Raw genomic sequence first — 71,297 nt, forward strand, 5'->3', positions numbered from 1 at the left:
TATTACACCAATATATTAATAATCAAGTAAAAAGGCAATAACAAGCAGTTGGTATAAGACTGAATCCCCAACTATAGAACAATGGTTAGAAATTAAATGAGAGATTTATACCATGGAAAAAATTACCTTTGAACTAAGAGTGAGAGAAAATGTTTTTGTAAGACTTGTAACCATGGCTGTTTTGTTTCTGTTTTTTGTTTATTTGGGTTTTCTTTTTCTATCCTTCTGACTGTAAAGCAAATCATAATGTAACGTATGCAATACTTACTACAAACAAAAATTCAAGTGTTCAAGTGTTTCCAAAAAGTTGAGTGAGCCAACAGAACTTGTCCACACTGCGGATTAAAGCAAATGTGAGGCATTGTTTGGGTTTCAAACTGGATATGTTGCTTGTGAGAACAAAACACTTTGATTTTGTTCCAACTATATTTACGCCTTTAGTGTGATGTAAAAAAAAAAGTTGCGGGGGTCAACAAGTGAAATGTTAGCTTTTAGAAGATTCACTGAAATAATTTATTCACTCGATATAAACTGGACTCGTGCACGACTCAGTCACCAAGACAACAGTTAGATTTCACAGTATAATGCATGGGAAACTGGGCAAACAAAGCAGGCAATCACACACACACACTCACACTCACACTCACACACACACACACACACACACACACACACACACACACACACACACACACCTCTAGAAGTAATTAAACCCAGCAGGGCTGCAGGCCTCAGCAGTCTTCTCCGTATTTACTGACAGCTTTGGAAGTGTTCACATTTAAGTGTATGTGTGTGACACTGTATTGTCCTCCACTAGACAACCCCCTCCCCACCATTGGACCCCCCAGGCATAAGCATGTCTTTACATGACACGAATGCTATCCGTCTCTGTCTGCTCTTTGGGCAACAGGGAGAGACACAGAGAGATGGAGCCAGAATCCAGAAAGCCAGAAACTACCTGATGGAACGGATAAGGAAAGGTAATGTTTGGTCAAATGTGTGTGTGTGTGTGTGTGTGTGTGTGTACCTCTCCTCCGCTCTCGCTCCTGGAGGAGGCATAGAGAAGTGAGAAGGTGCAGGCGGTGGAGGTGATTGTGCACTCCAAGCTCCAAAAGGTCATACTCTGAGAGGTGGAGCAGGTCCTGGAAAACAGAAAGATACAAGGATCAGGTTAATGTGAGGGTTCTCTAAAAGTGGTCTAGTACTACGTCTTCCAAATAGAACACCGGAAGGTTGTAAGTTCAATACCAGGCTGCCACCATTGTGCCCCTGAGCAAGGCACTTAACCCCGAGTTGCTCCAGGGAGACTGTCCCTGTACTTAGTTCACTGTAAGTCGCTCTGGATAAGAGCGTCTCCTAAAATGACCTGTAATGTAAAAATAAATAGCTCTATCTTCCGCTTTATGAAAAGGCATTTTCCAGCTGATCCAAGTGACATAAAGGAACACTTTTAAAATTCTATTTTAAAAATCACCAAATGTGGAAATACATAGTTCTCACTGGACAGGAAGGGTATGAAAAAGTCTGAAATCTGATCTCAACTATAGCTGTCAGAGAAATGTAGGGAAGTAAAAAGAACAGTATTTGCCTCTGAGATGCAGTGGAAGAGAAATAAAGTTGCATAAAATGGAAATACTCAAGTAAAACACAAGTATGTTCAATTTGTAGTACCTGAGTTAATGTAATTAGTTACATTTCACCACTGCAGAGATGACACTGATACACTGAATAACAACGAGAATATTTCCTTGGTGGTGACCGCTCTGATCTGAAAGAGGTAACGGACACAGACATGTTCTCATCTTTCTTCCTCTTCTTTCCTTCTGGTTGCTTCCTCATCTCCTCATGATTTTGCTTCATTTTATGAGTTGTCAGTCCGTCTAAACTTGTGCTACACTCTGTGCACAAGTTTAGACTAAGACTGAATCATAGCCTGTTTTCACTTCCTCTATTTACATTAGCATCAACAAGAGTAGGATGAGCTGTTTGTGGCAGTGTGTGTGGGACTTCTGTGTGTTTCAGATTGACTGATTTATGGCAGGAGAAGGGCTATCGTTTTTGACACAAAATGCATTGCATGGTGTTCGACTGGTGTGAGAGGTTAAACTGTTTACTACGGATATGTGTGAGGTGTCTCAGTATACCACTTAAAGGGCACTAATGACGCTGGGGGGGGGGGGGGGGGGGGGGGTTGGGGGAGGAAGACAAAGCGAGACTGGAAAGAAACATAAATGATTCAACAGGCGCTGGATCATTTACTATATATATATATATATATATATATATATACACACACACACACATGTTATCATATCATACGTGTATTAATAACATGATATTAACATTTCATTTTAAATATCACGGTTATAGTCAATACCGGTATATCTCGACACCCCTAATTCAGAACACAATTGCTAACAAATGACTTAGATTTTATCACAGGGAAGATACTGTCGTGCTTGTTGGAAGATAAGAAACACACAGTCTAGACAGGTTGGTGTCTCCCGCAGAGCAAAAGAAAATAAATTGCTGAGACCACTGGTGACCTTCTCTCTTACAGAAGTGTGCCGTCTCCTCCCCTCATCCTGCTCCTGTCATTACTACATTGTCTTAAACACACACACAAAAAAACAAGCTCTGTCTCACTCCAACCCTCACTATGGTATTAACATAAGAGCCACAAAGTCTTTGAACCAGAACTCAACCTCGTACAGTAATGGCACTACACACACACAAACACACGCGCACACGTAAATGACACACACTGTGTCATCACAGGGCGTTCCAAGCTAAAACCAAGGCCTTGTTGTTTTGGTTTCTCAACAATACGACCATTCTCTTAGTGTATCACAAACACTGCTCTATTTAGACTACAAACGCATACGGTGGGCAAACCCATGAATATAAATATATATACACACACACACACACACACACACACACACACACACACACACACACACACACACACACACACACACACACACAAATTACAGTCACTCTCAGTCACATACAGAAAGTTATACACATGCATCCACAACCACACGCACATACCTGCATACCAAAGTAGCCAGTTGCTCACTTTCACACAAACACACACAAAGACACCCACGCACATACACACATATGTGTGCACACAAACATACACACAACAATTGCAGAAAAGCAAGAGTTTAATGTATTATTAATATTTTTTATCAAACAAGTCTGAAAACCACAAACACTACAGATGTACAGGCACACGCTAGCATGCTCACACACATGCACACACAGATGGTCATTGCGGTCAACGTGCCTAGACAGCTCAGTAATGACATGTTAGTAGGTTAAAGAAGAAGACGCTACATTAGTTCTGCTGATGTCAAGATGAGTAACACACACCCCATGATTCTGATGCGTGTGTGTGTGTGCGTGTGTGTGTGTGTGTGTGTGTGCGTGCGTGTGCTTGTGTGTGTGTGCGTGTGTGAGACAAGGCTGGCATATCACAAGCCTAATCTATCTCAGGATCTATCTCTGTCGTTCTCGTCTCGCTCTGTGTCCAACAGCAAGTTGACATGTTTTCTTTTTTCTCTTTCTTTTCCAGATCATGCAGAGCTGAACACTGTTATGAACTCAAATACCAGTCCTCTGAAGAGTTGGTATAGCAGTTGTGAATGTTGGTTTTGCCCTCGTGAATGTTGTTGCAACAATGAAGGTGTGAAAAGACTGAGCAGTGTGGTGCAGACAGCGCGGGGCAATAAAGACCTCAACATCAACATTTCTGATATCAAAATGAATCAAATGAGCTTTTTTTCAGTCATTGTTTTACATCCTGATCCACTATGAATTTCTTATTCACACTCTCATTGACCAAACAGAACCAAGCTGCATGTGGAACAAAATTTAAAGAAAAAAAGACTTTTGGTCACATTTACTCCATGTGTGCAAACAATATCGCTGTTTTTTCAATTACATATTGAAACGCATATTGAATTTCCTTGTATTTTAGTTTTGTCTTTATTACATGCTGTATATTTTTGACATCATTGTAAATGAGAACTTTCTGTCAATTAAAAAAAGATTTGGCCAACAGTTTTTTAAGCGAGTGGTGCACCTGAAAAGTGTGTAGCTCATGATTATAAGTATAAAACACAAATACTTTAAACCAAACTGAGAAACAAACAGTTAGGAGATGTGCATGAGGCTGTTAGTAGCTATTGATGATGTTGGCTGAGTTGGTTTTACCGGTATGTTGTGTTAACGAGCAGCCTGGATGTCTGTGAGGCACTGAGCTGGATATTGTTGTTATAATATTTTGCCCAATGCTGGGCCGTGCTCAATATCCATGGAGGATGGTCAACAGGAATTAGAGAATGATTCTTTGATTTTATGCTCCCTATAACTGCAATTACTAAGTACAGAGAGAGCTTCAAGCATATATTTTAGACTTTGATTTGAGAATTTTCCTTTAAACTAAAGACATTTATTTGATTGTAGAGTGACATTTACGGTTTGATTTTGTAGATTTAAGCTCAGAAAAGTCATTTAACTTTGAGAGAATTATTGTCCTTGTCTCACTTTGTTCTCTCTGCATCTCTCTCCTCGCTCCTTTCACCTTCTTCTTCCTTATAAATGCTGCCCATTATGCCTTCACTAATTACACCAGTGCATTCTGGGTAAACATTAGCAGGAGGCAATGGAATAATTCATATCTTTTTGGCTAATCGATCTCATCTCCTAGCCAATGGCTGTGTAAGGTTCAGATTGGAGTTGGCTAATGGTTGGATGTTAAAACAGCTCCCACATCACTGTCCACTGACAGGCCCGTAATTAAGTTTTATTTAGCTGCTGTGGGAAACACTCCCAGAAAAGAAACATTATCTTATACAACACGGTTTCATCAAACATTTACTGAAATCCCCTTTTAAACAGACATGTCAAAGGGGCAGTTCATCCAAATGACAAAAGTGTAAATACATTAAGAGCAATGCAATGAGTCAAATTATTTGTCGGTACACACATACTTGGCCAATGAAGCCAATTCTGTATTAAACATTGAGACATTTCGCACTAAATCTGACTCAAAGACTCAAAATGATTGTGGAAATGGTAAATAGTGTTAACAATCTATAGTGAACACTTGAAATGCATTTTTGATGTCTGGTTTGTTGTTTACTTTGCTCATCCAGATTTTCTCATAACGTTTGGGCATTTGTTCCAGTGACTTTGTAAGTGTGTTTGGTCTACTGCAGCCTCACAAGTTTTCTCAGGAAGAGACAAGCCTGTTTTCAGCCGTTAGCAATAATAAAATAACGACTTATTTAAAAGTATTTTCAGATGTTGGTAGGTTTGTTAGTTTCTGCATGTGTATATTACCTCTACACCGTCATATTCCTGCTCCAACGCTGGGCAGTACTGCGGCAATCCAAGCTGGCTCAGCCATCGGGAGATAGACCGGTGCTTCATTGTGACACATACACACACACACAGGCATGTACGCAGATGCACACACAATCTGCCTCTCACACACTTTCAGATGGAACCTGAAACACAGAAGGAAAAAAAGATCAATTTAATTTAGACGATTGGTGGAACAAACAATCTAAAACAGTGAACACAACTACAACTTGATGCCCAAGCTACACATTGGGAAACCTTCAGTGTTTAATCTCACACAGCAGTTGATTCAATGGTGTGTGTGAGTACGGCATTAAACTAATAAAAGAAAAGAGAGCCACACAAAGTAAGATTACTCATCTCCTCTCTGCTCAGTGACCTTACACTAATAATGGCTCTGGAATCTGTTGGTTTACTACTAGTTGGATTTTGGAAAGTACAACAAGACATGAATGATACATCCCTTTAGAGGGGTCTGGGAGACGTAACTGGGAAAGACAAGAGCAGACAAGATGTGGGAGGTTTCACTGAAAATAGCTACGCCATTTCAGTCAGTGAGAGACATAATTTGACACCTTTCAAGGTTGTTTATAAACTCCTCTCCTAAAGTACCACACTGCAAAACAAATGTCTGTAAAAAGATGAAGGATTGTTGACTCAATTCTAAAATATCAGCATGAATTAGTTTGGGGTTCTATGGGGTTCACATTTTTACTACAACTTTTAACAGGAAGTAGTACTAGTACCTACTAACTATACTATTTAAAACCAGGTCATTTCAAAGTAAAACCAAGCAGCATTAAGAAGAGCTGAATAGGCTAATGTTACACAGAAAGCTACTGCTTCAATCTTTGAAAACTACAAATGAGACATTGAACTGCAGGTAAGATGGTGCAGAATGTCGGGAAACCACAGACTGTTGTCAATTTTCTTTTTTGAAAGCACAACATTCACAATACATGTGCAAGCAGACTGTTTATATTCACTCTGGAGCCAAGTCTTTTTCTTTATCAGTCTAATGGCCGATTAGCAGTAACACTAACAGACACTTCAATGATGTAAACAGGTGATGATGTCTCAGTCTCAACAGAAGGCTGATACTGACACTGAGAATCAAACTCTATGTCTGTATCTGCCACCAGTCAAGATAGAGCCACACAACGTTAAACAGCAATAATAAGGGAACTGGATTCTGGGGAAAATAGTTGATATCACCCTGACACCTCTGCTGATTACCACCGCCAATCATTTTTACCCAGAAGCACTGAGGCTGTAACTACAGCAACACACATGAACACAAGGTGATAAAAAAAAGAAAAATGACGACAGTGCTTTTTGTCAAGATAAATCTTGGGAGGAGAAAATGTACTGAGTTAAAACTGGCTCCATTTTGAAAAAACCTATTAGTGTCTTAAATTGGCAGGCAACATATTTACAGTAAATCTGCAGATAGAGAAGAGTAGAGGACAGAAGAGAAGCAAACTGAACAGAAAATACAAACAGGCCATTAGTGAGCGATTAGGGAGGTACTGGTCCCGATCCAATACTTGTATTTACCTATTACCTGTTGATTAAGTATTTGACACATTGAAACAACAGCTGTAGCCGACTAAATCTGACACACCTTATTTTTTTATAAGCTACTTGATCCAAATACTGAAGGTCCTGATTACATTAACTGGTCTTAAGTTAAAATGTTCATGCAGTATGTTCTGTGGGACACTGATGAGTGCTCTGCAGCAGTGTTTCTTCAACATGTGTCATGGAGGGCTGAGAACATTTTTAACTTATGACACTGATGTTAAAAATCTTATCAAAATCCACTATTGCCATAGTTCAGTACTGCTGATTGATTATATACATTGCACACAATGGCCTCATACAACCAGAGATATTAAAGAGATTTACCTCATACACACCACCCTGTTCCCAAGTGTTACAGGCCATTTTCATGCAACAACAATGCAGTAAAAACAAAAACCTTGATTTATAATCCTGTTTGAAGGACAGAAAGATTGTTGCTACAAACAAACTACAAGCAACAATTTGCATTATAGATTTTTGATATTCTTCAGAAATGCTGACAGTCTCATAATCTGCATCCAAGAATGGAAAATATATGAAATATATGAAAATAATATTATTCCAGATCAATAGGAAACAAATGTATATTGATGAAAACAATAATGACTTTCTCTGCTACATTAGAGTACCTGCATGTTGTCAGGGAGCATTATTGTCTGTGTGTTGTCAGTGTGTCCTTTGTGTACTGTGCTACGTGAGTGGCAAAGCACACATGCATGTAGGGGGTTGCACTGTCATTACGTTGTATGCATGTGTGTTTGTATCCATATGTGTGTGGTGACAAGTCATTGGTAAACAACAGAAACCTTGTCAGGCAAAGAGGCGGTAACTGAGAACGTGCAGAAAACCCCCCTACCCCACCCAATCACATTAAGTGATGTCACAGAGACATACATGATGTCACTGAGTGCTGTTAGACTGCAGAGTCCATCTCCAGGCACACACACACACACACACACACACACACACACACACACACACACACACACACACACACACACACACACACACACACACACACACACCCTCTCTTTCAATCATATCCATCTGATCTATGAGCGTGTCATCATGTAGATTAGAAGAGTACTCCTTCATACAGTATATGGACTCCTGTCAGTGTCAAGCACCATTCCCAGTTTAACCTAATGGAGAAATGTAGGTCGTTCAGGAGAATGAATGACCTCTATGTCCCACCAGCAATGAGCTTATACACAAGTACAAGTACAGTACCAGGCATCAGAAGGAACACTATTTACCCTCCTACTCTTTCTGGACTAACAAGATGCCAATGTTGGTATGTTAAACAAATGATTCATCAGGATTTCCAGCAGAATTCCACTTACTTAAAACCGAGGACTTACAGCAGATGAATGTTAAAAATATAGGCAGTCTTTCAAGACGCAATAATCTATAGTAGCTGAAAAATATTGGAAGTCAATGACAGATCATTGCATTGCATTAATGTACTTTTTCAAATTTACTTTGGAGAGCTTTTCCATTAAAACAAATTCTTCCACTTGACTTCAAGTTATATTCATATCTCAATTTATCACATAAACATTACAATTTGAAATTGATTTGTTTGTATATCATCGGGTTGTACGTATCACTAGAAGTGGACGATATGGATAATGGATATATCCTGTGTCATAATATATACAGTATAATTTTTTATCACAATGTTGATATTTACCTTTGTATAGTGTTATTAGTTTCTCAATACAATACACTGAGAAACTAATAACCAGAAAGAAATGTCAATCGAAGCGTCAAATGAAGCACTTGGCAAATCATTGTACTTCATCCCATGTGTGCAATATATCATATACAAATGTACTATTGATGTGAAACAATATCCAGTATAGCTACATATAATTTGATTTGTGTCATAAAACGCTCTATAACTTCTACCTTAAATGTTTGAAATGTACTTCACAGAAACACACTGATGGTTAGTATGTCCAGCACACACACACACACACACACACACACACACACACACGCACGCACACACACACACACACACACAAACACACACACACACACACACACACACACACACACACACACACACACACACAGAGTATGGTATGATAGATACATATTATGCTGATGTTGCAAATATGCACACTAACATAACTCATCTTCATCTCTTACCGCCAAGGTCATACATCAACTTAAATGATCTTCCTAAAACACTACTGGAGGTCATTTTGATGGAGCACAACTGTAACATGCATTGTGACTGTTGCACCATACTTAAAGAGATAAATAGTGAAATTAGTCATCAAAACAACATCATTATTATTTGTCTTCATCCAAATTAGTCAATGCCCTTATAGTTGATGCAGACTAACAAAACTTAGCTACAGTAGATAAATAACAGAAATTAGCGAGACACCTTGTATACATCTGTTACATTGCTTATCTGTATGAAACAATGTTTACATCTCTGCATTCAGTGTTGACGGAGACCCAAACGCTGGGGGCAAAAATAAATCAATTTCAACAAGCCTTTTGATTATGTGCAGTTACCATAACAACAGACCATCAATTATAAGACATATGCACTCGTATTTAAAACAATGTTACTGTGATCTTTCAAAGTAAGAGCCAAATAAATTACCAGTTTGGAAAGTTTAACAAAAACTTTAGTGAAGCATAAACACAACACAGATATCAGCTCCTCAGCTTCATTCAAGGAAATCCTAAACACATCAACATCAGCCCTTTCTGCCTCTTTTACCACTTCGGTATAAAACTTCCCAAACCAGTAAATGTAAGTGCTCTGTGTGAAGTTTACATTCAATTTACATTCAAGTCACCTCTAACTGCTGCCGAATTGCCTGGTTTTACTTTCACTGATTTAAAAGGGCTATCAAAGAGGGAAAAGGGTCTACGTATCATTTCCCCTTCATATGATCACCATAAAATTTGCCATCACGTTTTACAGTCTGAACAACTGGGGTTAATTGAGAAGCGTGTGGAGCACAAGGATGCCAATGAAACCTGCGTTGGCCACACCCTGTCTGCCTACAGCTCTGGCCCAGTCTACTGCACACAGATATCATGACCTTTTACTGCATCTTTCAGCCAGATGATGCATGTCACTACTGAGCAGCCTATTACAGCCTATTAAACAGCTGTATGTCATTTTAAAGTGTTGAGGCTTTTCCCTGATATGGTGAGTGGTTTATCTCGTTAAACTTCCAAAGGGCTCCACATGGCTGGTTGAAAACTCTTGAAAGATCACAGAACGTTTTCCAGACAAACACGTAAGGAAAGCAGTTCAAGAGATTTCCAAACTACTTTTTCCAAAAAAAAAAAAAAGGGAACACTATGAATTTGTTGCATGTCCTTTGGGAAGGTCAGATTTCCTTTTCTGGATTAGACTGGTTGTCCTCATAAGACAAACAACTCAGTAGGGATACCACCAAACTGGTCCAAGCAGAAGGTTTCATCTTGAGGGGATTTCATTTTAACAGCGTTGGTATTTTTTCTTTTCGTTTAAAATGGAAGGACACGCTTGTACAAATTCCCTATACTGCTGCTGACAGGACGAGGGAGAGGGAAGAGGTCAGCATGGATGAGAAGAAAAGACGTGAGCACTGAGGGAAAGTATTCCCACTAGAACCAGTGTGAACAAGTTTATCCAGAACCCGTCCTCTCGTCCCGAGAGGGTTCTTATTCCTGTCCGGTCCAATCCAAGCTTCCTCTCCTCTCCTCTCCCTGTTGGTTTGACCTTCGCTTTTTCCCACGACCACATTTCTGTTGAGCATCATCACACTGCCCATTGTATCATAGAAAATAAATTGACCTAGCAGCATCCCATTTTCTGAATGATCTAAACAGGCCTGGCTATTTGACAAACACTCACCAAATACCAAAACAACTATGGCAAATATTGAAAGTACAGAGCAGCCATGACAGCATTAGAGGAACATTTTCCATTTACTCAGTCACTCTCTAATGTCTGTATTGGCTGCCTTTTATAGTCCAAGGGCATACGCTTTGCCAATCACATTAGACCGACACAATCCAACCAATTGAATTAAGCTGCAAAAATAACATCAGCATCACCACCAAGGCAACTCCAGCTCCTGTTACTGACAATGTTTGTGTATTTCAAATGAAGGACAACACGCCGAGAAGATGACAGACTTTATACTGGGTTACAGTCTCAGGCAACCGTGCTAATAATCCAGGTGGCAGGTAAGGTTACATCCCTTGTGTCCTATATGAGTAACAAGGACACATAACAATACAAGCAAACTCACCCCAGCAAACTCACCCCAGCTGCAGTATATGCTGTATGAATGCAATACAACCAAAGTCATATTTGTCATTCAATACCTGCCATAAGTGCACAATTAAACTGTTGGTAGCATGTTAATGATTCCACCACAAATAGCACAATGTTGCTACTCAGACAGCAAATATGTTTTGAGGTCAATATCATTATCTTCATATTTTTCAGACATATGGACAGTAGGGCGGCAACTAATGACTATTTTCATTATTGATTAATCTGCCGACTTTTTTCTTCATTGATTGATTATTCTATAAATTGTCAGAAAATAGGGAAAAATGTCCATCCCAGTTTTCTCAAAGTCTAAATTTAAGATACAAAAAGCACTTGTAAAACTCATCAAAAACAAAGTATAGCACCAAACTTTAACAAAACACATTTTTGTTGTTCAGTGTACCGATTATGAGATGCTCCATTACCTCCCCTGCTCTATTTCTGAGGTGTGAATATAAACATTCGACAGAGGTGGAATATCATTTTCTCCCTGTGGTTGTGCGCTTTGCTTGAGAACATGTCTGAAGCTGTCTGAATGTGTTACTGAAGGTTACAGTAACTAAAGAAGCAGCTGGAGTATGACAGAGGAGCATATCTCATATCAGGTTGAATAACTACCGTTTTTACAACTAGGAGGTAGATGTCTTAGACTGATTAAGAACGTCTCCCCTTTGCTTATTTTCCTTTCTTGGAAAATAAACTTGTCTTCCTTCTTTTTTCCTTGCATGTTCTCTTCTTTTCTTATATGGTTTCCAATATTCTCGTTGTCTGCATAGTGTTTCCCATAATACCGTCTTACTACTCAGTGTGCTGTCCACCTCCTCTCCCAGCCTCATCTGAGGGTTTTGTTTTTACTGTTTCTCCTCTTCATTTTTGCACCTTTATGCATAATTTCTCCTTTTGTCCTTCTTTACATCATCCCTTTGCATGTTCATCAATTTACTCCACACTGTTTTCTCAGGGAGTTTAATAAAGAGTTAAAGCCACTCCACAGCTGGTGAACATGTGCCATATTGAGCGGAGAATAAACCACTGCCTGAGGAGCTTGTGCATTGAGAACTTCCACACACACACACACACACACACACACACACACACACACACACACACACACACACACACACACACACACACACACACACACACACACACACACACACACACACACACACACACACACACACAGGTGCATATCAAGCATGGCTGGGCTTGCAGCTAAGTAGCCACTCAGCAGCAAACATCTTATTTGTGTGAAATGCTAGATGACTTTCACTGTGTCTGTCTGTGGTACATGCAGAGGGGCTATTATCACACTGCACCACAATATCAGCAGTTTTCATTTGGTTTGGAGTTGTGCCTCCAGGAGGTTCGCATTTCATTTAGAGTTTTCCTCCGATCCCAAACAGATTTAAACGTTTACTCAGAGGCTAACTTTCCCTGCTTTATTGGGTGTTTGAATACAAGTGTCTGTATTTCTTTTACAAGCCCTGAGGCAAACATGGAAATACTTTGGCAGTGTAATTTAACCCCATACAATTATACATTCTCCAGTCAAAGTTCATCTACTGTACTTTGTCCTTGAAGGAATATACTCTCATATTACTTAAATCACTAGCCGGGCACTAATCAGTATATTTAAATCAGTTAATCAATATCATAAAGATTAAATTCATCCTAAAACTGGTTTAGTCTGTTTTATCCACATCCCTGCTTGGATCTCCAAAATATGTTCAGGAGCTGTGAACCAACATGTTTCTGCATCACTGTTTGCTGCCCTATAAAACATAACATCATGGATATGCAGAGAAACATTTGCAACTAGTCATCACTTGTAGGGAATCTTATCATTTTATAAGTCTTAAAGAATGGAGAAATTCTCCCCCCTTGCAATCAGCCCTTGCAATGTTGTAGTTTCATCTTTCTTGGTAATTGTAATGCAACATAATTCATGTAATGTTGGTTTGTTTCCTCTACTCCTGTTGTAAATAAGTTCACTGGTTTTAGGAACATGCGTGAAGACCATTTGGAATGAAACTCTAGACATTAGATTTTGTGGAAAGTAAACATAGCTTTGCTCGAGAAGAACTGACTCTTTATGAAATGTAACTTGTATTTGAGATTAAATGATTGTGGCCTGGTGATAACAGCTCAAAGATAGGAGATAGGAGAAAGAGATGGGAGGTATAATTTGCATGACTCAGCTCTGAGGTAAGGGCATTCCTTCAGGGAACTGCTTCACTTCTGCACATACTGTAGACCGACAAACAGCTCAGCAGCATCTGGTATTCTGAAGGAGCTATGGAGAAGGTCCAACATGGTATACAAATAAGGAATACTTCTTAGGCTTATCTCTCTCTTATCTATATCCCACTATGTTAAAATACAAGAAGCACCATAATCCTTTAGAGGTTTAACTGCACAGTATTATTAATGCTGAATCATATCTGACAAGCAGGACACAGGTCTACAAGTGAATCTCTTTCATGCCCCTAAAGTAAGTAGATTTTGCACAAAAACTTCCTCAAAAACATAATAAGAAACTGCAAAACTGGTTAAATTCAGTTTTCTTTTCACCTTTCACATGCTTTTTTTCTGTTTGTCTTATTTGAACTGGACATCCAATTTTGTACAAGCTGCAAGTCAAGTGCATTGTAGCAACCTTTATCCTGCCAGGTGAAAGGCAGCGGTGATCAGCGGGCTACATCTTATATGTTTTGTAGCAATCATGCATTTATTTTCAAAACACATGTTCATAAACAAAATGTGTCAATCATTTAAGTATACAGCTTACCTTTGCGAGAGTTGCAGAGCGACAGAGACATAAAGGCGCTGCAGCGGACGGCTGCATGCGAGAGAGAGAGAAAGAGAGTGAGATGCTGCCTTCACGTACAGAGATAACGCTTCACGCATGCAAGCACTTGAACAGAACAAAATATACGCTACAAAAGTGATGCTTTGGTGATACTCATTGCTAATTAGTTAGAAAGCCCTCCAGCAGCAACATTTTGAGAGATATACTCTCTTCTCTATCCAACATTGAATCTGTAACTGAAGTTATCTTGCACTGATGACTTAGTGCTCTTATCTTTCTCTGCGTTGTCGTTTTGTAATTGCACGTAAATTAAACTACAATGAAAATGCAATTATTATTTGTTATTTTGATGTTATGTTTAGGTTGTATTTAAATATAGTCATAGGTTTGTATGGGTCTCAATTGACTGATTGTTGTCTAAGCAGTTTATTGTTTTGGTGCATTGGAAATTCATTGAACTCAGTAAAAGCTAGCATTAGGCAGAAAAGCTAACACATAAATAACGTAACGTTTCATTTCAATTACAAACGACCGTTACTCGGTCACATTACTTGGTTAGCTGACTACTTATCACATTTAAATGAACAACAAATCCTTACATTTTATTTAAACCACAATTACCTGTTTGCTAAATTTGCTAATTAGGCTAAAACAATGCTAACTCTTCAGTCATAATTTTAGACAAAACACAGTATTTAACCTTTAAAACTTCCATCTTTACAGGAAGTTACAAAATAAAGTCCAGAGACCAAAATACACCTGACGAAACTGACATCATAAATAAACTGGAATATTATAATGTGCAAATATGCTTCAGATTCCTCTTTCAACGTGCTGAAAGAATATGTGTTGGCGTCATGAACTTCATAACATCTGCATGAGCATACATTTAGTCATGAATCTTTTCCATGACTCCCTTTTCTTTTTGTGTAAACTACTGCCCCCATGTGGCATTTTTCATTAACTGCGTCAATTGGATGTGAAATTGTGCCTTTCTGCTGTCAAAACATACATTGCATGGTATGTAAAGGCTCGTATTGACTCTTTTCAGTGCATACCAAAACCTTCTAGGCCCTGTGTAAAATGTTACCTCAATTCAACTGTGAACTATACATGCATTTCAATCAAAAATATCAAATTTTAATTTGTAAAACTATCCATAACAAAGCCACAAAATAATGAAAAACTGCAGCCAAACAAAGTGAAAACAAAGTCTAAAAAAACCCAGCAACATTAAAAATCCTTACACAGGCACATCGTGACAGTTTGGTAGCCAATGAAACCGTCAAACACAATACAAGCAGGAATGTGAGCCAATGGAAATCGACAGTGGGCGGGCGCTCTGTTGTTGTGGTTGCTTCACTTCCGGTGTTACCGCGTGAAATCAATAAACTTCAGCAGTGAATACTCAAGTAGGAAGAGAGAAGTAACCGGAGACCTGGCACCATAGTAGGTACAAATAATATGTAACTAATCTTCTCTAGATGCTCTCTGACCTGTAACTGTAACTACAGTGTGAATTAACTGTAAAGGAAATGTGTTAATATCAACATGTGAACACCCTCTGCTGCTCACAAGACTGCACCATGTGATATCGATTAGAGAAACACACTGCAGCCCTGTTTCAGCTGCTGAGAGAGACAGGGAAAGCTAAATTCAACATTTTAATTAGTGTTTGGTCGTGTTGCTCATTTTATTTTGATACGTTCACTTATGGTTTTGGTTTCAAAGTGTCAGAACTTGAGTTAAATAAGGATAAAGTCGAGCCTGGTTATATTTTTGACTGAATACGTCGATGTTGACAATGTAATGATATTTTGATATAATACCCTAACCCTATATTAACCCTAACCCTAATCTTTCACAAAAGATTGAGCAAGAAAGTTTAGAGTGATGGTATTTGGTTGACATGACGAGCAAACAGGGATAATTTTATTAAAGGAAATACAAATAATAAATAGTAATTTTAAAATAGGGTGGTGATGGCCTAGTGATCTGCCTTCTAAACAAAACACTAGAAGGTCGGGAGTTCATTACCAGGGCTGCCACCATTGTACCCCTGAGCAAGGTACTTAACCCTGAGTTGCTCCAGGGAGACTGTCCCTGTACTTAGTTCAATGTAAGTCGCTCTGGATAAGAGCGTCTGCTTAATGACCTGTAATGTAATTCAGCCCTGAAGAATGAATCCAGATCCTTGTTATACTTATCCATTGAAATATTTTTATGTGAACTACTTTCTGCCAAATAAATAGTCCCATTGGAAAAATTGTTGCAATTTTAACTCCGACAAATACATTTATCATGTCATGTGAAGTTCATGTAAGACCACATGTTTGTGAATGCTTATATGTTAATTACTACATGTAAAAGGTGGTAGGCATGCCTATCTGAACAGTACAAGAGGCAAGTGAGAAAATAGTATGTTGTTTTTATTGTGTAATTATGTGAACTGACCACTGACCTGTCTGATAACCAAACCGTAATTTCTAGTAACGTCTATAAACGGCTCAGCTCTAATAGGCTTTTTTTATGGTGTTAGGTGTCCTGCTGTATTAGGCCTCCAAGAAACCCTGACAAAGGTGCAGAGTCTATATATTTCTAACAGTCCATTACATTTCCACTCTGGACTGGATCCTCTCCCAAGAGGCGGACCCAACATGGTGCACGTCTACAACTGCCATCCTTTTGCCTCACAGCAGATAGTACAGGTAGGTAGATGCTGATTGTTTTTGTTTTGTTTTATTAAATCCTTATCACTGCTGATCATCCAATGTTTTTGTGTCTGTACCAGGATTGAACTAATCTACCTTCCCTCTCTGTGTCTCAGGTGGAGCAGGAGCCTGGACTGATATGCTGTGGAGGTGGAGCCCTGTTCGTGGTGGCTACTGGAGGATGCAAGGTTACCTTTTAAAATATGTATATTTTTAAACCATAGTTGTCCTGCTTTTGAGTTTGGTTGAAAACAAAAAATGTTGGTAGAACCTATGATACCTCACTAAATAGATATCCAAGAACTAGCTAAAATCAACCCTTATATACGATATCAGTTTAACTTCATAAAATCACACCTACATTTCTCCAGATCGTGGGATTACTCATGAGTCACAGCGCTCATCAGTTTATCTTGATTTTTAAGAGAATATTTTGGAGATGAAAGGTTTCTGCTGGATACTGACTTTGTTTTGATGTTGAACTGAACCAAGGTGGAGGCCTACAATGTGGAGGAGGAGGGCTGCCCCTTCATCTGTCGCTTTGCCACTATGGGCACTGTGAAGAGCATCCAGCACAGCAAGATGGGTAAAAAAAAAAACATAACCTCTTTTCCTTTGTCAGAAGAAAGAAAGAAAAATCTCTCTCATAATTACATGTTTGGGTTGTACCTTCATGGTTGAAATGCACTTATTGTAAGTTGCTTTGCATAAACGTGTCAGCTAAATACATGTAATGTAATTCCTCTGCAACATCAACTACACAAGTATCGATATTCACCTGTAGCAGTTTATTTGTCTTTCGCTTTATAATATAGAGCGCGAAAGACATTTTAACGTCCTTGCTTTCCTTTCCAACACCCCCCTCACATCCAGGAGATTACCTGGTGACCATTGAGGAAAAGAACAGCGCCACCTACCTGAGAGCCTACACCAACTGGCGATACCAGGTACACAACGACCAGCGTAAGCTTTCTCACAAATACTTGATGAAACTTTAGGGAATTATATTAATTTTCTTCCTACTTTTGATATGATTTGATAAAGATATGTGACCTCAATTTAGACCATGTTATCTAAACTAGGGAGTAGAATAAAAAACATATAGCAGCTTTTATTTAACCAAAATTGGTTTCACTCCATTGTGGCATTAACATAAAACCTTGTTTGAGTCCTTTTCCACTAATGTGTGTGGAAATATCCCGAAGACAAATGAGCTCTTAAAATTATTTTTATGGTCAGCAGTCCAGTCCAAGACTTTCAGAAGATCATCTATGATTGTCCGTCTGAATATGAAGCTTTGCAGTTAGTTGTTCATCCCTCTATCTACTGCAATATTAACTTCTTCACTTCATGTATTTTATGTACTCATTTCTTGCTCTCTATTTAGGCGGAGGGGAAGGCCCGTGTTGGGGTGCGTTTGTTGGGCCACCTGCTGCGTGGGGTGTCTGTGCGGGGTGGAGTGCAGATGGAGATCATTGAGATCCCTCTGTCAGAGCGTCCTGTTGCTGTGGCGTGTTGCTCAGTCACAGGAGACCTTCTGGTCGGCTGTGAAGACACTCTGGTTCTGTTTGCTTTGAGGAGACAGAACCAGCAGAGCTTGGTAAGAGTCCAACTGCTTATCTGGGGCTTTATCTCTTCTGTGGATATATATACAGATTATCTTAATTTAAAGATGGAAATGAATAGCAGAGCCAAACAGCTGTGGTCACCTAAAACTTTTGGGATGGTTTTATTTGAGAGTGTGCATGTTCAGACCTACAAGTGCAGGTAGTGACAGTTTACACAACATTACAATTTAATTGAGTCTTCAAGCCTTCAAAAAGTATAAAAAAATAAAATGTTAGCTACTCTTAACAACGTCAGTGAACTCTTATTGATACAGTGAGTGTTGTTGTGACTTAATGTTTCTTTCTCTGTAAAGACCCAGCAGAATCAGAGCCAGCAGATTCTTCAGAGCGCCTGGCCCAACTCTCAGCAGAGCTCCAGTCAAACTCAAGGTAACTTAAGAAACAGTAACGCATAATTGTGAACACATTTTCCCCCAAAAGAAGAAATCAATGGCTTCTGCCATAATGCAAACTGTCCAAGGTCCACTTTGCTGACTCGTCCTTGGCTCACTGCTCTCACTGATCTGTCTTCTCTCTGTTTTCAGGTCAGACCTCAAGTTCAAATCAGAATTTCCTGGATTTTGAACGCTCAGTTATCCTGCATCTTCCAAAATTTAAGCCTAAACAGGTACTTTCAAACACTGTTTCACCTTCATTTCTTTATTTAGTATTTTCTCCATACTTCAATCTATTTATCTGTTATACACTTAACCAGTAAATAACACCAATACTAACTGCTCTGGTATTTGGTTTCTGTTGTTGAGTATGTGCATCATCACATTTCTATCAGATACTGTTATATGAATACATGCACACATATCTGTCCTAATATACACATTGTGCTTTGCAGCTAACATTTATTTTTGCTGCAATTCTTAAAACACATGAAATATTTTAGCCGTCAGCAATTACTATAAGTTGGTGGTATGAACTGTGCCTGGAACAAAAAAAGGAGAAGCCTAAATAGTTTGTGATTTATTTCACAAACGGAAGACTCTCGTTTGCTTTTTTTTTAAGAGTTTCCAAAGTTCAAACTACTAAAATTGACAGTCTGTAGTCTTGGTTACTCTAACATCTCGTCTGACCCATAGGTGGCGCTGTGTGGAGGATATGTGGCAGTGCAGACGGAGCTGGAGGTGCTGGTTCTGAAACTGGATGCATCCTCTGAACCGAAAACCCTGGATGAGTCATGGGACACAAAGAAAAGTCTGTTTGTCTCTTTAATGATTGATGCCATCTCTGCATGTTTTTGGTTACGTTTAGTTTACGGACTGCAAGACAAAGGGTGGATACACGAGACATGTTGTGTCCAGCAGTTAAACTTTTAAAAATATTTACATATTCATAGATACTGAATCATTTGTGTTGTGTATTTGTGTGTGTGTGCGCAGCGGATCATCTAGATGACCAGGCTGACTTTATGGTCCTTCCAAGACACCAGGAGTTGCTCGGTGATCGAGCTAAAGACTGCGACATCCCCGTCAGCATTGAAGCGACCGGGCTGGAGGACGGTACAGGACAATACACGCTGTCTTATGTTCTCTTCAGGTGTGTGCGTGTATTTCTGAGGACCAGTTTTGACCTTTAGACTTACACTTTATAGTGAGCGTATTTCTCCTATGTGAGGCGTATTTAATTTGTCACTCATCTCTTGCAGGCGTTTCACTCCAGACTTCTTCCAGGGCTGCAGTGTGGAGGAGACTCAACTCCACTCCCTCCAGCTGTATCCGATGTTCACCAGTCAGTACAACAATACACTAAAAAGCATCATATGTTGTCACAGCAATTGCAATTACTACTCAACTTCTTCTCTGTATGTCAACCCATTATCAATAAACGCAGTAAACGGAAAACCTTCTATCAAATCATTAATATATTCCTGCCAGTTATACCTTAATTTAACCCGACTGTAACTCCCACATTTCTTAACAAGTTATAACGATTCATCTTCACCTTCAAGATTAATTTTTTAGAAAAATACATTTTGCCAGTTGAATGAGATTTCAGTGCAGTTTTCCTGCTTTCGGGACTTAAAAAAAACGAGACAGAATAAAGCTAAATGCTGCACTGATCATCAGTAAAATCACACATAATTGTAGAATATTCATGAAACGTTGGGCTTGATTTGTAAATCCAATTGCCGAGAACAATTGAGCTTCTTCTCTTAAAGTGAGAGAGTTGGTCGGACGAACAGACAAAATAACTGTATATTGATTTTATTTTTATTTTCGTGTCCCTTGTAGGTTTACAAGACACCTAAACACAGTTACAGTGGTCAAACATTACAAAAGGCTATTTTACCACTCGGCCTTAAACAAAATATTCTGGCTTTATTCTCCCAAGCTTGGCAAATACCGTTTGCTACAACAACAAAAAAAAGTTCCCTCTCTGAAGCACAACTCAAGATGTTCATAGTCATCCTGCCAAAAGAAAACATCATACATGGAGGTCATTTTATAAAAAGAAAGTAGACAAAAACAAAAAGTGAACCTCATTCACAATTTCACCTAGCTCATACCACAAACAAGTACATGGTAACATGAATTGGTGACTGCAACATTGTCTACCTAACTCCATCATGCGGTTGAAAGCTCTGGACAAAGCTTTTAAGTGGACCTTGAGTTTTATGGTCCAACATTGTTTCTGCTTCTGTCTTTCTCTCTCTCCAGGTTATCAGTCAGTGCCTCTGGAAGAACCATCATGTATATTCTGCTTCTTCTCTCTCCCCTCCGCTGGCTACCTGTACAGTCTGAAGGGTGGTGTCGAGCTTCTCTCCTCCTATCAGTATCCAGAGAAAGTCCTGAAGGCGGTGCTAACAGACCACCTGTTGCACGTCATTACAAAGTACGTCTGCAGTCTGATTTTGATATGGAAATCAGTTCATCTTCAGCTTGTAAAAACATCACCATCCATGTGTTGTCTTGACAAACAATTTAAACTAACATGGAGTCTTTTGAATGTGAAACTGAGTGTCTAAACCAGTGGTCCCCAAACTAAGGCCCGCGGGCCGGATACTATAGACTAGCCCCTGTCAAATAGAACGGAATAATGGCGAAAAGGTTAGGTAAGAGAAAAATGTATTCAGAATGCAGGGTATTTAACCTGCAGTGGTCAAACGATTATTTTTTTGTTCAATGCAAAGAAAAGGCTGTTTGTCTCATCTGTCAGTATCTGGCGGTATTCAAAGAATACAATCTGCGCCGACACTATGAATCCCGTCACAAAGACAAGTATGATAACTTGCAAGGCCAAATGCGAGCAGACAAACTCAAAGCTAAAAAGTGGACTGTTAGCTCAGCTTGGTTATGTGTGGCTTTCTGGAAAACAATAAATGTTTACGTTTAGGCACCCCTGCGATCGTCACACTTTTTCTGTTACAAACTGACCCGGCCCCCATCAGAGAAGGGAAAAGTTATGTGGCCCTCACAGGAAAAAGTTTGGGGACCCCTGTTCTAAACAGTTCTATTTGTCATGCAAGTAAGTTTTGTATCTTGATGTCTGTGTGTGCCTGGTAGGAGTGCATTGCAGTGTTTCACAGTGCGCTGTGCAGCAGTCGCAGCCAGGATTGAAGACCCCTACATCGATACCACCATGAAGGTATGAGCCTAACTGGAATTAATGAAATGTTAATTAAATGTATGGTTCAATCTCACGTGTGTGTGTGTGTGTGTGTGTGTGTGTGTGTGTGTGTGTGTGTGTGTGTGTGTGTGTGTGTGTGTGTGTGTAGGCCTGTCCACCGTGCAGCCTGGAAGTGTGTGCGCTCAGGATGCAGCTGTTTATTGGTCTGCGCTCAGTGTGTGTCTACGGCCGCCATGTTATCCTGCTCTCCACCGCCAACTACTGAGACACCAGAGGAATCCGAACGCACCCCACAACGCAGAGGCCTGTAAGTCACACACACACGACTATGATAGATCATACACTTTTCAGTGTTAAAAGCTTCATCCGATTTGTCATCAGACACCTCTCTGTGGGTACCAGAATACAGAATCAGCCCTGGTGGTGTGTTTGCAGGCATACATGCATTTATAAATCTGTTTACTGTGTGTGTATGTTGTTATTTTAGCGAGTTGAGAGAGCACACCTTGCTGACTGGTATTTTCCTGGCGGTGGGAATCGATCCCGCAACCACGCCGGCTCTGGAGAGCCTTCTATCACGCCCCTTCCTGTAAGACAAACCCCAACCCCCACCACAGTCTCAGTTGTCACTTTTAGGCCATGGAGCAACGACAGGAAATGCTCAAAGTAATAAACTTAGCAGATGATATCAACCGAATACTCATATCAGCCCTCATTTAAAAGGGAAACCTTGACAGTTTGGATTCTATTTAATTTTTAATGTCAGTACAAACGGTATTTTTCTCTCCGCTGCCACTGAAGCACCTTGATTCTGTTTTTTGCATTTTCACTGAAACCAGTATTCCTAGCTGCAAGCTAACGGAAATTAGCCTGAACTGGAACATCAGTGTAAAAGTTTTTTTTTCGTGACAAAATTCTAGTGAAGAAAAGAGGCAACATATTGCAACATATTAATGTTTCTCTCTGCCCTCACCTGACACGTTAATCTAACTTTATGAGTTAGATTGAGAGTGTGAAGTTACTACTTCATTTAACAATGGAGGGAAGTACAGGTACTAAATACTTGCCCCGATGAAATGCCTTACATCAACATAAGTCATTAAATATTCATTAAGGCCAATTAGACAAGACATTCAAGCATTTTCAGAATTTCCAACCAAAATTCTGGAATTATGAAGTCACATCGTTACATTGGCTCCACTAATCCAGTAGTTACACGGCACATGACCTTTTGATGTAAAGTATATGAAAACTGACCAACTATATTAGAAATTTTGAATATTGAAAATCCACAACCTGCAAAAGGCCCTGTCACACATATCCGTATGATAGAAACGTATGCCGGCGCATACGAACATTTGTCAGAGTCCAAATACGTCCAACTTTTCATCGGATCAGAAAAGTGAACGTATACAGATACGCATGTCTAACCTATTGATAGCGCATCACTTACTAATACAAAATGTATCAGACGAATGCATAAGATATACAAAAATATGGCATATACAAAATATCGGCAACACGCTGGTTTACGTTGATATAAGGTAAGGTATAAGTAGTATTCGTTAAGAGCTCACTGTGTTACGCTGGGGTGCGTTGTTGAACGCTGATGTTTTGAGCATGTTCAAAATTACTAGACGTACCCGCCGACGTGTGCTTCATAAGATATGCAGACGTTACGTGACGTTAGACATACGTGAATACGGAATAAGTAGGTGAATATTTACCTACGTAAATATAGTACGTGCATACCTACGTGAATACCTACGTGACTACGTTAGAATAACGTTAGATATAGGCTACGTTGGCTGACGGTGAATCCTACAGCCACTTTATTGATACCGAGTGGATACCCTATTCCTACTATGTTAACATTATGCCTGACGACGGAGTAACTTATTAAACGTGTTTCTACAGTACAGCTAGCGTTCAGCATGTTAGCCGTTCTCCAGCATCAGCATGACGTGAACCAGATGGCACTTTTCCAGCTCCGTTGGCCAGACGCTCTGATACGTTTTAAATAAGTAAGTGATAAGCTATCAATGTTTGACATGCGTATAATAATTTGTTATGTATTCGTTATGTATACGTCAGCTACAACACCGCTGTGGAAAAGTTGGACGTATTTGGACTCTGATACATTTTGAGCTAATTTTCATATACGCCGGCATGTTTCTGCCATACGGAGCTGTGTGTGTAGCGTCTGCGTCCTTCAAACGATCACAACATACCCTTCATTTATATCAACCTATTGCCGATATTTCGTATGCGCCGGCATACGTTTCTGTCATACGGATATATGTGACAGGGCCTTAAGAAAAGTTTTTCTTTTTGAATACAGCGACTATTTGTTGCATTAGATACAAAATAAAGCATCCATGGTCTGCAAATGCCTGGAAAAAATGTCTATATTGTATCAAGTTTCTCCAAATGGCAATAAAATACGAAAATAAAAAAATAAATACTAAAACCGTAAAACAGCCAGTGATCTCAGTAATCGATGATCTGAATTTCTGTGTGTTTTTGCAGCTTGGTCTAAAAGTGACAACACTTCCTGTTTTAGTTCCTTAACCAATCCAACCATAACCACCCTAACTGCCCATAGTGTGTATGACTTCTTGATCACAAACTAATTAACTTTGGACTAAAATAACTAGATATGTTTTGAATTTTACTCCGCTACCTAATAATGAATCTTTACGCAACAGATTCCTGGTTTCTTGTAAACCATGCATGCAGATGTGTGATTAATATAATATTACATGCGTTTACAATTGCATTGTGGGATTTAGATAGTGGCATCTTATCCAAATATGGCTACTGCCCATATTTGCAGGTACAGAGCAGTATTGTAAGTGAGTAAGACTTATGTTATACAAGTTGTTAAGTTGTGTACTTAAATGATCCCAAATGTCTCCAACAATTTTCAAACCCCTTTGTATCCCCTTTGCGCATGCGTCACCAAACTCCGTCTTTTGTTATTGTTTTGATTGAGAGACCTCTAGTGGCAGAAAATGACATTGTGTGTTTCAGGCAGGCAGTTATAAATGTGCTTTGTGGATTGTAAAATATTCCTGTTTGTATTAAAAATGCCAAGCCACATGACTGGTGTGATTATCCATCATGGCAGGAGCCGCAGCGGCCACACGTCACTTTCACCATGATAATCTGTTCACAGTTTACTAACTGTTTGTTTGTTTATGTACAATGTAGCAATACTTTTTAGTATTAGTCAGTGAATGTACTGTATTACACAGCATCTGTACCCAAGATGATGTTCTTTACTACTCATTACTATGATGGAGAAGCAGACAGTTACATGAAACCCTCTCTGGTTAAGTGATTTCTAATGCATGTTCAATGTCATGAAATGTAAGCCAGAAGCATTTCTCCACTTGGTTCATGGAAAACCTGTTATTCACATGTTCAGTATACTGTTTGTGCATGTCTTTAGTGCATTATCAGTGTTGTGTAGCTTTAAAGTAACTTTTAAATGGAAGATATTTAGGCTGAATCTCAGTTTCTAGACTCCAGACTGGAACTGAATCAATGCACGTTTCCATTTTCTCTCTCATTGTCCTTCCGTGTTGACATCAGTGGTTCCATGAATCATGGGAAAGTCACTTTGAAGTGTGCAGATGTGTTTTGAGATGAGCTAAACATCTACTCTGCGATATAAGATAAATGTGATTTATCTCCTCTCTTTGTATTCTCATTCTTTTCGTTACCCCTCTGTGTAACCTCTGACCTCAGGAGCAGGAAGTGGACAATCTCTTCTCCCAAAGAAACCAGCACAGCAGGACACGGATGGAACGTTTATGTGGTCGACACCGTCACCCCCCTTACTCTTTACCAAGAGATGGTAGCACAGAAATACTCACTTCATTAACTGTACTGAACTGTTGTGTACTTGTACTTATATTTATATTATTAATGCACAATTATTAATGATAAATCATAAAGGTCTAAACAAATAAAAACAGCACAAGAAAATGTGCCTTGAACGTGCAGAAAAAATAAAGAAAAGAGGAACATAAAAAAACTCGACGGTAACATGCATTTTATCTGTAATTCAATCCTTAATGTTTTATATTCCCAAAAAGTCAACATTGGCCAGTGTCGTGAAATTTGATTCCATTACAGATTATTTAGTTTAATATATTTTCCAAAATCAGGTAAAATCTTTCGTAAATCTAGTGCAACAAGCTGCTGTATTCACAGGAATTTCCGGAAAATTCTTAAAGAATGTTTTTCTTACTGTTTTGGTAACTACATTACAGATAGAAAAGACTGTAATAGATCCATCCATCCATCGTCTACCGCTTATCCGGGGTCGGGGCGCGGGGGCAGCAGCTCCAGTAAGGAACCCCAAACTTCCCTTCTCCGGGCCACATCCTCCAGCTCTGACTGGGGGATCCTGAGGCGTTCCCAGGCCAGTGAGGAGATATAATCTCTCCACCGAGTCCTGGGTCTTCCCCGGGGTCTCCTCCCAGCTGGACGTGCCTGGAACACCTCCCTAGGGAGGCGCCCAGGTGGCATCCTTACTAGATGCCCGAACCACCTCAACTGGCTTTCTTGGCATGCCTTTCAACGCATAGGATGAAAAGATGATTATGTGAATCTTAATAAATTCGTATACTGCATATTTATGAGTCTGTGTACTTACCTTTGTGTCTCTGCTTGTCAGGTTGAATACAGCCAGCGGTATGCAGAGACCAACCCGCAGGCCCAATGCCTTCGGCACCTCCTCAGTGAAGCTCACCTCCTCCTCCGCGCCTCTTTACTCCAAACAGAGCAATCAGAGCAGCAACGAAACATCGAGGGTGATCCCGCTGCATCTCTGCAGACAGACACAGACGGACCAGCTGAGGAACAGACAGCTGTACAGACGGACAGTCAACAACTGGAGTTGGCTCTCAGGCAGAACTGCGCACAGCTGGGAGACTGTTTCAGCAGGTAGAACACACACTCACACCTGCACTAAAAGACGAACATCCCTTAAAACAGCTTTAGAAATACCTTATGCATCCTTTAATCTATGCACACACCACTTAGTACGAACTCAGGTTTTGTTATATCTCAAATGTATTCAACAAATTCAAATTTAGGTTTAAAGATTCATTTACCGTAACACTCTGAAACAATTGATTTCTGACCTTCAGTGTTTTTAACGTTTCATTTTGCTGCAGGGATATACAGGTGGACTCCAGGACCTGGGACTTCCCTTAACATTACATAATCCCTATTTATTTGACCTTATTCTTAATGTTTTTTTTATATATATATTTTTTTTTATCATTTTGTTGTTGACTTTTTTTTCAATTGTTTTTTTATCAAAAAGGCACATGTCATATTTAAGAGGAAAGAGTTCAACAGAGCAACAACAATAACAAACAAACAAAAAGGAAATTACAAAACAAAAATATATAATAATGAAATAAAAACACTGATCAATCAGGAATTAAGATACATAAATATTCATAAAGATATAGGGCTTTTTGGATTTTATCCTATGATTTTATCTTGTTTAGATATGCAGCAAATATAGGAACAGTTCTGTTTAACTCTGTTTTCCTGTCCTTCAGACCTTACTCTTAATATAGGGCTGTCGAGGGGCTTGACTAAATACATTCTTAGTTGACAAACTATTATTATTATTATTATTGACTAATCAATTAGTTGATTTAATCAACAGATCTGTAAAACTGACTCACTTTTGAGGAACATCTTTTTCTGTTGATAGATTAAACGTGGTTTCTGTTATATTGTGTTGTGTAAGGGGCAGTCAGAAGGACTGCCACCTGGCCTTGCCGTACTACAGGATGTCTGGTCTGTCAGTCACAGAGGTCATGGCCAGGAACCGCCCGCTTCCCAGCAGCCCTCACTCCTACGGCTCTGGCTTCCTGTTCTACCTGAATCATTACCTGTTCGAAGAAACAGAGCAGACTCTAAGTCAGGTACACACAAACTTTAAAAACTATAAAGTTTCACCTACTGCTTGGATCGTGCAAGTTGTGATGGGACACTTTTACTATTTAGAAAGCTTGAAGGTGCCATATTGAATAACCTAGTATTACATTTACTTAACATTAAAATGAACAAAAAGGTCTACCCTTACTATGAGTAACTATGAGAAGGCTATGATACAAGCTATACATTGTCTATAAAACATGTAATTAAATAGTTATTCAAGTACATTGTATAATTTCTGTATTCATCACAGTTTATCAGCTGTTTTGTTTGTGTGAAACTTGTACCACCAGTTCTCCAAAAAGAGATAATTTACATAAAAGGAAGTAAAGAAAAAGAGGAATTAAAGCATTGTCTTTCTGCAGGAGTCAGCTGATGAGGTCATAGTCATTTTCAGCCAATCAGAGCCCTCACAGCTCATCAGTGTGTGTGCCAGCCCGTCCATGATAAACATCAGTCCTGCCCAGACGCTGCAAATCTTACTACATCTGGAGAACACAGATGGGGTGTCGGTTCTTCTTACAACCACCATGGCAACCATGATGCTGTGTTTGGACGACCTGCCACAGTACACACAGCTGATGGAAAGACACGCCGAGGTTAGAGGGGACTGGGGATGTGGAGTCTGTATTTAGGAATGCTACATCGTGAAGAAGAAACTGAAATTTCGTGTGTGTATATTCAGGGTTTCAGGGTGTGTCATTCCTACGGTGTAGTCAAGTGTAAATGGATCAACAATTGGGAACATGACAACCCAGAGGACCTGTGTTTGTTTGTGTTCAGATGCTGCTGGTGTACGGATTCATCGAGGAGCCGAGGCTGTTGCTGCATGGCGGAGGTGGAGGTCACCACACACTCATCCGTCCCACACGGCTGACTCGCCAGCTGGCAAAGTCCCAACCAGGACTGTTGGTGGCTGCCATGGTGGCTTTACATGAAAACCGCAAAGTCCAGCTGGAACAGGCTGATCACATATTCAAGGTGCGTGTGTGTGTTGTTAGCACCTGGTAATTCTCAGCTTGGAGGCTATAAGTGAAATCTTACTGATTTGTTACAACCTTACAAGATGATGTAAAACATATATGTGTGTTTTTTACTAGGAGCTAGGCTGTGAGAATTGTATGCAGGTGGATTTCTGGGAGGCGATGCTCATGGCCTCCTCACAGGAAGCCGTCATCCAGGAACTTCTGTTCCGACTGGCGTCTGTCTACATCGACCGACTAACAAACTCGGATACACAACACAACGAACTACACACACCTTCAGGACGCAGGTCGCTGAAGAGCGCTGACGATCTGGTACGACTGCTGTGATCTTTGTTTGGTGGAGAGCTGTTAAAGATTCAAATGTCTCCTTTTATTTTCTGTTAGGGATGTTTGATCACAAGTTTTATCAATAGTGTGATGTTCAGAAATCCATTTTGTGTTTCATGTTTGTGTGTCTCAGATAAACTCCTGCTCCCATTACGGTGCTCTGTACCCATGGCTCACTGTTCTCAATCCAGCTCACACTACCAGCTCCCATCACCAGGAGGCGCTGTACAAACTGCAGGTAATGTGTCTTTGAATAAAATAAGCCTGCTTCTATATTCATTAATTATGAAAGTACGTAGAATCAAGTGACATCAGTAGAGGTAAATCGTTTTTTGCACCAGAATGTATACCTGGCAGAGTAGAGGAAACTCAGAACTCAACTTTTAGAACACCGTCAGACAACCACAGAGACATACAGCGGTTTTTAAATGAATTTAAAAATGTATATATTTTTTAGAATAGTTAAAAGAATCAAACATGGAAAAATATACAAATTAATAGAACATTTTAGAAAGTGGATCTACTTGGACATGCCACTTCAATATTTCCATTATCCTAGCTTTCGACCTGAACAGCAGCACAAATAAATCCATATTTTACAGCATACCAAGTGAGTCGGTCACTGCAGAACCCCTGAGTGTATTGAATTAACAGGAATTAAACGTTTTTTTAATTGTAAGACATAAATTGTGTTATTTCATCTTTCAAAAGTTTCATTTACCTTTTTAGTTCTGTAATTTATTCATGTATCTGTCTGTCCAGTCTCTGCTGTGTGGTCCGTCTCTGTCTGTGCGCTCTGTCGTGCCTCTGATGGAGCGTCTGTCAGAGGAAACCTTATGGGGCTTCAGCCTGCACCTCCTATGCACCACCAGGAGAGGGCAGTACGACAGGAGCATTGAAAAGCTGCTTGACCGATGTCCTCAGGCCATCATAGCCTACGCCAACCACCAGTTACAAGACAAACATATGGTCCGTACTCAACAGTAGCCTGAGCTCTGAAGTGTGGAAGTGTTTCACTCATGTCTGTATTTTTACTATATAATGATGTTTACACCCAGTGATTCTCAGAAGTATGACCCCTTCTTTCTTGTCTAATCTCTGCAGGTGTTGTGGTGGCAGAAGCTGCTCCCTGAGCTTTGTAACAGGACGAGAGCTGCTTCAGACAACAGCATCTTATTGGCTGCTCTCAAAGGTAGAAGCTTCTCCCAGAATAACGAGTCTGTCAAAAGTACCCCAGTATATATTTTGAGTTTAAGGCTGAATTTAATAATTTAAGTGTTAATTTAACCTTATTTTGAAACATTAGCCAGTCAGACCACTTAATAAAATGTAACTCTTTGGTAATAAAATAGCAGTCATACCAGTATTTTATTACCTTTTCTCACATCAAGAGGTTTTCTATTAAAAATAACACAATAAAATTGCGATCAGCTCTGATGTCAATGTTTTGACACCTGTGTTTTTAATGTGGTTTTCATGCCAACAGAGACGCTGGTTGTGGTTGCCATGGAGATGAGCCCTACAGAGTTCCTGGAACTGATACCTGATGACGGCACCGCCTCGTACTTCCTGCCTCACCTTTTGACTTGTAGCCAGAGACACCTGCTGGCTTGACGCACGCACACTCACACTCACACTCACACACACACACACACACATACTTGAAGAGACAAGGACGCATAGAAAAACTTGTTCCCACTGTTGGTAACAGTGGAGTTTGAGGATGATTGAACCTGTCAACGCTGGAAACATAATACTGGCTCTCTAATCTCTGTGAGCAGAATACAGTATATAGAGCAGGGGTACCCAAACTTTATGTGGCGAAGGCACACCAAAAACCAAGCCAAAATCTCAAGGCACACCTGTGTTCATATCTGGGCAAAATCTCCTCTATAACACATAGTGTCACTGTTATCACTCTGTGAACATTTATTTAGCCTAGTCCTTGTAATAAGCTATTCTCCTTCACACAAGCAAAGAGCCTTTGATGTGTCACACTCTAATATTTCCCACCATGCGCAAATGGCTAAAATGGGTTCGCTTTGACAGATTTCTTTTTAATGATTGTTTAATTTAAATTTAGGCCAAAGCATATAAGACCTATTATGTATATATTGTGAAATAAGTGTGTAGGACAAAGTACCGATAAAGTGCAGTGTTTCCCTGCGCTGGGCCCCCCCACCCCTCCCCCCCTGAAATTCTATTCTATTCTAATTTTATTTTTTATATATTCACAACTCACTTTTCACATTGAACAGGTGCTCTTTTATTACATAAACTAAACGCTTATGTCATTTATCTCATTTATGTGCACGTTTCAGTTGCTTTGCGTATTTACATTCTCTGCTCTCTGTGCACACACACACGCGCGCGCGAGCGTATATACTTACCGCCAGAGACCGAGCGGAGAAAAAGCAAGGAGAGAATTTAAATAATCTGCGCCACGCACGAACCTCATCCAGCCCAGGCAGCACTCCGCAGAGCAGTAAACCTAGGGGAAACACTGAAGTAAATAAAAAATCATTCATAACCTTCTGTGCAGTTAAATACAATCGGCCTAATTGTTTCAAAATCCTACGGCACACCGGGATTTGTTTCACCGCACACCAGTGTGCCGCGGCACACCATTTGGGAACCCCTGATATAGAGCAGGTCATGCAGAGCAAATATGAATCTTAACAATGTTCTAGATTTCCCTGCGGGTTCATGTTACTGGGAGCTCCACAGTCCAGCCTATGTATCCAATATGCTTCTTTTTTTCTTGGATTTTTAATGAGTTGTTTGTATATGGATATTGCATTTCTGAGTTGTGTTTGCCATTCATATTGTAACAAATTGTAATTTTTGAAACATTTAAAATAAAATTGTATTTAAATGCGGTCTATACTTTATGTGGTGATACAAACTTTATTGTCTTGCTACTATGATTATTTATTTTTATTTATTTCCATTCCATCCTAAAAAAAAAAAAAAAAGTCAGTACATTTTAAGCACTTAAGAGCTGTGGGTTCCATCATCAGATGACGATTTTATTAATAAAAAAGAAAAGGCCTTTAGAGTTAGATGCTCTGTTCTCGTAAATAGTAATAATAATCTTTATTTGTATAGCACCTTTCATACAAGAATTGCAGCCCAAAAAACATAACAATTAGTACAAGATTAGACAGAATAAGAGCATTTACAGTACAATAATCACAGTGTTGATGTAAATGAGTGTGAAGTAGCATTAAAAATAGAATAAAATAACATTGGAATTCATGCCTAGTTTCCCTATCTGTGCCGTACTTAACGACCGTCCTGCCAGGAAGCCACATTCATCACACCATTCTTGTAAATGTTTTAAACTATCAGAGCCATATTTTGAAAGCATGAGCTCAACAATGGGCCCTGTGGCCCTTCAACTGGTTTACTCCCTTTGCTACCCATTCTTCGTAGTCTTCGTACTTTTTACGTTTACAGCGTCGACCTCTTTATTGACCTATTAATGTTTAAAACACAGATGTCTCCGTGAGTCCAGATTCTTTTGTCAAAATCTAGGTTTAAAGCCCGCTTCATAAACAAACCCCAGTTTGTGAAGTTTCATGAAACCTATTGGTTAAGGCCAGTTTTTCTCCAATAATATTCTTTAATCTTTCACTTTTCCACTAATTGTGTAAAGAACATGCAAACACATTTATCAGAGAAACTTCCTTTTGTTCCCGTGGTAAAACAGTCTCTCAGGCTTTTCAAAAATACACACTGAAATGTATCGAAGTTACCTTTACACATTCAATGTTAAACCAGTTAAGAGAAAAAATTAACAGTACAAAATTAAATCATTTAATTAGTTTAAAGTGGCATAGAGTAGCAGCATTCAAATTGTTATATTAAAAGCATTTAGTAAAATATATATTAAAAGGCTAAAGTAAAAAGATATGTTTTTACGTTTGAAGATATTGAGCGAGCTTGCCTCCCTAATGTCTGCAGGTAAAGTGTTCCATAGCTTTGGTGCATAATTGCAAAAGGCTGATTTTCTTTTGGATGTTTCTGGGAACATTTAATAAACCAGTAGTGGATGATCGTAATGTTCTTGGGGGCACATAGTTGATTAGAGAGTTGGCAGTGTAACTTTGTGCGGTTCTGTTTAGGGCTTTGTATACAAGAAGGAGGACCTTAAAGTCTATTCTAAAAGTTACTGGAAGCCAGTGTAGAGCAGCTAACACTGGACTGATGTGGTCTCTCCTCTTGGTTCTAGTCAGCAGCCTCGCTGCAGCGTTTTGGATGAGCTGAAGTCTCTCCGTTGTTTTTTTTGGCAGGCCGGTAAAGAGTGCATTACAGTAATCGAGTCGGCTTGAGATGAAAGCATGGATTAGTTTTTCAGCATCCTTTTGATTTATAAATTGTCTGATTTTAGCTATATTTCTAAGGTGGAAGAATGATGTTTTTGTCACCTTGTTTATGTGGGATTTAAAGCTTAGATCTGAGTCTATGATAACACCAAGACTTGTAACTTCAGGTTTAATCAAAGGAGTAAGTTTCCCCATCATCTCTCTTTTTGTTACAGGACCTACTAGTAGGATTTCAGTTTTGTTCTCATTTAATTTTAATAAATTATTGCTCATCCATTTATTTATTGCTGACAGACAGGTGGTGATGGAGTTAACAGCTGTAGCATCATTTGGTTCAGCAGAGATGTACAGTTGTGTGTCATCCGCGTAGCTATGGGAGCACACATTGTGTTCTCTAATGATGTCCCCCAGTGGTAGCATGTATAGGGAGAATAGTAATGGACCGAGGCAGCTTCCTTGTGGAACTCCAAAGTGGGCATCATGCTTCTCTGACACATGATCTCCAAGCCTGACAAAATCCTTAAGAAATTAAATTAAATAACCATGAAATTTTCTATAGTGTGTCATAATTTCACTGCTGAAAGATAGGAAATTTCTCTCATGACGGCGAAAGAATGTCCTTGTTTGTCACTCAAAAATGAAGCAGTTTGCAACCAGTCAATCATATTCTAACTCACAACTTCCTCATGTGGTTTATGTGAAACTCATGTAAGTTAGTAAAGAATAGGTTTTAAGTTTCTTGCGGGTTTGACTGCATGAAGTTGTTGATAGGCAGAGGTTCCTTGTGCTGCACGTTGTCTCAGTTGACTGACATTGATTCCAGATTGTCAGTGTGTGCTGTTGTTTAGTTAAGTCACTACAGTTTGACCAGAGAAATTAGTTGTTGATTGACCTGTAAACTCTGAATTCATGGAGATAGTGGAATCAACTATTTAAAAGTTAACAAGAGGCCAACATGATGTAACTCTTAAGACACTGCAGAACCAACCAGAGCTAATTCACAAACCTTTCAACCAATGAGAGCTTCAGAACAGTCCAGAGCTGAGCCAATCAGAGCTTCAGACTCTGATAGAGCTCAGCTTGAAGTAATGAGCGCTCAGCTGATTGGATGTTAGGAAGGCCACCATCTCCTGAGGAATATTTGGATCTGCAACTCAAACTAGAGAGGACACAGAAAAATAAGTACGAGGCATGACAACATTAAAGAGGGACACGAGATCAAGGAGATAAAAAGAAAAATAAGGAAAGCAAGGACAGGAATCTAAAACCAAACACAAAAAAAGACTTAGGTGAAGAAAGAGTGTAAAGGAGATTGCTTCGACAAGGAGTGTAGCAATCAAAATAGAGTTTTAAGAGTTTTAAAGTTTAAAAATATTAAGGATTACAGAAGATAAAACATTTAAAGTTGTATGAGAGAGCATGAAGAAGAACGAGATGAAGACGAGCGAGAGTAAGACGAGCGAGAGTAAGACGAGCGAGAGTAAGACGAGCGAGAGGAAGGCGGCGTTGCTCTCCATCTCAGAAAACATTGAGATGGAGCTGTTTTCTTCAGAGGAGCCCTGTGTGGTGACATTTAAACTGGAGGTGGAAGAAGAACTCAGCTTTGACCAGGTGTGTCTTGAAGATTTGAAGAAATTAAAACTACAAGAAAAACTGTGGTGATCCTCAGTCAGCTATTTCATGTTGTTGTGTTTAGTAACTGGCCTTGTCTAAGTCGTAGGAAGTCCAAACATGTTCTGCTGGTAGATATTACCTCATTCCTTTAGACTGAAGCATATCAAAATAAAATAAAAGCAATTTCTCCCTAATTGCTGTATGTAAATATTTCACTTAACATACATTATGTTTTTCCATTTATAGTATAGTTTTTTTCTACTGTGTATATATTATGAACTGTGGTTAAAAAACGGAGTGAGATTAGATACTGCTCTTAAAGTTCATCTGATTGGTCCACGTGATGTATCACAGAGGTTTACTGTTTAAAACATATAAAGCTGATGTTATTGTAGCAACAATATCTTTCGATTAAACCAAGTAGACATTAAGGAATCAATTAACCCAAATCACAAATAAGCGTATTATTATCTTTCTTTTTTAAATGCTTATCATAGCTGGACAATGCAGATATTTTGAGTTTTATTCGCACAGGACTTGACCAGCTTCGGTTCCCACCACAACACGATGGAAGTAAATACTATATTCTTGTGCAACTGAAAACTGGCTAGATTGAACCTGGAGGGTCACGGGACAAATATGAGAGGTCAAGAGCTCATTGAGGATAGGAAAGCAGAAAGAAAAAAACATGTCTGTAACAGCAAGTTAGGCTTATTCTAAAAAGATTTACTCCCAATCTTTTCCATTTGAATTACTGGATAATCTTATCTCTGAAATGTATTCTGACAGTGTTTTGTTTTAAGGGGTCACACACTTTAAAGCTGCTCTAATAGTTAGTGTTAGTGTTAGTGTGTGTGAATTGTCCCTTTTTTTTTTTTTTTTAAACCATAAAGCTTCCCCAGTATAACAACTTACATACCACCTTTTAGTACAGCAATCACAAAGTACTTGACAAGAAAGAAGAAACAAAGATAGTCATGCCTTGTCCCATACAAAATAGTTCCCGTTGATGGAAACTTTATGGTTTTGCGATAATCCAAAACTGTGTTGCAACTAAAATTCTTCCAGTGTGCTCCCTCCATATGGAGCAATATCTGTATGTTCACGCACCATAAACATCTTCCCCTTTTTCTTCTTGAACCCAGAGACATCTGGAGCATCCTCTGGTCCCTGACTGTGAAGAAGAACCAGAGCTGCAGGTTGAGACCGTGACCAGGCCGCAGAACAAGCCCAAAACAGAGTCTCCCGCTAAGACTGAGGCTGAGCACTGCCTCCCTGTTCTAGGATTCGTGGAGGGAATTGAGATAGAAATGGAGGTTAGTGAATATGAAGGATGTAAAAGTTAATAAATAAAGCAGCATTACATCTCATCCTCGCTTATTGTAATATTCTGGAAAAGAAGTGATAATATCAGCTTATGAATGAAATACAATGTCTGTGCTAAACAGCTGTTCAGGAGCTACTGTACTGTATATGAGTGTGTATGAGTTTCTTTGGAATGTTTTTTCAAAGTAAAAAAGAAAAAATCTAATTGAATCCCACATTCTTGCTTTCCTTTCCTCCATGCAGGTGTTCCCTTCCCTTGGATTGTCTGAAAGTGAGCTATTGGATATAAAATCACATGATCCTTCCATCATGACACCGGTACATCACCTTTGGTTTTATTTTGTCATTTCCTGATCAGAAAATCTCCATAATGTGATGTGTTCAAACATGGAGCCTGAACTCGTTTTATCTGGTTGAATTATGATCGCTATCACCACTGAGCCCCCTTACATCTCTATATGATATTATTTATTAAAGTATCATTTTTACTAGCTTTAGTGTATTGGCCGAAACAAAGCTTTGTCTTGCACTAATCCTGAGGACGTAGGGAAAGACTGAAACCAACAGCAATATTTACTCAATCAATCAACACGAATCTGTAGCCTTATCTATTGTCTGTGTTGAAAGTGTCACACATTGTACAAGTCTGCTTACGTGCTTCATCTTTAACTTTTTTTTCACATGCATGTTTTTGTTTGTTCTTTTTTTTCCTATGACGTCTGTGGTCTATCTTATGATTTTCTTTTTTTAAAAATATGATTACCCGCACAAAATGTCAGAAAATAAGATCAAATGCAAATTGTACATTTCCGGAGCCCAAGAGGATGCCTTCGGAGCAAGACATTGTTTTATATAGCATCACAGTCATTTGTTTTATTGGTTAAATATGGAAATTGTTATTAATTATTAATTTTCTGTTAATCCACAAATTAATCAACTAATCATTTCAGTGGTAATGCTCTCTTTTGTTCCTGCAAGAACCTGTTGTTATCTATATTAGCAGCTACATTTTCAGACTTGTTGTCCTTTTCCTGGATAGTATTATTATTAATAATAATAATAATAATAATAATAATAATAATAATAATAAGCTTTATTTGTATAGCACCTTTCATACAAGAATTGTAGCCCAAAGTGCTTCACAGCAAAAACATAACAATTAGTACAAGATTAGACAGAATAAGAGCATTTACAGAACAATAATCACAGTGTTGATGTAAATGAGTTTGAAGTACCATTATAAAAATAGCTGAATTAAAATAGTATAACATAGCAGATAAAATCGCAGAATTAAAATTGTATTAAAATAGCAGCCTTTACACATTCTTTGATATTTTCTATATTTGTCTTTGCAAATAATCCACATACTTTCTTCCTATCCCTGTTCTCTGCTTCCTTCTCCCATAACATAAACTGTCTTTTATGTTCTTCCATTGTTTTCAATGCTTCAGATTTAATCTTTCTCTTTGACATTACTCTTTCCTCTTGCTCTCTCAACCTTACTTTTAACTTCTTACTTCCTCAACACTAAATGATCCTCCTTCAGGAAGACCAAGCTTAAAAATGTATGAAATCATTTAAATGAGTTTAAAGTGGCTAAGATAAAAAAAATTAAAATATCACCATTAAAAGGCTAAAGTAAAGAGATATAAAATATCACCATTAAAAGGCTAAAGTAAAGAGATATAAAATATCACCATTAAAAGGCTAAAGTAAGGAGATATAAAATATCACCATTAAACAGCTAAAGTAAGGAGATATAAAATATCACCATTAAAAGGCTAAAGTAAAAAGATATGTTTTTAGCTTATTTTTGAATATATTGAACGAGCTTGCCTCCCTAATGTCTGCAGGTAAAGTGTTCCATAGCTTTGCTGCATAATTGCATTGCATTGCATTGATAAGCAACACATAGTTTTTTCCTGTAACCCTAACTCTTGTGGTTTATATTCTTGTGCAATAAGAACTGTGTGCATGTGGTCTATCAATATATCTAATCTACCTGTCTGTCTTCCGTTTCCTTCATTTTGTGGGGTTTTGTTCTGGCAGCTGCAGCCGTTTTCAAACAAAGCCAGTCGTCTCAAGTGGAAGAGACTGACTCTGCAGAAGACCGGACTGATTGTAAAAGATGTGGTCTGTCTACCCAGAGGACACTACCTGGCACAGCTGGAGAGGTGAGAGTGTGTTAGTGTGTAAGATCACCATTCCCATCCATCTGTCTTCTAAGTACCATGTGGCTCAGTGAGGAATAAGTGGGTTTTTTTGCTTGTTGGGACGAGTTAAGAATCTTTGAACTACTGGCCACATTTGTATGAAATTTGGTTTTGATCTTTTATGGTCTTTATGATCTAGGTTCGACTTTAACCATGGCCAGATGCCCAACAAATATCCCCTGTAGGGAAAGGGTTAGTTTCACCACATCTCTCTTGAGAATGATACTGTGTGTCTCAATGAGATTACCTTTTTAAATAAGATTAAATAAAAATTCCCACAAAAAGCCTTTGTCAACGCATCGTTACAGTTCCAAACATTTACATCCAACATTCTGATTAATTTGTGCCTTTAACAAAACCAGGGAATGGTACTATCGTTAAGTTGCGTTAAATCACCTTTTCTGTATGGTTTTTAAATCAATTTAAATTTGGGCCACCAAAAATATAACCGTGGGGCCAGTGTTTAAAAGTATTAGCATCTATCCCTGCCCCTTTCTGTGAAAATCCTTATTCCCGAGAGGATGAACCCAAACGTTTGCTTTGACCCCACTGACCTTTCCTCTATAGTGCCACAATTAGTCCAAATGTTCCCCTCTTGCCACACTACTATTAACACTAATGGGCATCCTCCTCAGAGGTAATGACTACTAAACAATGAATAGCGCAGCATATTTACACAATGTAAATTGTGGCATAATCCTAAATTGCTGATTTACAATATAACTATATCAATTAAGTAAATAATCCTTTCTGTTCTTCCAGACATATTGTTCCACGAGGAAAAGAACGAGCAGCTCTAGCGGCCATGGGAATGACTGCTCGCATCACCATTGATTATAGCTGGTCGACCACTCAGATGAAGAGTCGGCTGGCGACACTCTTCCAGGGGCGGTTTGTAAAACGGGTGGGACAAAGGTTCTCCTTCACATATCTACAGGTGTGTGTGTTTAGCGTATTTGTATTACTGTGAGAGCTACTTTGACTTTATATTTTAATGGTTCACGCTTTCTTTGAAGGCCCATGAATTAAAACAGGGGCTAAAAATTAAGATTGAATTTAGGATTAAGTTAAGATTTCCACAAAGTAAAGTAAATCAGACAGTAAATCAGATATGTTTTCCTCCAATTCTTCCACATTTTGGTACATTTACAGTATATCTGATGGTATGTGTGGTTTCCAGTGTGTGCCGGGCTCCGGGGTGCTGTTTGTCCCAGACACCCCTGCAGAGGGCTGGACTGGAGAGCATGTGCTCCAGACTTCTGGACTTGGTGCTTTGTACATCCTCAGCCACCAGGACTATCCACAGGTAAACCAAAGCTGCTCTGTGTTTGTTTTTGTTCTTGCCTTGTAAGTGGGCTTTTAAGCATTTATATTTACTAAAAGTACATTTCTAACTAATTTAAGGTGACCCATTTTTTCATACTATGGTGTTTATTACCATCTTAAATCTTCCTCTATAACTTCATGACTGAATCCTAATAAAAACAAACTCCTGATGCTTACAAACTCAAAGAAAAAAACACTAAACCTTCCATCTATTATATTATATTTAAGGGAAATGTGTTTGGGTAAATTACTTGGGATTCTCTTTCTTTTTTAATCCTCACATTCAGCACATCCAGAAGAAGTTGAAGCTGTGTTTTCATTTCAAAAAGAAGTTGCTTTTCTTATGATGCACAAAGAAGACTTGTTGTTGCTTCTTTTATGTCTGTTATTGACTATGTTGATGTTTTCTACATGCATGCATCTTCTGAATGCATTTACTCCTTAGATACTGTATGTCATGGAGCATGGAGGTTCATTACAAATCTTAAAGCCCTCACTCACCATTGCTCCCTGTATGCTAGGGTTAGTTGGCCTGCATTGTCCATCCGTAGATTAATCACTGGCATGTCCTTACTTATAAGGCACATTTTAACTTGCGTCCTTCAGATCTATGTAAATGTATCCATCTGAAATGCTGGAAGCTACTGTCTCCGTTATGGCACATATTCGTAATACTTACTCTAGCTATTCTGTCTGCGGATAGTGGAACAATTGTGCGTAAAATTGGTCTTGTGTTAAATTCCGAGTGGCATTAAGAAAGACTTGAAAAGCGTTAATTCTAACTTTCCTTAAGCTGCATGAACCCTGGTAACTGTTATTTGTTGTATGTCTGAAACTTTGTTTAATTTGCTGCTGTTGTCTTGGCCAGGACACTCTTGAAAAGGAGATTTTTGATCTCAATGGGGCTTTTCTTGGTTATATAATAAAAACAAATGAAAGACATTCAATTTAGCTGTGATTCAGCTGACTGTGGAAGGGCTCTCTGAACAGCCTTCTCCTGCATTGCCTCTGCATTACATGCATTACATGCATTACATGCATTACATGCATTACATGCATTACATGCATTACATGCAATACATTAGTCTAGTTTGGAACCATAATTCCGCTGTATTGCCATCAGTCTTGTTTTGTGATGCGAGTGTTCTGACATATATGGATTCAGTGCTATGGGTATATGTTACATGCGGCCAGTGTTTGATTTCCCTTTTTATGTTAATATTATTTTCAGTCAAATATTAAACTTTTATACATCTCTTTCACAGTGCATAAAGTACAAATACTTTTCTCTCGACAGGCAGAATCAAAGAAGTCAGCAAGTGACACACCTGTGGTGAATATGTAAGAAAGCTTCAGCTGTTCCTGCAAAGAAACATTTGAAAATGATAACTGGTGAACCATATAACTGTGTGGGTGTGTGGGTGGTAAGGAAGGAGTTTTGTCTGGAGGCTAGTACAGAGAGCTGCCCGGAAGAAGAAAATCATCTGGGAATTCAGACCCAGCCCTGTGCTCCCAATACCAAGGAGGAGGTGAGTTTATTTCATCAGACGGGGGAAAAGTACAACAACTTACCAAATGTGATTAGTCCAGGAAATTGTGATTGTTAGAAGACAGAAAGGACACCATTTCCTCTGTCGCTCCCTTTTTAAACCTGTCTCTGCGGTGTCCAGTTCACACTCGACTTGGACTCAATCCTGAGACTGTTCAGACAGGAGAATATGGATGGAGGCGTAGAGACACACATCCAGGTGAGGAGGAGAGACCTGCTCCACAGCGCTCTGAAGGTGGTGAGGAGGCCGGGATTCTGTTTCAGGACGAGGCCCATCGTCTCCTTCAGTGGAGAGGAGACTGACGGCCACGAGGGACCCCTCAGAGAGTTCTTCAGGTTATGAATTTTTATCTGAAGCATGCGTGTTATATTTTTATAGATAGGTTTCAACCATGTATGCTTGCTTGACTGTGAAATATAAATATAGCTGTCAACACTCTCTGGTTTTCTAAACTCCTGCAGCATTTTATTCAGAATTACTGCACTTTTTTAGAGAAATAAAGACAGAATAATAGTTTGATATTTATCTTTGCTTGATTTAGTTTTTAGAGATCCAATATGAATAAATGAGTTTCTTTCTCAATGTATTACATTTACATCTGAGTGAGAAATTGCTTGCAAAATGATTATCATCACAAACATTTCAGGGCTGTAACAAACAATAAACAACAAAAATATTCTTATTAATTATTCTGCTGATTATAATTTTATAATAATAATTGAGTCTATAAAATGACAGAAAATTGTGAAAAAACTCATTTTGCAGAGCTCAAGGTGTCTTATTCAGATGATTGTGTTGTGACCAACATTCCAAAACCCAGAATAATTGCTAATATTATTTTAAATGATATATATCAAAAGCAGCAAACTGTCCTACCAATAAATGACAAAGTTAATGACAAATAACTTTCTGTTGATCGGCTAATTGATTAGTACCATTATAATGTTAGAGTAATTAAAAGTTTAATCTTTGGATTAGTACTCTACATCAGATCAATAACGCATAATCTTGTAATTTGTGTGAATCCCTGACAAAATATATTTTTTACTTCTCACAGATTGACTTTGCTGGAGCTGCAGCAAAGTTCTGTATTTGAGGGTCTTCCAGGGCGTCTGTTCTTCATTTACGATCTCGCAGCTCTTGAAAACAGGAAGTATTACGAAGCAGGTGTTCTGATTGGCTGGTCTCTGGCTCAAGGCGGGCCTGGACCTCGTTGTCTACACCCTGTGCTCTACCAGGTTGTATGCATGCGTCTCTTACGTAGACAGAAAGACTTAAATTTTTGTCTGAGATTCTCTTAGTTGTTACTTTGAATCCACTTTTGTGCCAAGTACAAAATACTTTAATAAAAACGTATTGCCTTTGATGGCTAGCAGCTGTATTGAATTGTATGTGCACATTGGTATTCTCTTTGTCATTTTATTGTATTTTATTATCACAGTTGATGTGTGGCCAGAATCCATCTTTGGAGGACTTCAGCTGGAGAGACGTTGTTGATGTTGAAACACAGATCCGACTCCAACAGGTGGCACAAACACAGAAATCTCACACACCTGTACTTCAAACTGATTAAATAATAAAAATTGCTATAATTAATTTGATGCACTCTGCTGTGTATCATCACAGATGGTAAGTTAGTTTAGTGATTTTGATATAAAACAATAAACAATAGCCTATAAAACAGTTTAAGCGATCAAATACAATCATTACTTCCATGCAATACAATTTTGTCACCACATATAGTAAAAAAAAAAAAAAACATGCATGTAGTAAATAAACTACTTTTGATTATGTTTAAAAAATCTATAGGAAAGTATACAAATGAATATGAATTTCTTGTTTGTGCCTTTTTTTTTTTATTAATCTAGGGTTTATGTGTATGAATGAGCGACTCTTTTCCATTTTGTTTTGTTTTTATTTCACACTGTTCCGCAGCAGTAGAGAGAAACTGACCACAAATAGATTTACCGAACCGGTTCACCTCCAGTCAAAGACTTTTGGAGTATGTAATTTTCCCCTTTCCAACTCCTTTTTGTTTTTCTGTCACCTCTCAAATATCCTCTATCAAATGGGCAAAAAGGCCCAAAACTTTAACCACTGCAGTACCGTACACACACATAACGCTCATCTGCTCCTCTTGTAGCTACAGAGTTGTACTGATGTGAAGCTGCTTCCTTCCGGTCTGTGTGACTGGCTGTCGAACTGTGGGATCCCTGGAGTCTATTCAGCCCATTCTGATGAAATACCAACCATCTATATCCACCTGGTCAAACATTGCATCTACTACAGGTAGGACACACACACACACACACACACACACACACACACAGTATATCCTTTACACTGATTTGTTTAGTGTTTTTAACTTTCTATATTTTAGTACTCTTTGCCCTCTGATCTTCTGTCTGTAGTTCTTTTATTTTCAAGTGTATGTACAGTACTCATGTATTGTATGATAGTACTGCATGTCCTCTATTGTATCTTCATTTCTGCCGTGTAGTCAGAACTCATCAGAACAATACAAATCAGTGCGGTCTCATTCTTTAGCCAAACACAAGTACCAACAAGCATTTGATATAATAAAAAAGGCTAATGAGCCAATGAAACAAGGACTCCGCCCCTCTGCTGTCCATCAGGGTGGCCAGTATGATCTCCCAGTTCACAGAGGGGCTGAACAGCTGTGGTGGATTGTGGGCTATGGTACAGTCCCACCGTGAGGCGTTTGTGCCAGTGATGACGAGCGCACAGCAGCAGCCTCTGACCCTGGAAGAGTTCAAACCGCTTTTTAACGTCTGCTACAGCCGTCCAGACAGCCAGCTGAGGGCGGCTGAGGAGGCAACAGCTGGACACTGGGAAACAGTTCTCACCTTGGTCAGCGGTAAGAACCGAGGGAAGGATGTATGCGAGTGAAGAATGTAAAGAGTGGCATGGTTTATTGTATCTAGAACTGATATTGGAAAAATGTTTAAAGTGACTTTAAGATAATCAAAGGGTTAACAATATTTTAACAAAAAACAAAATGTCCTTGTGCAAAATCAGATGGTCAGGCAGATTTTTCCTTTGAAGTCCTCCTCGCCTTCATCACTGGAGCTGATCATCTGCCTCCTCTTGGGTTTCCCAGATTGATCTCCCTGTGTTTTTACTCCCAGGTTGGTATTTATCAGATAATCACAGATTCATCTGAAAATGTTCTGAAAATAGTGCCCATTTTTCTGTTACACAGGCATGTCAGTTGGGATTCTGCAAAGCTATGTGGCTTTTACTGTACATGGTGATATGTTACAACTATTCCTCCTGTGGGAGAGACACTGGAAATGTATTGCAAATAGTGCATTTTATTATTACTCAACATTTAATTATGAAATGTAACTATCACTCAATGTATAGCATTGAAGTATTTTACTGAAAACCTGAAAAACTTTTAAATATTGTATGTTTTGTTTTTTCCCTCTGGGTTCACTAATTTAGATGGAAAATTAATGCATCCAGTATTTAAAAAAATGTATTTAAATGAAGATGCCGAAATTCAAGATTAAAATTCAAACTTGAATATCCAGGCTACCAAGGACAAGTAATTGAACATGACTGGAGTCAGACCTCTGTCATATCAGGTTACGCTTCGTTAGTCAGTGATCCAAGTCAGGGATTTTCAAATTAGTTATTTGAAACCCTGGATCTAAAATTTGTGAACCCGGCTTAATTTATTATTTTGTGGCTTAATTTCAGTTGCTTGTAAGATAAAAATGACCACGGCCTTTCTTTGCTTTCACACGTTTTCTTCTGAGATTAAGCCTCATGTAATATTTCCCTCGCCTTAAATTAATTTTCCAGGATGCGAGCATGTCAGGTGTGCGTCTGCCCCACGCCTCCACCTGTGCTCTGGAGCTCTTTCTGCCAAGGGGAGCGGCAGGGGCTGCAGACCTGAGGGTGCTGCTGAGCAGAGCAATGCACGAGGCGCTGGGCTTTACACGTTTCCAGACAGAGGGAGATGGAGAGGGCAGCTGCATAGAAGTGATGACAAATGTATGAAGTGGATGACTTCCTGGATACTTGAGGTCCTGCTGAAGCTTAATTTGTGGAGCGCAAAGGTTTCTGCAGGATATGAACAATGTGACTGAAAAGAAAGCCACAGTTACAGTTGAGGTAGAGACCAATGTTTGTATTGTTGAAAGCTGTATTCATTCAGAGTCAGGTTTCTAAAAGCAGCTATGCACAATGCTGTAATTAATTTTGTGTCATGGGAATGTCATGGGAATGTCTTTTAGATGAGTATAGGAATGGTTTTGGCTATTGTAGATCAGATATGATGAATTGTCTTGACATGCATGCATGCAGTGAATTTATATGCTATATACTTATAATAACTCTTAGATTGAAATTCAAATTCAAGAACACTTTGTCACCGGGGGGCAATTTGAAGCGCCACGTGTAAAGTAGTACATTATATTAAAAATGCAATATACAAGACACAATAATTTAATTCTTTAAGTTAATATTGTCATTCATGTTTTGTTTAATATTTCAAGTTTTCCAATATACTGTAGATACAGATTCCAAAATCATGCACCAGACTGCTTCTTTTTGACATCTTACAAAATAGCTAGTTTAAATACTTCTTGCATTGTTTCTCTGCTGATTATTTTATAATTTGTTTATTGAGGAAAAATGTTTTACACAATTAATATAAATAAATTTCACTTATTATACTTTTTTGTATTTCACATTTTTTATGGAAGATCTCAACAAATAATTTATATATAATTCTATTTGCTTTAAAATCAAATGTTGAATTTAATTTCCAAGGATTTATTAACGGTGATATAGCTTTAAGAGAAAGTGAATGCAAACAAAATGTTACATGTCAAATCATGTTAAAGTATAATTTATCAGAACAATACATAACACTTTTAGTGCAAAAATGTGGCAGGTGAAAAAATTAACTATTTGCTGCATAATCTTGCAGCAGAAGAATAAGAAATGGCTAATACATACTAGCCTAAGTTCAGGATCAGAAATGGTTTATCCTGCTTAAATAGGTCACATTTATACATTTCTATATATTTCACACCTAGTAAATTAATTACCAGGAGAGGGAAATTAACCAAATGGACAAAAAACTGAAACGGAACCAAAACCACACAAACATACACACCTAATCATTAACGTATGCCTCAAGCCCATGTAACAGGAAAGGTTTTTTTTTTTTTGTTAACCTGCACACACAATTACTAAGACCTACTTCTCTGTACTTAAGTATTTTAAGGTGTTATAAAGCATATGCTGGCTGTCCAATGAATTGGAAAGATAAATTCTATAACCTTCATATATAAATTATTGATTACTCGAGGCAAAACAGATTAACATTCAATAAACCTGAATGTGAATTGTGTCGGTAATACTTGACACATCATTTATCTCCCAGAGTCGGGATACATTTGTCATACTTGATACTTGATATGAGGCACTCACCAAGGTAATAACCTTGCCAGTGTTTTGTGTGAAACGTTTCCTCATTCACACATGATGAAAGTAAGAAGTGTTTCCTGGTTACCAGGCTAGTCAGCATGGCAGCTGCTCATCCAGTTACAGAGCATAGGAATTATTGACACACCTTAAAAACCTCTTTGACAGGTTTGAATGCTTGGTGTGAGCTTCCCATTGTACTGTGCAAATAATTTGACACATCTCCATTTTTCACATTCTTGGGACTATTTCTTGGGGATTATAAAGTCGTCACGTTGACTCTTAAATGTTTCTATTTATTGAATTCGTATGATGAGAAAGAAGATGGGATTCAATCTAAGCCTCTTTGTTTAATCAAAACCTATTTTAAGTACAATCCAGGTACTGTTGTTTTTGCGATATTGGTTGTATATCACTGCAGAACAAAGACTCTTTCCAAATATCATGAAATGGTTGAGGTGAACTTCCCCTTCACAGTGTGTTAAAACAATACCACCAGCACAACCTTGAATTGTTGTCTTTATACATCCATAAGCAGCTTCTATAGGGCAACTCGAACCCTTTGAATGTTTGTCACCTTGACTGTGTGGGCTTTTCCATTCTGAAGCTGGTCTCTAAAAAACCTAAATGGAGAGAAAACAAAGAATAAACTTCAGAAGATCTATCTCATTCACCTCACCCCATTATTGTAGTGTGTATGCAATATCATTGATAATGTTATTTGAAGAGCCTTCACAAAACAGTTTTTACACATTTTTTACATACCTGTGTAACAAGTTCAATGATAGTTGCATTGCTGACCACTCCAAAGGAAGTTATCCTCATCTGTAGATGTGCCCGTGAAACCAATCCTAAAGGAACTAAAAAAAAAAACATAACTGGAAGTCAATAATTGTGTAGGTCAATGTTAAAATAACTCCTACATGTCCTTGAACGTACCATTATTGCTTATCTAATCATATATTTTTAATTGTTCCCCTAAATCATACAAATGCATTTGAACACATTCATTTTTAACATTGTGACCCATCAAAGCTTTAGAACTATGCTTGGGGTCAAAAAGTATTTTATGAAGTTACTTTCTCGATGTGAGCTTAACCCTTCACTTATTGGTTTCAGCCATGCATTGTTGAAATGTACTACAGAAAATTCCTAGATCAGAGCCAGGTGGGTGGAAGAAAACAGAAAAATGAAGGACGTCGAGGAGGCACATGCATACCTAGGGTTGTTAATTCTCGTCTAGTAGTTGCTGTTGTAGGGGCTGCAGTTGTGGGAGCTGCAGTTGTAGGAGCCCCAGATGTGGGAACCACAGTTGTAGGAGCCATAGTTGTGGGAGCTGCAGTTGTAGGTGCCACAGTTGTGGGAGCCGCAGTTGTGAGAGTCGCAGTTGTTGGAGCGGCGGTTGTTGGAGCAATGGTCGTGGGTGCAATGGTTGGTATGCTTGTGGGAGCCACAGTTGTGAGAGCTGCAGTTGTTGGAGCGGCGGTTGTTGGAGCAATGGTCGTGGGTGCAATGGTTGTGGGAGCTACGGTTGTGGGAGCCACAGTTGTGGGAGCTGCAGTTGTTGGAGCGGCGGTTGTTGGAGCAATGGTCGTGGGTGCAATGGTTGTAGGAGCTACGGTTGTGGGAGCCGCAGTTGTGAGAGTCGCAGTTGTAGGTGCCACAGTTGTTGGAGCCGCAGTTGTGGGAGGCACAGTTGTGGGAGCTGCAGTTGTAGGAGGCGCAGTTGTGGGAGCTGCAGTTGTAGGAGGCGCAGTTGTGGGAGCCGCTGTTGTGGGGGCTAAAGTTGTAGGTGCCACAGTTGTGGGAGCCGCAGTTGTGAGAGTCGCAGTTGTAGGTGCCACAGTTGTGGGAGCCGCAGTTGTGGGAGCCGCAGTTGTGGGAGCCGCGGTTGTTAGGGCTGCGGTGGTTGGAGTGCGTAAAACAGTTGTGGCAGCAGCAGTTGTAGGAGGAACAGTTGTGGGAGCCGCAGTTGTAGGAGGCACAGTTGTGGGAGCCGCAGTTGTAGGAGGCACAGTTGTGGGAGCCGCAGTTGTAGGAGGCACAGTTGTGGGAGCCGCAGTTGTAGGAGGCACAGTTGTGGGAGCCGCAGTTGTAGGAGGCACAGTTGTGGGAGCCGCAGTTGTAGGAGGCACAGTTGTGTGAGCCGCAGTTGTAGGAGGCACAGTTGTGTGAACCGCAGTTGTAGGAGGCACAGTTGTGTGAACCGCAGTTGTAGGAGCCATCGTTGTGGGAGCTGCAGTTGTAGGAGGCGCAGTTGTGGGAGCCGCAGTTGTAGGTGCCACAGTAGTGGGAGCCGCAGTTGTGAGAGTCGCAGTTGTTGGAGCGGAGGTTGTTGGAGCAATGGTCGTGGGTATAATGGTTGTGGGAGCTAGGGTTGTGGGAGCCACAGTTGTGGGAGCTGCAGTTGTTGGAGCGGCGGTTGTTGGAGCAATGGTCGTGGGTGCAATGGTGGTGGGAGCTACGGTTGTGGGAGCCACAGTTGTGAGAGCTGCAGTTGTTGGAGCGGCGGTTGTTGGAGCAATGGTCGTGGGTGCAATGGTTGTGGGTGCAACGGTCGTGGGAGCTATGCTTGTGGGAGCCACAGTTGTGGGAGCTGCAGTTGTTGGAGCAGCGGTTGTTGGAGCAATGGTCGTGGGTGCAATGGTTGTGGGAGCTGGAGTTGTTGGAGAGGAGGTTGTTGGAGCAATGGTCGTGGGTGCAATGGTCGTGGGAGCTACGGTTGTGGGAGCCACAGTTGTTGGAGCGGCGGTTGTTGGAGCAGCAGTTGTTGGAGCAATGGTCGTGGGTGCAATGGTTGTGGGAGCTACGGTTGTGGGAGCCACAGTTGTGGGAGCTGCAGTTGTTGGAGCGGCGGTTGTTGGAGCAATGGTTGTGGGTGCAATGGTTGTGGGAGCTACGGTTGTGTGAGCCACAGTTGTGGAAGCTGCAGTTGTTGGAGCGGAGGTTGTTGGAGCAATGGTCGTGGGTGCAATGGTTGTTGGAGCTACGGTTGTGGGAGCCACAGTTGTGGGAGCCGCAGTTGTTGGAGCGGCGGTTGTTGGAGCAATGGTCGTGGGTGCAATGGTTGTGGGTGCAACGGTCGTGGGAGCTATGCTTGTGGGAGCCACAGTTGTGGGAGCTGCAGTTGTTGGAGCGGCGGTTGTTGGAGCAATGGTCGTGGGTGCATTGGTTGTGGGAGCTACGGTTGTTGGAGCCACAGTTGTGGGAGCTGCAGTTGTTGGAACGGAGGCTGTTGGAGCAATGGTCGTGGGTGCAATGGTTGTGGGAGCTAATGTTGTGGGAGCCACAGTTGTGGGAGCCACAGTTGTGGGAGCTACTGTTGTGGGAGCCACAGTTGTGGGAGCTGCAGTTGTTGGAGCAGCGGTTGTTGGAGCAATAGTCGTTTGTGCAATGGTTGTGGGAGCTACGGTTGTGGGAGCCACAGTTGTGGGAGCTGCAGTTGTTGGAGCGGCGGTTGTTGGAGCGGCGGTTGTGGGTGCAATGGTTGTGGGTGCAACGGTCGTGGGAGCTATGCTTGTGGGAGCCACAGTTGTGGGAGCTGCAGTTGTTGGAGCGGCGGTTGTTGGAGCAATGGTCGTGGGTGCAATGGTTGTGGGAGCTATGCTTGTGGGAACCACAGTTGTGGGAGCTGCAGTTGTTGGAGCGGAGGTTGTTGGAGCAATGGTCGTGGGTGCAATGGTTGTGGTAGATATGGTTGTGGGAGCTATGGTTGTGGGAGCTATGGTTGTGGGAGCCACAGTTGTGGGAGCCACAGTTGTGGGAGCTGCAGTTGTTGGAGCGGCGGTTGTTGGAGCAATGGTCGTGGGTGCAATGGTTGTGGGAGCTACGGTTGTGGGAGCCACAGTTGTGAGAGCAGCAGTTGTTGGAGCGGCGGTTGTTGGAACAATGGTCGTGGGTGCAATGGTTGTGGGAGCTACGGTTGTGAGAGCCACAGTTGTGGGAGCTGCAGTTGTTGGAGCGGCGGTTGTTGGAGCAATGGTCGTGGGTGCAATGGTAGTGGGAGCTACGGTTGTGGGAGCCACTGTTGTGGGAGCCACAGTTGTGGGAGCTGCAGTTGTTGGAGCGGCGGTTGTTGGAGCAATGGTCGTGGGTGCAATGGTTGTGGGTGCAACGGTCGTGGGAGCTATGCTTGTGGGAGCCACAGTTGTGGGAGCTGCAGTTGTTGGAGCGGCGGTTGTTGGAGCAATGGTCGTGGGTGCAATGGTTGTGGGAGCTACGGTTGTTGGAGCCACAGTTGTTGGAGCCACAGTTGTTGGAGCGGAGGTTGTTGGAGCAATGGTCGTGGGTGCAGGGGTTGTGGGAGCCACAGTTGTGGGAGCTGCAGTTGTTGGAGCGGCGGTTGTTGGAGCAATAGTCGTTTGTGCAATGGTTGTTGGAGCTACGGTTGTGGGAGCTACGGTTGTGAGAGCCATAGTTGTGGGAGCTGCAGTTGTTGGAGCGGCGGTTGTTGGAGCAATGGTCGTGGGTGCAATGGTTGTGGGTGCAACGGTCGTGGGAGCTGGAGTTGTTGGAGAGGAGGTTGTTGGAGCAATGGTCGTGGGTGCAATGGTCGTGGGAGCTACGGTTGTGGGAGCCACAGTTGTTGGAGCAGCGGTTGTTGGAGCAATGGTCGTGGGTGCAATGGTCGTGGGTGCAATGGTTGTGGGAGCTACGGTTGTGGGAGCCACAGTTGTAGGAGCCGCAGTTGTGGGAGCTGCAGTTGTTGGAGCGGAGGTTGTTGGAGCAATGGTCGTGGGTGCAATGGTTGTGGGAGCTATGGTTGTGGGAGCCACAGTTGTGGGAGCCACAGTTGTGGGAGCTGCAGTTGTGGGAGCGGCGGTTGTTGGAGCAATGGTCGTGGGTGCAATGGTGGTGGGAGCTACGGTTGTGGGAGCCACAGTTGTGAGAGCTGCTGTTGTTGGAGCGGCGGTTGTTGGAGCAATGGTCGTGGGTGCAATGGTTGTGGGAGCTACGGTTGTTGGAGCCACAGTTGTGGGAGCCGCAGTTGTTGGAGCAGCGGTTGTTGGAGCAATGGTCGTGGGTGCAATGGTTGTGGGTGCAACGGTCGTGGGAGCTATGCTTGTGGGAGCCACAGTTGTTGGAGCTGCAGTTGTTGGAGCGGCGGTTGTTGGAGCAATGGTTGTGGGTGCAATGGTTGTGGGAGCTACGGTTGTGAGAGCCACAGTTGTGGGAGCTGCAGTTGTTGGAGCGGCGGTTGTTGGAGCAATGGTCGTGGGTGCAATGGTTGTGGGAGCTACGGTTGTGGGAGCCACAGTTGTGGGAGCCGCGGTTGTTGGAGCAGCGGTTGTTGGAGCAATGGTCGTGGGTGCAATGGTCGTGGGTGCAATGGTTGTGGGAGCTACGGTTGTGGGAGCCACAGTTGTAGGAGCCGCAGTTGTGGGAGCTGCAGTTGTTGGAGCGGAGGTTGTTGTAGCAATGGTCGTGGGTGCAATGGTTGTGGGAGCTATGGTTGTGGGAGCCACAGTTGTGGGAGCTGCAGTTGTGGGAGCGGCGGTTGTTGGAGCAATGGTCGTGGGTGCAATGGTGGTGGGAGCTACGGTTGTGGGAGCCACAGTTGTGGGAGCCGCAGTTGTTGGAGCGGCGGTTGTTGGAGCAATGGTCGTGGGTGCAATGGTTGTGGGTGCAACGGTCGTGGGAGCTATGCTTGTGGGAGCCACAGTTGTGGGAGCTGCAGTTGTTGGAGCGGCGGTTGTTGGAGCAATGGTCGTGGGTGCAATGGTTGTGGGTGCAACGGTCGTGGGAGCTATGCTTGTGGGGGCCACAGTTGTGGGAGCTGCAGTTGTTGGAGCGGCGGTTGTTGGAGCAATGGTCGTGGGTGCAATGGTTGTGGGAGCTACGGTTGTTGGAGCCACAGTTGTTGGAGCCACAGTTGTTGGAGCGGAGGTTGTTGGAGCAATGGTCGTGGGAGCTAATGTTGTGGGAGCCACAGTTGTGGGAGCTGCAGTTGTTGGAGCGGCGGTTGTTGGAGCAATAGTCGTTTGTGCAATGGTTGTTGGAGCTACGGTTGTGGGAGCTACGGTTGTGAGAGCCACAGTTGTGGGAGCTGCAGTTGTTGGAGCGGCGGTTGTTGGAGCAATGGTCGTGGGTGCAATGGTTGTGGGTGCAACGGTCGTGGGAGCTGGAGTTGTTGGAGAGGAGGTTGTTGGAGCAATGGTCGTGGGTGCAATGGTCGTGGGAGCTACGGTTGTGGGAGCCACAGTTGTTGGAGCGGCGGTTGTTGGAGCAGCGGTTGTTGGAACAATGGTCGTGGGTGCAATGGTCGTGGGTGCAATGGTTGTGGGAGCTACGGTTGTGGGAGCCACAGTTGTGGGAGCCGCAGTTGTGGGAGCTGCAGTTGTTGGAGCGGAGGTTGTTGGAGCAATGGTCGTGGGTGCAATGGTTGTGGGTGCTATGGTTGTGGGAGCCACAGTTGTGGGAGCCACAGTTGTGGGAGCTGCAGTTGTGGGCGCGGCGGTTGTTGGAGCAATGGTCGTGGGTGCAATGGTGGTGGGAGCTACGGTTGTGGGAGCCACAGTTGTGAGAGCTGCTGTTGTTGGAGCGGCGGTTGTTGGAGCAATGGTCGTGGGTGCAATGGTTGTGGGAGCTACGGTTGTGAGAGCCACAGTTGTGGGAGCTGCAGTTGTTGGAGCGGCGGTTGTTGGAGCAATGGTCGTGGGTGCAATGGTTGTGGGTGCAACGGTAGTGGGAGCTATGCTTGTGGGAGCCACAGTTGTGGGAGCTGCAGTTGTTGGAGCGGCGGTTGTTGGAGCAATGGTCGTCGGTGCAATGGTTGTGGGAGCTACGGTTGTGGGAGCCACAGTTGTGGGAGCTGCAGTTGTTGGAGCTGAGGTTGTTGGAGCAATGGTCGTGGGTGCAATGGTTGTGGGAGCTACGGTTGTGGGAGCCACAGTTGTGGGAGCCGCAGTTGTTGGAGCAGCGGTTGTTGGAGCAATGGTCGTGGGTGCAATGGTTGTGGGTGCAACGGTCGTGGGAGCTATGCTTGTGGGAGCCACAGTTGTGGGAGCTGCAGTTGTTGGAGCGGCGGTTGTTGGAGCAATGGTCGTGGGTGCAATGGTTGTGGGAGCTACGGTTGTTGGAGCCACAGTTGTTGGAGCGGAGGTTGTTGGAGCAATGGTCGTGGGTGCAGGGGTTGTGGGAGCTAATGTTGTGGGAGCCACAGTTGTGGGAGCTGCAGTTGTTGGAGCGGCGGTTGTTGGAGCAATAGTCGTTTGTGCAATGGTTGTTGGAGCTACGGTTGTGGGAGCTACGGTTGTGAGAGCCATAGTTGTGGGAGCTGCAGTTGTTGGAGCGGCGGTTGTTGGAGCAATGGTCGTGGGTGCAATGGTTGTGGGTGCAACGGTCGTGGGAGCTGGAGTTGTTGGAGAGGAGGTTGTTGGAGCAATGGTCGTGGGTGCAATGGTCGTGGGAGCTACGGTTGTGGGAGCCACAGTTGTTGGAGCAGCGGTTGTTGGAGCAATGGTCGTGGGTGCAATGGTCGTGGGTGCAATGGTTGTGGGAGCTACGGTTGTGGGAGCCACAGTTGTAGGAGCCGCAGTTGTGGGAGCTGCAGTTGTTGGAGCGGAGGTTGTTGGAGCAATGGTCGTGGGTGCAATGGTTGTGGGAGCTATGGTTGTGGGAGCCACAGTTGTGGGAGCCACAGTTGTGGGAGCTGCAGTTGTGGGAGCGGCGGTTGTTGGAGCAATGGTCGTGGGTGCAATGGTGGTGGGAGCTACGGTTGTGGGAGCCACAGTTGTGAGAGCTGCTGTTGTTGGAGCGGCGGTTGTTGGAGCAATGGTCGTGGGTGCAATGGTTGTGGGAGCTACGGTTGTTGGAGCCACAGTTGTGGGAGCCGCAGTTGTTGGAGCAGCGGTTGTTGGAGCAATGGTCGTGGGTGCAATGGTTGTGGGTGCAACGGTCGTGGGAGCTATGCTTGTGGGAGCCACAGTTGTTGGAGCTGCAGTTGTTGGAGCGGCGGTTGTTGGAGCAATGGTTGTGGGTGCAATGGTTGTGGGAGCTACGGTTGTGAGAGCCACAGTTGTGGGAGCTGCAGTTGTTGGAGCGGCGGTTGTTGGAGCAATGGTCGTGGGTGCAATGGTTGTGGGAGCTACGGTTGTGGGAGCCACAGTTGTGGGAGCCGCGGTTGTTGGAGCAGCGGTTGTTGGAGCAATGGTCGTGGGTGCAATGGTCGTGGGTGCAATGGTTGTGGGAGCTACGGTTGTGGGAGCCACAGTTGTAGGAGCCGCAGTTGTGGGAGCTGCAGTTGTTGGAGCGGAGGTTGTTGTAGCAATGGTCGTGGGTGCAATGGTTGTGGGAGCTATGGTTGTGGGAGCCACAGTTGTGGGAGCTGCAGTTGTGGGAGCGGCGGTTGTTGGAGCAATGGTCGTGGGTGCAATGGTGGTGGGAGCTACGGTTGTGGGAGCCACGGTTGTGGGAGCCGCAGTTGTTGGAGCGGCGGTTGTTGGAGCAATGGTCGTGGGTGCAATGGTTGTGGGTGCAACGGTCGTGGGAGCTATGCTTGTGGGAGCCACAGTTGTGGGAGCTGCAGTTGTTGGAGCGGCGGTTGTTGGAGCAATGGTCGTGGGTGCAATGGTTGTGGGTGCAACGGTCGTGGGAGCTATGCTTGTGGGGGCCACAGTTGTGGGAGCTGCAGTTGTTGGAGCGGCGGTTGTTGGAGCAATGGTCGTGGGTGCAATGGTTGTGGGAGCTACGGTTGTTGGAGCCACAGTTGTTGGAGCCACAGTTGTTGGAGCGGAGGTTGTTGGAGCAATGGTCGTGGGAGCTAATGTTGTGGGAGCCACAGTTGTGGGAGCTGCAGTTGTTGGAGCGGCGGTTGTTGGAGCAATAGTCGTTTGTGCAATGGTTGTTGGAGCTACGGTTGTGGGAGCTACGGTTGTGAGAGCCACAGTTGTGGGAGCTGCAGTTGTTGGAGCGGCGGTTGTTGGAGCAATGGTCGTGGGTGCAATGGTTGTGGGTGCAACGGTCGTGGGAGCTGGAGTTGTTGGAGAGGAGGTTGTTGGAGCAATGGTCGTGGGTGCAATGGTCGTGGGAGCTACGGTTGTGGGAGCCACAGTTGTTGGAGCGGCGGTTGTTGGAGCAGCGGTTGTTGGAACAATGGTCGTGGGTGCAATGGTCGTGGGTGCAATGGTTGTGGGAGCTACGGTTGTGGGAGCCACAGTTGTGGGAGCAGCAGTTGTGGGAGCTGCAGTTGTTGGAGCGGAGGTTGTTGGAGCAATGGTCGTGGGTGCAATGGTCGTGGGAGCTACGGTTGTGGGAGCCACAGTTGTTGGAGCGGCGGTTGTTGGAGCAGCGGTTGTTGGAGCAATGGTCGTGGGTGCAATGGTCGTGGGTGCAATGGTTGTGGGAGCTACGGTTGTTGGAGCCACAGTTGTTGGAGCGGAGGTTGTTGGAGCAATGGTCGTGGGAGCTAATGTTGTGAGAGCCACAGTTGTGGGAGCTGCAGTTGTTGGAGCGGCGGTTGTTGGAGCAATAGTCGTTTGTGCAATGGTTGTTGGAGCTGTTGTGGGAGCTACGGTTGTGAGAGCCACAGTTGTGGGAGCTGCAGTTGTGGGAGCGGCGGTTGTTGGAGCAATGGTCGTGGGTGCAATGGTGGTGGGAGCTACGGTTGTGGGAGCCACAGTTGTGAGAGCTGCTGTTGTTGGAGCGGCGGTTGTTGGAGCAATGGTCGTGGGTGCAATGGTTGTGGGAGCTACGGTTGTGGGAGCCACAGTTGTGGGAGCCGCAGTTGTTGGAGCAGCGGTTGTTGGAGCAATGGTCGTGGGTGCAATGGTTGTGGGTGCAACGGTCGTGGGAGCTATGCTTGTGGGAGCCACAGTTGTGGGAGCTGCAGTTGTTGGAGCGGCGGTTGTTGGAGCAATGGTTGTTGGTGCAATGGTTGTGGGAGCTACGGTTGTGAGAGCCACAGTTGTGGGAGCTGCAGTTGTTGGAGCGGCGGTTGTTGGAGCAATGGTCGTGGGTGCAATGGTTGTGGGAGCTACGGTTGTGGGAGCCACAGTTGTGGGAGCCGCGGTTGTTGGAGCAATGGTCGTGGGTGCAATGGTTGTGGGTGCAACGGTCGTGGGAGCTATGCTTGTGGGAGCCACAGTTGTGGGAGCTGCAGTTGTTGGAGCGGCGGTTGTTGGAGCAATGGTCGTGGGTGCAATGGTTGTGGGTGCAACGGTCGTGGGAGCTATGCTTGTGGGAGCCACAGTTGTGGGAGCTGCAGTTGTTGGAGCGGCAGTTGTTGGAGCAATGGTCGTGGGTGCAATGGTTGTGGGAGCTACGGTTGTTGGAGCCACAGTTGTTGGAGCCACAGTTGTTGGAGCGGAGGTTGTTGGAGCAATGGTCGTGGGAGCTAATGTTGTGAGAGCCACAGTTGTGGGAGCTGCAGTTGTTGGAGCGGCGGTTGTTGGAGCAATAGTCGTTTGTGCAATGGTTGTTGGAGCTGTTGTGGGAGCTACGGTTGTGAGAGCCACAGTTGTGGGAGCTGCAGTTGTTGGAGCGGCGGTTGTTGGAGCAATGGTCGTGGGTGCAATGGTTGTGGGTGCAACGGTCGTGGGAGCTGGAGTTGTTGGAGAGGAGGTTGTTGGAGCAATGGTCGTGGGAGCTACGGTTGTGGGAGCCACAGTTGTTGGAGTGGCGGTTGTTGGAGCAGCGGTTGTTGGTGCAATGGTTGTGGGTGCAACGGTCGTGGGAGCTATGCTTGTGGGAGCCACAGTTGTGGGAGCTGCAGTTGTTGGAGCGGCGGTTGTTGGAGCAATGGTTGTGGGAGCTACGGTTGTGGGAGCTACGGTTGTGGGAGCAACAGTTGTGGGAGCTGCAGTTGTTGGAGTGGAGGTTGTTGGAGCAATGGTCGTGGGTGCAATGGTTGTGGGTGCAACGGACGTGGGACCCGCAGTTGTAGGAGCCATAGTTGTGGGAGCCACAGTTGTGAGAGCTGTAGTTGTTGGAGCGGCGGTTGTTGGAGCAATAGTCGTGGGTGCAATGGTTGTGGGAGCTACGGTTGTGGGAGCCACAGTTGTGGGAGCTGCAGTTGTTGGAGCGGCGGTTGTTGGAGCAATAGTCGTGGGTGCAATGGTTGTGGGAGCTATGGTTGTGGGAGCCACAGTTGTGGGAGCTGTAGTTGTGGGAGCTGCGGTTGTTGGAGCAATGGTTGTGGGTTCAATGGTTGTGGGAGCCGCAGTTGTAGGAGTGACAGTTGTGGGAGCTGCAGTTGTTGGGGGCTGCGGTTGTGGGGGCTAAAGTTGTAGGAGCCGCAGATGTGGGAGCTGCAGTTGTAGGAGCCGCAGTTGTGGGAGCCGTGGTTGTGGGGGCTAAAATTGTAGGTGCCACAGTTGTGGGAGCGACAGTTGTTGGAGCGGCGGTTGTTGGAGCAATGGTCGTGGGTGCAATGGTTGTGGGTGCAACGGTCGTGGGAGCTATGCTTGTGGGAGCTGCAGTTGTTGGAGCAATGGTTGTGGGTGCAATGGTTGTGGGAGCTACGGTTGTGGGAGCCACAGTTGTGGGAGCTGCAGTTGTTGGAGCGGCGGTTGTTGGAGCAATGGTCGTGGGTGCAATGGTCGTGGGAGCTACGGTTGTGGGAGCAACAGTTGTTGGAGCGGCGGTTGTTGGAGCGGCGGTTGTTGGAGCAGCGGTTGTTGGAGCAATGGTCGTGGGTGCAATGGTCGTGGGTGCAATGGTTGTGGGAGCCACAGTTGTGGGAGCCGCAGTTGTGGGAGCTGCAGTTGTTGGAGCGGAGGTTGTTGGAGCAATGGTCGTGGGTGCAATGGTTGTGGGAGCTATGGTTGTGGGAGCCACAGTTGTGGGAGCCACAGTTGTGGGAGCTGCAGTTATGGGCGCGGCGGTTGTTGGAGCAATGGTCGTGGGTGCAATGGTGGTGGGAGCTACGGTTGTGGGAGCCACAGTTGTGGGAGCCGCGGTTGTTGGAGCAATGGTCGTGGGTGCAATGGTTGTGGGTGCAACGGTCGTGGGAGCTATGCTTGTGGGAGCCACAGTTGTGGGAGCTGCAGTTGTTGGAGCGGCGGTTGTTGGAGCAATGGTCGTGGGTGCAATGGTTGTGGGTGCAACGGTCGTGGGAGCTATGCTTGTGGGAGCCACAGTTGTGGGAGCTGCAGTTGTTGGAGCGGCAGTTGTTGGAGCAATGGTCGTGGGTGCAATGGTTGTGGGAGCTACGGTTGTTGGAGCCACAGTTGTTGGAGCCACAGTTGTTGGAGCGGAGGTTGTTGGAGCAATGGTCGTGGGAGCTAATGTTGTGAGAGCCACAGTTGTGGGAGCTGCAGTTGTTGGAGCGGCGGTTGTTGGAGCAATAGTCGTTTGTGCAATGGTTGTTGGAGCTGTTGTGGGAGCTACGGTTGTGAGAGCCACAGTTGTGGGAGCTGCAGTTGTTGGAGCGGCGGTTGTTGGAGCAATGGTCGTGGGTGCAATGGTTGTGGGTGCAACGGTCGTGGGAGCTGGAGTTGTTGGAGAGGAGGTTGTTGGAGCAATGGTCGTGGGAGCTACGGTTGTGGGAGCCACAGTTGTTGGAGTGGCGGTTGTTGGAGCAGCGGTTGTTGGTGCAATGGTTGTGGGTGCAACGGTCGTGGGAGCTATGCTTGTGGGAGCCACAGTTGTGGGAGCTGCAGTTGTTGGAGCGGCGGTTGTTGGAGCAATGGTTGTGGGAGCTACGGTTGTGGGAGCTACGGTTGTGGGAGCAACAGTTGTGGGAGCTGCAGTTGTTGGAGTGGAGGTTGTTGGAGCAATGGTCGTGGGTGCAATGGTTGTGGGTGCAACGGACGTGGGACCCGCAGTTGTAGGAGCCATAGTTGTGGGAGCCACAGTTGTGAGAGCTGTAGTTGTTGGAGCGGCGGTTGTTGGAGCAATAGTCGTGGGTGCAATGGTTGTGGGAGCTACGGTTGTGGGAGCCACAGTTGTGGGAGCTGCAGTTGTTGGAGCGGCGGTTGTTGGAGCAATAGTCGTGGGTGCAATGGTTGTGGGAGCTATGGTTGTGGGAGCCACAGTTGTGGGAGCTGTAGTTGTGGGAGCTGCGGTTGTTGGAGCAATGGTTGTGGGTGCAATGGTTGTGGGAGCCGCAGTTGTAGGAGTGACAGTTGTGGGAGCTGCAGTTGTTGGGGCTGCGGTTGTGGGGGCTAAAGTTGTAGGAGCCGCAGATGTGGGAGCTGCAGTTGTAGGAGCCGCAGTTGTGGGAGCCGTGGTTGTGGGGGCTAAAATTGTAGGTGCCACAGTTGTGGGAGCGACAGTTGTTGGAGCGGCGGTTGTTGGAGCAATGGTCGTGGGTGCAATGGTTGTGGGTGCAACGGTCGTGGGAGCTATGCTTGTGGGAGCTGCAGTTGTTGGAGCAATGGTTGTGGGTGCAATGGTTGTGGGAGCTACGGTTGTGGGAGCCACAGTTGTGGGAGCTGCAGTTGTTGGAGCGGCGGTTGTTGGAGCAATGGTCGTGGGTGCAATGGTCGTGGGAGCTACGGTTGTGGGAGCAACAGTTGTTGGAGCGGCGGTTGTTGGAGCGGCGGTTGTTGGAGCAGCGGTTGTTGGAGCAATGGTCGTGGGTGCAATGGTCGTGGGTGCAATGGTTGTGGGAGCCACAGTTGTGGGAGCCGCAGTTGTGGGAGCTGCAGTTGTTGGAGCGGAGGTTGTTGGAGCAATGGTCGTGGGTGCAATGGTTGTGGGAGCTATGGTTGTGGGAGCCACAGTTGTGGGAGCCACAGTTGTGGGAGCTGCAGTTATGGGCGCGGCGGTTGTTGGAGCAATGGTCGTGGGTGCAATGGTGGTGGGAGCTACGGTTGTGGGAGCCACAGTTGTGAGAGCTGCTGTTGTTGGAGCGGCGGTTGTTGGAGCAATGGTCGTGGGTGCAATGGTTGTGGGAGCTACGGTTGTGAGAGCCACAGTTGTGGGAGCTGCAGTTGTTGGAGCGGCGGTTGTTGGAGCAATGGTCGTGGGTGCAATGGTTGTGGGTGCAACGGTCGTGGGAGCTATGCTTGTGGGAGCCACAGTTGTGGGAGCTGCAGTTGTTGGAGCGGCGGTTGTTGAAGCAATGGTCGTGGGTGCAATGGTTGTGGGAGCTACGGTTGTGGGAGCCACAGTTGTGGGAGCTGCAGTTGTTGGAGCTGAGGTTGTTGGAGCAATGGTCGTGGGTGCAATGGTTGTGGGAGCTACGGTTGTGGGAGCCACAGTTGTGGGAGCCGCAGTTGTTGGAGCAGCGGTTGTTGGAGCAATGGTCGTGGGTGCAATGGTTGTGGGTGCAACGGTCGTGGGAGCTATGCTTGTGGGAGCCACAGTTGTGGGAGCTGCAGTTGTTGGAGCGGCGGTTGTTGGAGCAATGGTTGTGGGTGCAATGGTTGTGGGCGCTACGGTTGTGAGAGCCACAGTTGTGGGAGCTGCAGTTGTTGGAGCGGCGGTTGTTGGAGCAATGGTCGTGGGTGCAATGGTTGTGGGAGCTACGGTTGTGGGAGCCACAGTTGTGGGAGCCGCAGTTGTTGGAGCGGCGGTTGTTGGAGCAATGGTCGTGGGTGCAATGGTTGTGGGTGCAACGGTCGTGGGAGCTATGCTTGTGGGAGTCACAGTTGTGGGAGCTGCAGTTGTTGGAGTGGCGGTTGTTGGAGCATTGGTCGTGGGTGCAATGGTTGTGGGAGCGGGAGTTGTTGGAGAGGAGGTTGTTGGAGCAATGGTCGTGGGTGCAATGGTTGTGGGAGCTACGGTTGTGGGAGCGGGAGTTGTTGGAGAGGAGGTTGTTGGAGCAATGGTCGTGGGAGCTACGGTTGTGGGAGCCACAGTTGTTGGAGTGGCGGTTGTTGGAGCAGCGGTTGTTGGTGCAATGGTTGTGGGTGCAACGGTCGTGGGAGCTATGCTTGTGGGAGCCACAGTTGTGGGAGCTGCAGTTGTTGGAGCGGCGGTTGTTGGAGCAATGGTTGTGGGAGCTACGGTTGTGGGAGCTACGGTTGTGGGAGCAACAGTTGTGGGAGCTGCAGTTGTTGGAGTGGAGGTTGTTGGAGCAATGGTCGTGGGTGCAATGGTTGTGGGTGCAACGGACGTGGGACCCGCAGTTGTAGGAGCCATAGTTGTGGGAGCCACAGTTGTGAGAGCTGTAGTTGTTGGAGCGGCGGTTGTTGGAGCAATAGTCGTGGGTGCAATGGTTGTGGGAGCTACGGTTGTGGGAGCCACAGTTGTGGGAGCTGCAGTTGTTGGAGCGGCGGTTGTTGGAGCAATAGTCGTGGGTGCAATGGTTGTGGGAGCTACGGTTGTGGGAGCCACAGTTGTGGGAGCTGTAGTTGTGGGAGCTGCGGTTGTTGGAGCAATGGTTGTGGGTGCAATGGTTGTGGGTGCAATGGTTGTGGGAGCCGCAGTTGTAGGAGTGACAGTTGTGGGAGCTGCAGTTGTTGGGGCTGCGGTTGTGGGGGCTAAAGTTGTAGGAGCCGCAGATGTGGGAGCTGCAGTTGTAGGAGCCGCAGTTGTGGGAGCCGTGGTTGTGGGGGCTAAAGTTGTAGGTGCCACAGTTGTGGGAGCGACAGTTGTTGGAGCGGCGGTTGTTGGAGCAATGGTCGTGGGTGCAATGGTTGTGGGTGCAACGGTCGTGGGAGCTATGCTTGTGAGAGCCACAGTTGTGGGAGCTGCAGTTGTTGGAGCAATGGCTGTGGGTGCAATGGTTGTGGGAGCTACGGTTGTGGGAGCCACAGTTGTGGGAGCTGCAGTTGTTGGAGCGGCGGTTGTTGGAGCAATGGTCGTGGGTGCAATGGTTGTGGGAGCTACGGTTGTGGGAGCCACAGTTGTGGGAGCCGCAGTTGTGGGAGCGGAGGTTGTTGGAGCAATGGTCGTGGGTGCAATGGTTGTGGGTGCAACGGTCGTGGGAGCTATGCTTGTGGAAGCCACAGTTGTAGGAGCTGCAGTTGTTGGAGCAATGGTCGTGGGTGCATTGGTTGTGGGAGCCACAGTTGTGGGAGCTGCAGTTGTTGGAGCGGAGGTTGTTGGAGGAATGGTCGTGGGTGCAATGGTTGTGGGAGCTAATGTTGTGGGAGCCACAGTTGTGGGAGCCACAGTTGTGGGAGCTGCAGTTGTTGGAGCGGCGGTTGTTGGAGCAATGGTCATGGGTGCAATGGTTGTGGGTGCAAAGGTCGTGGGAGCTATGCTTGTGGGAGCCACAGTTGTGGGAGCTGCAGTTGTTGGAGCGGCGGTTGTTGGAGCAATGGTCGTGGGTGCAATGGTTGTGGGAGCTACGGTTGTGGGAGCTGCAGTTGTTGGAGCGGAGGTTGTTGGAGCAATGGTCGTGGGTGCAATGGTCGAGGGTGCAATGGTCGTGGGTGCAATGGTCGTGGGAGCTACGGTTGTGGGAGCCACAGTTGTGGGAGCCACATTTGTGGGAGCTGCAGTTGTTGGAGCGGCGGTTGTTAGAGCAATGGTCGTGGGTGCAATGGATGTGGGTGCAACGGTCGTGGGAGCTATGCTTGTGGGAGCCACAGTTGTGGGAGCTGCAGTTGTTGGAGCGGCGGTTGTTGGAGCAATGGTCGTGGGTACAATGGTTGTGGGAGCTACGGTTGTGGGAGCCAGAGTTGTGGGAGATGCAGTTGTTGGAGCGGAGGTTGTTGGAGCAATGGTTGTGGGTGCAATGGTTGTGGGAGCTACGGTTGTGGGAGCCACAGTTGTGGGAGCTGCAGTTGTTGGAGCGGCGGTTGTTGGAGCAATAGTCGTTTGTGCAATGGTTGTGGGAGCTACGGTTGTGGGAGCCACAGTTGTTGGAGCGGCGGTTGTTGGAGCAATGGTTGTGGGTGCAATGGTTGTGGGTGCAACGGTCGTGGGAGCTATGCTTGTGGGAGCCACAGTTGTGGGAGCTGCAGTTGTTGGAGCGGTGGTTGTTGGAGCAATGGTCGTGGGTGCAATGGTTGTGGGAGCTACGGTTGTGGGAGCCACAGTTGTGGGAGCTGCAGTTGTTGGAGCGGAGGTTGTTGGAGCAATGGTCGTGGGTGCAATGGTTGTGGGAGCCACAGTTGTTGGAGCCACAGTTGTGGGAGCTGCAGTTGTTGGAGCGGCAGTTGTTGGAGCAATGGTCGTGGGTGCAATGGTTGTGGGAGCTACGGTTGTGGGAGCCACAGTTGTGAGAGCTGCAGTTGTTGGAGCGGCGGTTGTTGGAGCAATGGTCGTGGGTGCAATGGTTGTGGGAGCTACGGTTGTGAGAGCCACAGTTGTGGGAGCTGTAGTTGTTGGAGCGGCGGTTGTTGGAGCAATGGTCGTGGGTGCAATGGTTGTGGGAGCTACGGTTGTGGGAGCCACAGTTGTGGGAGCCGCAGTTGTTGGAGCGGCGGTTGTTGGAGCAATGGTCGTGGGTGCATTGGTTGTGGGTGCAACGGTCGTGGGAGCTATGCTTGTGGGAGCCACAGTTGTGGGAGCTGCAGTTGTTGGAGCGGCGGTTGTTGGAGCAATGGTCGTGGGTGCAATGGTTGTGGGAGCTACGGTTGTGGGAGCCACAGTTGTGGGAGCCGCGGTTGTAGGGGCTGCGGTTGTTGGAGCGGTGGTTGTTGTTTGTGCTGCAGCTGTGGGTGATCATTTATTGTCATTATTATTTAAGAATTTCAGAAAAACAATTACATCAAATAATTCGGTCCGTCCATTTCTTTCTATTTTTATCTATTAAGGAGAGGATATAATAGGATCATCTATTGTCTGTCTGAGCCTGCTGCCCTGGTCCTGCTGGACACCAGGAAGCCTTTTTGACATTTTCCTGGATTCATCCAAAATGTATCTTTTTCAACACAACATCATTTTCTGTCATTTGTCTGTCAATCCACTTTAATTATGAGGTTTCTTTTAGGAACTTTTTCCTTGTGCGATGCGAGGGTCTAAGGACATAGGGTGTCGTAACCTGTACAGTCTGTAAAGCACACTGAGACAAATGTATAATTTGTCATATTGGGCTATACAAATAAATTTGATTTGATTTACTTTTTAACAATGGGCATTCTCTGTTCCTGAAAAGTGTACCCAATGTGAAAAGATTCAATGGTTTTTAAAACTGTCATCGAGCATGTCAGGAATTATTTTCCACATTTGCACAATTTTTTGTGTGAACATCATTGTTCTCTAAAAGGAGATCCTTGTGGTTGAGGTGAACCTACCACGTTCAGTTGTACACTGACCATTAAACGAGATTACCCTTCTAAATGTTTTTAGTCATCAAGGCTAGTCTAATACTGACTGCAAAACTAATATTTAATTTAGAGATGGTTAGACCTAGTGGTGTACCACAAAGAAGGTACGACAGACCTTACTTTGCCTTAGATGGCCTGACCACAGTTGGATATAATACTGGATATATCACTATTAATTGTTTGATCTTGATTTACACTGTTGACATTACATTTAACTTTAACATTTTAATTGACTATAGTTTTTTAAAGGAGAGATCAATAGTAGACAGACAGCAATATTTGATAGAATATCAAATGCAAAACAGATTGAAATACTTTAAAACTTTTTTAATACTTAACCCTACTACTGTCTCCAGACAATCAAAGCCATAATAAATGTAACTTGAGCAGTTACCTTGTACATGTAAATATCCAAGCAAAAATATCCAAGAAACGATTTTTATTTCCATGATGACTAGTATTGTTTCTCACAACTCCTGGTACAGAGAAGTATGATTGCACTTTGAGGTTAGTTTGTGAATTACCCCTCCCTGAGCTATGGAGGGAGTGTCAAAGGCATCGGTCACACATTATACTTTCAAATAACTTGATAAACCAGGTAACAGAGACACACATATATAGGACACTACAAACTATATCATAAAACACATCATACACTTGAATATAATCTACAGTGATTTATGTTTGATATCAATATAGATAAAGGATTACTAATTTAGAATGTGGTACTAGTAACACAACTGTACCATAATATTATTCGTAACACCTTTATGGAAGTAGTGGAGCTTGATTTTTATCCTATATTTTTTACATGACAGTATTTCTATTATTTAAAACGCAATGGAAGACATTATTTATATTTTAATTATTAAAACTAACACTTAAAAGAAATGTGAGCATTTAAAACTGAAAAACTAATATTTTCTCAACAAGCGTAGGAGTCTGATACTCCACTAAGGATCATCTTGGTTTTAGAACTACTTTAGCTGGTATCAAGTTACACAAAATATAATGGTAGGGAATGTGCATCACCATCAACACTGAGTGGCATTGTACTCAATGGGCTCTTGCCAAAGCCAAACAATTACTGGAAACCCTCATCAAGGACAAACAGGTTTCTTGTTTATGTAATACAATTCCACTCTTCATCTGCTCGCTCTGTTTATTGGATAGTTCAAACTCTACTATTCTGTTTACTTTATATTTGTATTGCTACTTCATGTTTTACTTGTATCACTACTTTAATCACATCCACATGCTGTGAACTTTCAGCTCAACTCTAACAAAACATTTGTTACCTGTCCTGAAGCTTTTATCTGCACTAATTACAACTATTTATACAACACACAGCCGATGGGGTTTTCTGATGGTGTGTGTTGTTGCTGTGTGTTTCTAGGTTCAAGGACTACATTGTGTTGGCATGTTTTAGTTTAAATATAATTGCTGCCATGGTATATTGTAGCTAATACATTTTTCAATTACATTTTTAATTAAATTACATTTGTAAACTTTTTGCGTGATTGAATTACTGTTTTGATTAATACACAAACAAACACACAAATAGACAAACAATTATACAAATGTATAAGCCCCAAATACAACTATAAACTTTCTGATTAGCGCACATTTAAAAGCAGGGTTTGCTTGCTGTGGCAGTGTGGTGTGGTCACTTTGCCACCTGCTGGGGAGAGTCGGGAGTGGCTCAGCTGGGGATCAGACAGCTGGACAGAATCAGGTAATCAGAGACACTATATAAGCCTCTCCGGGAACCATCACCTTACCGTGGTGGAGATGTTTGTGTTGTCTGGAGCCTGGTGCTCCTGGTAGGGTCTCCCAAGGCAAATTGGTCTCAGGCGAGGCCGGGACCAGACTTAGAATGGTTCCACACGACCTCATGAAACAGAAGGAAAGAGAGGGAGAGACCCTGCCCGGAGGAAGCCCGCGGCCCCCTTCTGGAACCAGGCCCAGAGGGTCAAGTGCGCTGTCACACGGGTGGCAGTGATGGTCAGTGACAGGGGCGTAGCTAGGTTTTCAAGTTTTGGGTGGGCTTAGCCCAGAGGTGAGGTGGAGCTGTGTGCACCTGCATGGTATTACAATTACCATTAAAGGAACTCAGATGGCATGATGATGGAGAAGTAAGTCTGGGAGTTTTGCACTGAGCAAAGCCACTACACACCAATAGTGTTTTGTGCTGGTTGCGTCGTCAACATATGAGTCATGTTAACCAGGTCCATGTTACCTGGCCTTAGTCATGAAGCTGGGGAACAATAGTCTGTATAGGGGCGGAAGAAAGGAAAAGAAGGGGGGGGGGGGAAAGAAAAGGGAGAAAGAAGAGGGAAAGAGAAGGAAATACAATTATGTAGCACCCACGTATAGGTGTAGAGAAGATGTATTCTTGGCCAAAAGCCCTACAAAAAAGAGACGTATCCCACCTTATCCAAACAAACTTCCCATATTTGATTCTGAATATTTTGTTGCAGTATTTGTGCATCATACCAAACAATTACATTTAACATCTAAAAACGTTTAATTGATAAGTTTAATCACAGATTTTGGACAAATCATGTGTAACTAATAATCTTTATGGATGATGATGATAATAATAATAATAATAATAATAATAATAATAATAATAATAATAATAATAGTAAGCTTTATTTGTATAGCACCTTTCATACAAGAATTGCAGCCCAAAGTGCTTCACAGCAAAAACATAACAATTGGTACAAGATTAGACAGAATAAGAGCATTTACAGTACAATAATCAGTGTTGATGTAAATGAGTCTGAAGTACCATTATAAAATAGCAAAATTAAAATAGTATTAAAATAGCCAGAATTAAAATAGTCTAAAATAGAAGAATTAAAATTGTATAAAATAACTTTGGAGTATTGTGCCTAGTTTCCCTATCTGTTCCCTATCTTTGTATTTACGTTTACAGCGTCAACCTCTTTATTGACCTTTTAACGTATAAAACACAGACGACTCCGTGAGTCCAGATTCTTTTGGCAAAATCTTGGTTAAAGCCCGTTTCATAAACAAACCCGTTTGTTAAGTTTTATGAAACCTATCGGTTAAGGCCAGTTTTTCTCCAATACATTCTTTAATCTTTCACTTTTCCACTAATTGTGTAAAGAACATGCAAACACATTTATCAGAGAAACCTCCTCTTTTTCCCATGGTAAAACGGTTTATTTGATCTCAAGTTTTTCAAAAATACACACTCTGAAAATGTATCCTAGTTACCTTTACACATTCAATGTTAAACCAGTAATAATTCACCATTAAAAGGCTAAGATAAAAATATATAAAATATCAGTATTAAAAGGCTAAAGTAAAAAGATGTTTTTAGCTTACTTTTGAAGATATTGAGCGAGCTTGCCTCCCTAATGTCTGCAGGTAAAGTGTTCCATAGCTTTGGTGCATAATTGCAAAATGCTGCATCCCCGATTTTCTTTTGGATGTTTCTGGTAACATTTAATAAACCAGTAGTGGATGATCGTAATGTTCTTGGGGGCACATAGTTTATTAGAGAGTTGGCAGTGTAACTTGGTGCGGTTCCGTTTAGGGCTTTGTATACAAGAAGGAGAACCTTAAAGTCAATTCTAAAAGTTACTGGAAGCCAGTGTAGAGCAGCTAACACTGGACTGATGTGGTCTCTCCTCTTGGTTCTAGTCAGCAGCCTCGCTGCAGCGTTTTGGATGAGCTGAAGTCTCTCCGTTGTTTTTTTTGGCAGGCCGGTAAAGAGTGCATTACAGTAATGGAGTCGGCTTGAGATGAAAGCATGGATTAGTTTTTCAGCATCCTTTTGATTTATAAATTGTTGGATTTTAGCTATATTTATAAGGTGGAAGAATGATGTTTTTGTCACCTTGTTTATGTGGGATTTAAAGCTTAGATCTGAGTCTATGATAACACCAAGACTTGTAAATTCAGATTTAATCAAAGGAGTAAGTTTCCCCATGTTATTTAGCATCATCTCTCTTTTTGTTACAGGACCTACTAGTAGGATTTCAGTTTTGTTCTCATTTTAAGAAATTATTGCTCATCCATTTATTTATTGCTGACAGACAGGTGGTGATGGAGTTAATAGCTGTAGTATCCTTTGGTTCATCAGAGATGTACAGTTGTGTGTCATCCACGTAGCTATGGAAGCACACATTGTGTTCTCTAATGATGTCCCCCAGTGGTAGCATGTATAGGGAGAACAGTAATGGACCGAGGCACAACCGGTATGAATGGAAGGCATTCTCGGCCAGCCCTAACCTTCAAACCAGGTACGCAGTGGAGGTGAGGAATCGCTTCCAGCTGCTGGGCGAGGAGGAGGAGCCTAATGCCAAGTACAGACGGTTCGTTGCTGCGAACTTGGAGGTGACCAGTATGTGTGTTCCAGTGATGGAGAGGAATGGAGTATCCCAGAGGTCCAGGTATCCGGAGGTCATGGTGGCGCGTGAGGGAGTGGAGGAAGCACACCGAGGCTCTGGGCACGAGCCGACTGCAGAGAATCGCATGGTATTGAATATGGCCAAACAGCTTCTTTTTGATACCTACGATAAGATCGGCGGGAAGGAGCTGATTGAGAAGGTACAGAGAGTGGAGGCAGCGCATGGTGAACAGCAGTACGGGGAGGCATGGAGGGTCATCAATGAGATGAGTGGGAGGAAAAGGTCGAAGGAGGGACAGGTGGCGGGCGACAGCCCAGAAGAGAGGGTGACCTCCTGGTTCACTCACTTCCGAAATCTCCTGGAACACACCTGACAGTGGCTGGACCTGAGTAAGTGATACCTGTCGTCCTCACGAATCTCTAGGATGTTTGTTTAGTCCTGTTTACGGTAAGCGCGTCATTTCCGGTTGTTAATGTTTCTGTGTTGCTGGTAGCATACTTCGGCAGCTCCAGCTTGACCCAGTTAATGTTGTTATATTCTTGATCACATTGGCTAATTACCTGTCATCTATCTAAACCTATACTTGTACTTCCTAAGCACTTACAACTCTCTCCTTATCCTCCTTCTCTTAGCGACTCTCGCTAAATTCTCAATTCTTTACGCTCCGTTCGGCTCTGCTAACGTTAGTTGCTGCAGCTCGGCAGCTAGCGATGGCATCTCCCTCTTCTGCTCTCTCCTGTTCGGTGTGTTTCATGTTTAGCTATTGCTCTGCCTCCTTTAGTGATAATGGTACGTGTATTAAATGTAGTTTATACGCAGGGTTGGAGGCAAGTTTTAGAGGGATAGATGAGCGGCTCCGCACCATGGTTAGTCAGCGGTTAGCAACTGTAGCTGTTAGCAAGCCCCCTATAGCCGGTGCGGGCCGACCAGTGGTATCTCCTGTTAGCCGTCCCTGAGTGACTGTCCGAAAGAAGTGTTATCAGAAGCCCATGGTTCACCACCAACCGCTTGCTGTTTCTAACAGATTCTCCCCACTCAGTGACACACCAGCTGAGAAGCCAACTCTGGTTATCGGTAGCTCAATTTTGAGATACTTTCATTTTGAGACACCAGCGACAACAGTCACGTGCATTCCTGGGGCCAGAAGCAGGCGACATAGAAGCACATTTGAAACTGCTGACTAAGGCTAAACGTAAATACAGTAAGATTGTTATTCACGTTGGCGGTAATGACACGCGATTGCGTCAATCGGAGTGTACTAAAGTTAATGTCGGTGTGTACATTTGCCAAAACAATGTCGGACTCCGTAGTTTTCTCTGGTCCTCTGCCAAATCTTTTGAATGATGACATGTTTAGCCGCATGTCATCATTCCGTCGCTGGCTCTCACGGTGGTGTCCAGATAATGATGTGGGCTTCGTAGACAATTGGCGGACTTTCTGGGGAAAACCTGGTCTGATTAGGAGTAACGGCATCCATCCTACTTTGGCTGGAGCAGATCTCATATCCAATAATATTACAAAGTTTATGAGTGGACCTAATCCATGACAACCCAGAGTTGAGACCAGGACAAAGAGTTGCAGTCTTACACACTTCTCTGTGCTTCTTTCCGGGCAGTCACCCACTCAAATCCCCATAGTGACTGTGTCTGCCCCACGACCACTGAAACTAATCAAGTCTATGGTTAACAGAAGAGGAGTTATACATGAAAACCTAATTAAAATAAACACCA

The 71,297-nt window shown here is 43.2% G+C and overlaps 3 protein-coding genes across 5 annotated transcripts in view; 2 read left to right on the plus strand and 1 right to left on the minus strand.

Annotated features, from left to right (window-relative positions):
• Window positions 1–5,477, minus strand: part of bcar3 (BCAR3 adaptor protein, NSP family member) — a 59,913-nt gene extending 54,436 nt beyond the window's left edge. Inside the window, exons 1-2 of the mRNA XM_029430357.1 lie at window positions 5,356–5,477; window positions 1,028–1,142 (exon numbers count right to left, since the gene is read on the minus strand). Coding sequence (XP_029286217.1) covers window positions 1,028–1,142; window positions 5,356–5,445 — 205 coding nt within the window. The 5' untranslated portion in view covers window positions 5,446–5,477. The remainder of the gene's footprint in view (window positions 1–1,027; window positions 1,143–5,355) is intronic.
• A 9,915-nt stretch (window positions 5,478–15,392) lies between these two features.
• hps3 (HPS3 biogenesis of lysosomal organelles complex 2 subunit 1) lies at window positions 15,393–31,218 on the plus strand. The gene is given in 26 exon segments (XM_029430329.1): window positions 15,393–15,528; window positions 16,615–16,783; window positions 16,903–16,974; window positions 17,279–17,372; window positions 17,660–17,733; window positions 18,174–18,386; window positions 18,708–18,783; window positions 18,939–19,021; window positions 19,485–19,599; window positions 19,785–19,941; window positions 20,051–20,133; window positions 21,063–21,237; window positions 21,909–21,990; window positions 22,121–22,231; window positions 22,233–22,279; window positions 22,460–22,561; window positions 25,726–25,834; window positions 26,660–26,928; window positions 27,752–27,929; window positions 28,308–28,541; window positions 28,726–28,923; window positions 29,043–29,240; window positions 29,389–29,493; window positions 30,018–30,224; window positions 30,360–30,447; window positions 30,742–31,218. Coding segments are annotated over 25 exon segments (3,249 nt in total). The 5' UTR covers window positions 15,393–15,528; window positions 16,615–16,732; the 3' UTR covers window positions 30,870–31,218.
• Window positions 31,219–34,676: 3,458 nt separating this feature from the next.
• On the plus strand, window positions 34,677–46,318 carry LOC115007178 (uncharacterized). 3 transcript variants are annotated; one of them, XM_029429914.1, is made up of 15 exons: window positions 34,678–35,194; window positions 36,343–36,513; window positions 36,767–36,841; window positions 38,573–38,697; window positions 39,499–39,673; window positions 39,917–40,042; window positions 41,360–41,403; window positions 41,492–41,591; window positions 41,733–41,947; window positions 42,670–42,850; window positions 43,054–43,137; window positions 43,756–43,901; window positions 44,249–44,490; window positions 44,652–44,761; window positions 45,444–46,318. In XM_029429914.1, the coding sequence occupies exons 1-15, from the start codon at window positions 35,003–35,005 to the stop codon at window positions 45,639–45,641; spliced, it is 2,184 nt and encodes a 727-aa protein (XP_029285774.1). In that variant the 5' UTR covers window positions 34,678–35,002; the 3' UTR covers window positions 45,642–46,318. The 3 variants fall into 3 exon arrangements, 2 of the variants coding, with proteins under 2 accessions (XP_029285774.1, XP_029285775.1); XM_029429915.1 differs by having other exon boundaries at window positions 38,579–38,697; XR_003832152.1 differs by lacking the exons at window positions 44,249–44,490; window positions 44,652–44,761; window positions 45,444–46,318 and adding an exon at window positions 43,548–43,614 and having other exon boundaries at window positions 34,677–35,194; window positions 43,756–43,866.
• Window positions 46,319–71,297: the final 24,979 nt, after the last annotated feature.

This window comes from Cottoperca gobio, chromosome 4 (genome assembly GCF_900634415.1).
Source record: "Cottoperca gobio chromosome 4, fCotGob3.1, whole genome shotgun sequence".
NCBI lineage: Eukaryota > Metazoa > Chordata > Actinopteri > Perciformes > Bovichtidae > Cottoperca > Cottoperca gobio.

What these genes read in the sequence shown, in the direction of transcription:
- LOC115007178 (XM_029429914.1), top strand. Translation starts at nt 35,003, where the DNA reads ATGAAGAAGAACGAGATGAAGACGAGCGAGAGTAAGACGAGCGAGAGT. An exon ending in GACACACCTGTGGTGAATAT is followed by an intron (nt 41,404 to 41,491) that starts GTAAGAAAGCTT and finishes GTGGGTGGTAAG; the next exon opens with GAAGGAGTTTTGTCTGGAGG. An exon ending in TACACCCTGTGCTCTACCAG is followed by an intron (nt 42,851 to 43,053) that starts GTTGTATGCATG and finishes TTATTATCACAG; the next exon opens with TTGATGTGTGGCCAGAATCC.